The 60,948-nt window shown below is 40.0% G+C and overlaps 1 protein-coding gene across 1 annotated transcript; it reads right to left on the reverse strand.

Annotated features, from left to right (window-relative positions):
• Positions 1 to 23,329: 23,329 nt before the first annotated feature.
• adrb3a (adrenoceptor beta 3a) lies at positions 23,330 to 37,037 on the reverse strand. Its single transcript, XM_044025323.1, has 2 exons — positions 35,102 to 37,037; positions 23,330 to 23,723 (listed from the first exon to the last, which is right to left on the reverse strand). Exons 1-2 carry the CDS (start codon positions 36,406 to 36,408, stop codon positions 23,696 to 23,698), a joined length of 1,335 nt encoding a protein of 444 aa, XP_043881258.1. The 5' UTR covers positions 36,409 to 37,037; the 3' UTR covers positions 23,330 to 23,695.
• Positions 37,038 to 60,948: the final 23,911 nt, after the last annotated feature.

Here is a 60,948-nt window from a genome sequence, read left to right on the forward strand (position 1 = left end):
CTGGCTGAAACGCGATTATTAATCGAGCACTAAATGAATCGTCAACTAAAAGGAATTGAAGCAAGTTTTCTGATTGTTTCAGCTTCTTCAATGTGAATATTTTCGGGTTTCTCTGCTCCATATAACAAAGAAATCATTAAAAAACGGAAACAGTTTTGGTTTTTGGACAAGACAACGAGACGAGACATTGCAGCCCTAATATCTACTATAATAACTCTCACTGTGCCAGAGATGCAGCCTTGGAATTATACAGACGGAACAAAAAGCTCAGTCTGCTGGAGTATAGACTTTTAAATGACCGATAATATTAAAGTTAGTGTCCGTGCACGGGAAGGTGATTTAAATTCAGCATAACGAGGAGCAAAGTGTCACTCATTCTCAATTTCACCTAATTACACCGCCCATTTCTTTCTTCCAGGGCCAAATTTAAATCCGCCAAACTTCCTGCTCTTAATGACTTCACGGTGAGATCCAGCAAGAGTAAATGTGCTGTGTGTAAACCTCTAAAAAAGCCTCTTACACATACTTTACACGTATTGATTTCCATAAATAAACTGTCACATCCTTCAAGAATGGCCCGCGGAGGATTATGAGATCGAGTCTTTGAAGGGAAAACACCTCGTTCCTGACATCGAGCACCAAGGATTCCACACTTGCATCATTTCACATTCATGCCTTGTTGACCTGGGAATAAAACCCATATGAATGCATGAATGGATGAATGAATTAAGTCATTATTTCAAACTTGTAAAGATAAAACAAAGACAGGAGTAGGAAGATGCTTCAGAATAATTTAATCCTAACCTTTTTATCTTCTTCTCAGTGGTTAATCCACACGTGTATAAGCCAACAACAATATACAGTGCATTTATCCAAGAGATTTTCTGTCACTAATCCTGAAGGATGTGGTCAATGTCAGGATGTTCAGCTCGGTACATGTTCACGCATCACTTTGAAAACACACAACAGGTTATATTTTCGTTGTTCTGTACACGACGAGACGGTGGGAGTGAAAATGTTACCTGGGATTAAATAATAATAATTAAAGATGAAGAGTTTTGATGTGTGTTTTTGCATCATTTCCAAACTGTTTTTTCTTTATTGTTATTATTATCATTATTACCATAGTATGACTCAGATTTTTGCCTCAGGATTATCTGTATGTACAGAACAGATTGATATTGATGAAAGTGTGAGGAAGAGGAGAAGAGCTCACCTACCGTGTGTTGTTTCCTCAGTCTCCAGCTCCAGAGTGACAGTCGGTCAGAGTCGGTGGTAGAGCAGATCCAGCCTCCCTCCTCTCTCTCTCTCCCCCTCTTCCTCTCTCTCTCTCTGTGTGTGTGTGTGCTTGTGGAGAGATGATGCACACATTTTATTCCTCACAAAAATAATCGCTGATCTGAGCCAACACCTGCACCTGCACGCTGAAGCGTTCACGAGCCACGACTGGCGATAATTCTCTGACAAATCGTCGCAAATGAATGTGTTATAGTGCGTGGACAGGTGAGCGACAGGTGCAGCCCAGTGGCTGTGGTGACTCCACACAAGCAAACACACAGAAACCTATTTTGCTATTAAAACCATTGGAATATGGGCTTTAACCTCCACATGAGGGTCGAACACTCTGGACACGTCACCAGTCCAAACAGAGACACTCTCACACCTGCGGTCAATTTACAGTGTCCAAATTAACTAAGGCGTCTCATTCATGTCAAAGGTCGATGCCACCATGTGTTCCCTGTAATGTATAGTCTAGATGTAGAGTACGTAACTGAGCCAAAAGTATTAATACATTAAACCAGTTAGATTAGATTGGGTTAGATTAGACAGAAACTTTATTAATCCCGCCTGAAAATGTAGTTTCCAGTGGTGCAGCATTATAGTTGGATAGAACAATTGCCGTCCTATAGGAAGTAGTCATTGGACACCAAGATGAAGAAATATCTAAAAGAAAATCGAATAATGCTGTAAATATCTAAGGCTGAGCCAACAAAAAAGACAAAAGGACAAAAAGGTGTGAAAGGAATAAACAACCAGAACACTATCTACAACAACAGGGGCTTAAAGTCCAAAAAGTAAACACCAAAAGCTTCAGCTCAACTAAAAATGACAAAGAAGGCAAATAGAGCCATTGTCTCCAGGACAGAGACAATAATAACATTTAACCTGAAGGAATTCAATCTTCTCGGACATTATTTATCAAACAAGACCATCTACAGAGCAATAATGAGCTTTAACAGCTGTAAAAACAAGTTATGGAACATCTTCTTTCGAGTCTCCCCTTCCTCTGTCTGTGACTTGGCGTCTTCCACTTCCTGTGTCCATATATGGGCGTCTCCCACGGCTCTGAGGTCTTTTGCCAAAATTCTGGGAAAACACACACAGGAAACAAACAGGTGAGTGTTTACAAATGAAAAGTGAGCGAAAAATCACTCAAATGTGAGAAATGAACATTCAAACTCACCTCAAAGTGAGTCATGAGTAACATGTTTAAAATGTGATCGACTGTGTTTGATTAAAACGAGTAAAAAAAAAGTCATGCTAGCACTGGGAGCAGCAGCTAACACTACCACCACAACAGGCTAACAGGTGAGCTAAAGGGATGTGATATAAACATGGCGGTGTTATGTTGTGTTCCATTTGTTGTCAGAATTATAGTTTCCAATGTCAAGGGTTGGGAAGGCCGTCTGAATTTGAGTTTTAAACCCGTTAAGACAGAGAAAGCTCACATTATACCCCGAGTTAGGATTCTAAGATGGCTGCCGTCATACAAACACTGCTTCTTGTTGTATTGGTTTCACAGTAAATCTGTTACTTAGCTCGTACTGTTTAATATTTATCCATGGACATGTTGTTAATGCTGTTTGTGTGTGTGTAAAAATACCATATAAAAGTTGTTATTGTTTGCTAACAATAGCTAGCCAGTGGTACATTTTTGTCTTGAGCTGCAACGATTCATAGTTTATTAATCGATTCATTGTTTTTTTTAAATAATTACAAATATTAACTAATTATAAATACAAAGCTTATTTAAATCTTATTTAAAAATAGCTAACAATTGACAATATTCTTACAAATAAAATACACTTTTATTTATTTATTTTTTAAGTTATTTTTCGATTCTACAACTGTTGTAATACATTAGTGGTAACAGGAAGTTGAACAAATTGGGTTTCCGGTTGTGTCAAGTATCAAATTGAGTATCAATCGGAGCTTTTTCTTCTTCTTCTGATCATTTCTGGCAGGCTGTACACTGCGTAGTCTAATGCTGTCGTCCAAAGCAATCAAGAAAACTGTCTTGTCGATATTGAAAATTGATTTTACGGACAAACGTGAAAGCCTCAGGTCAGTCTGTTCGCTTTAATTAGGAAACATCTGCTTTGAAGAGGATTCTCAGTGATCGGTCATCAGTTCGTCTGTTGGAGGACAGCAGCTGATACGTCGTCTTGATTAGAAGACGTCAGGACGCAGTCCGTTCTAAAAATAGCACGGGAGTGATGTGGGTTTGAATGGGAAGTGTACTCTCGACTGTCTTTGATGACCCGAGACTCGAGATTCCAGAAACAATGCGACGTTATAACCAGTAATGACGTTATTTGATGTTCTTTACAGATGCAGCACAGATGAGGTAGAAAATATTACATGAGGGCATCTGACTGATAAAAATGGCAATCAGAGAGACAGGAAAACAGGGTTCCCACACCTTTTCAAGGACTTTCCAGTACCAATTCCCTCAAATTCAAAGACCGAAAGATAGGAGGGCTACTTGTAAGAGCCTCTTCGTCCACTTTTAGTGATTGTCCTTGGGATCTTGGTCAAAGTCGGTCTTTGTAATTCGTCTTTGGGGAGACAGATCTTGGTATTTGCATTTCCCAGGCGTCACAGAGTCGTTTGCTCTCTCTTGCTTAAATTGTCCGGAGAGAGACAGAGAAAGTTCAAGTACTTTCAATGACCCGTGTATATTTAGGGCGATTTCACAAGGATTTTCACTTGAACTTTCAAGGATGGAATGAGATGTACAAGAATTTGGTAGGAAGTATGAACTTAGGTAAATCATAAAATAATATAAAACTAAATTGGTTAAACTTTTAAGTTGCAGTGTAGCCGATGCCGGAAAAGTTTAAATATCACAAACAAGCAGAAGAACGTGATTGAGGACACGGCGGCGGCTGCCGTTCTCATCGGCGGCGTCGCGCTGTCACAACGGTCGCTGATCATGTTAGAGGCAACATATGCCACATCTTTAAGAAGTAATTGTGAGTAAATGTCAGAGGCTGCAGCAGAGGTTTATCTCAAAGATTTATCTCAACGCACAGACAATGAGACGAAAATAGACTCTCCTCCGATAAATAAAGGAGCTTTTCATATGGCGAGATGATTATTAGATACCAGGCTTGTAAAAATGATGCTGATATTACTTTTTCATTTCAACTGTATTATTCAAAACTGGTTTAGAGCAGGTCCCTGTTCCGTAGCACACAGTATACTTCTGCATTTTTAACTCTTCTGTAATCACGTCCTTTTATCTCTCATGTTCCGTTGTGAGTTTCAAGAAGAAGAGGAAGATCCTGTATCTCAACAGGACCTTCCTGAACAAAGACGATACAAAAGACGAGGACTCGGGTAGATAATGAGCAGCGTGACACGCCACGTCAATGTGTGAAACAAATTATCTTCCAGAAAATCGCGTTTATGTGAGTGTTTCAAGTGTGAGACAGAAGGAGTTGCTCTAATGTGATCTCAGGCTGTAGTTATTTTTTACAAGATGGAGCTGGAAGGAGTTCCTCTAATGATACGGCCTCGTGTTGTGTGAAGTAGAGCACAGAGCGTGATTGTCGTGGATCTGAAACAAACAACTGTACACTGAGAAGTGTTCAAAGTCCTTTATCACAGTTTGAAGTTCTCGTTCATCCTCCTCCTCACTCCTTTAACCTTTATCATACCTTAATTGACTTCCAAATCAGGAGTTCTCAGACTCAGTTGACCTCAGAGCCACCCAACATCTAGTCTGGCCAGTAGGTGACGTCAACTGAAAAGAAAGGTCAAACTTTTTTGGCAATTTGGGCTTAAAATCTGATCATATTCCATCATGAATCATGAATCCATCAAAATAGATATTTCACAGAATTTCAAAATAAGTGTCTGTGGAATTTGTTCTTCTTTCAAGTTCTCCTTCTTCTTCCCCTCCACAGTTCAAAGGTCTCCTTCCTTCTCGTCCTCATTATATTCGTTCCTTAATCCTTTCACATCCTTCCTCTCTGCTCTTCTTGGCCCGGGTTTTGATTCCACTTCTTCTTCTTCATCTAATAATAATAATCATTTCCGACAGGCTGCACACTAAGTTCAGAAGTGTGGTGTGAAGATCACATCGCATTTCTTGAAGTCCGTAATCGCAGTTTGAACTTCTTCAGAGTTCTTGTTTTTTCCACCGCTCCATCACAGAAGTTCAAAGCGTCATCTCATCACAGATTAAAATTCATCCCTTCATCTTCTCCTTCGAACGTTTCTGTTGCCTCATATTCTTGGATAATGACGGCACTCCCATCTCCACCTCCGAATAATTGATGGCCTACATGTTGTTTTTTTAGTGGAAATGTTTATTTGGTGGTAAAAAATGTGAAAAGTGTGAATCGGGCAGGGTGAAATGTATTTAAGTAAAAGAAAAACCACATTTTTACATATAGAATACATGTATATATCTTCTCATGTATACATGTATGTCATTTTCCATTCCATTATCTTGAGTTGTATTATATCAGGGACCAGTGTTGATGTTACGGTGATGGACAGTTGTGCGGTGCTGCGTGACGTCACGTCCACAATCGCTTTAATGTTTGAACTGTCGTCCTGCACATGGTGACAAATATTTGTAAAGAGACCAAAGGGCCAGACTGATAAGAAGCACATTGTCTTTGGCGGCCGCCTGGTTCTGTGCCACATGGAAGCTGTCCAGGGTTCTCAACCTCGGTGTCCTTCTCCTTCAGCAGGAGCTGAAGCCGTTAATACGAGAAGGACAAAGTCCCGTTTAAAACATTATACTAACAAGTATTACAGTGCACCTGGTGTTACACTGTGTTTGTACATGAAAACACTGATGGTTTCCTCCAAGCAGCAGCATCCAGTTTATCACATGCTGGGAGAAGAGATAAGTAAAAACATTATTCATGATAAATATCCTCCGGCGATGTGCGTGAGAGTAGAGCTGCCACAGGGGAGGAGAAATATCTGAGCCGTTTCCGCGTTATAATGAGACGGTTTTCTTGTTTCAAGTCTTATTCTGAGGCCACAAAAAACAAATCATTTTTTCATTTCAAAGCAATTATACACTCATACAAACATTCTTATGGGTACTTTATTCCAATTAACCCTTTTAAGTGTTATTCACCACCTGGGATGAGGCAAGAAACTGACTTTTTTTTTTACGCTGAGGTGCTTTTACTTGTGACCTGTTCAGGGTGAACCCCTCGGTGTTCCCCGCCTGTCGCCCTATGTCACCTGACATTGTCACAGCAACCCCCCACACACAATAAAGCGGTAGAAAATGCATGGATCGCTCCCAAAATTTCCGAAAAGAAATCTCAAAAACACACAACTTTGACAAAACGATGACACACTTCGTGTTTACTGTCGTTTTGGGGTGTTTTGTTTCTTGAAAGGGCGCCATGTTTGCCATGGAAAACCTTTTTTAACAAGAAAAAGATTGCATGAACAAAGTGGCAACTGAATGGCGACCACTTTTGCCTCACAGCAAGAAGGTCACCGGTCGGTTTGAATCCCCGTTTCTTGAGGTTAACTGGACACGTTCATCTCTGTGTATTTGCCCTTTGATGGACTGGCGGTCTGTGACCCCGCCTTTCAACCTATGTCAGCTGGGATCAGCACCAGAACCCCCCCCCACCCGTGACCCCTCATTTGGAGGACAATGCTCCAAAACGTGCTACTCCATTAAGAGGTCAAGCAGTGTGTGTGTGTGTGTGTGTGTTTTTAAAAGCCTTTTTCACTTTAAAGTCATCTTGACTTTCTAAGGATTTTTTAGTGCTTTTCTGGCATAAAGTGCCAATTTCTTTGAACCAGTCAAGTAAAGAATAATGAGTTATGGAAAGAGAAGGAGGTGGTGCTCTGTGACGACTGACTGTGGAGAGGCTTTGTGAGGAAAGCTAATGTTCCATTCTGTGCAAACTGTCTTCCACGTCGTTCACTTTCTCCCTAAATAAGCCAGAGACAAAAACCACCACTGCTGGAAACAGGGGGGACCTATTCTGAATTGATCCACTATCGACCGGACTCCAGACCGGGCCTTGTAAAAGAGGGGATCCTGCTGTGTGTCTGTGAGCTGCACAGATTCCATTGAAACGCCTCAAATGTTTGGCTGAACTCATTAGAGGTTAACGCTCCCCACTCGTCCTCCAGCACAGACAGTCGTCGTCCAGGAAGGACATCGTGAAGAACCTTTGAGAAACTGGCAGAAAAGACGTCACGTTGTTAAAAAAGTATAAAAAAAAAAATAACATGGGAAACTTTGCAGAAGAGTTGAATGTAATATATTTAATGATGTGATAAATGCAGCCTAATTGTTTTATTCTATCACCTCACTGGCAGCTGTTTTCATCATAACGTGATGTTAAGGCTGCCAGTTTGACTAGATTTTCCATAAAATCCTCTGCATGATCACCTACGTCTGCGCCGCAGGGCGGATTTTCCACAGCGACGCGATCGCAAACGCAATCGATAAAGGGATCCCTGACTCAGCAGGCGTCTCTTTTAATAATGAATCGCCGCTCATCAGAGGATGAATCTTGCGGGTCACGTTTTCACTCGTCACTGTCAGCGTGACATTGCAATCGAATCTGGCACAAACGCGCCCCCGGCCGGAGGGAATCGGGTCAGTCTTTTGTTGCCGTCGAGTTCATTTTGTTTCGGTGCGAAACGGTAGGAAAACAAGAGGCTGTCGGCAATCAATCAGTCGATCAATACATCAGTCAAATCAGCTGCTGTGGAACAACTCACAGCTGGACAGAGACAACAAACGATTCACTCGATGTAAGAAAAGATAAAGATTTCTGCTGAACTGAGATTTCTGCATCACCAAATACTAAAAACCTGGAATTATTGGGTTCATAGCTACAGTTAGATCTCATGAGACGACACTGTTGTTTACACTGTGTCTCATAACACTTGGTCTCATATCTAAGATTTATTTTTGAATCATTACCGTGCAAAACATGACAATCCTCGCAGTATTTATACCTTCTAAACAACGACTGACGCTACCACAGACGGCAGAATGTTTTTGGTCCAGATCCCGCCCCCACACCGGACACTCATCTGGCGCCGCATCCTGCGTGGAATGATGACCCTTGGGGGCGTTCCACTCCCGACCACTGCAACGCCACGAAAACAGAACTGGCCCAGATATATGTACATCCGTCCATCTTCTACCGCGAGAGGTGCCAATCTCAGCTGACATACGGCGAAAGGCGGGGTCGCACAAGCGTCCACTCTCACACTCGCATCTATTCAGAGTCTAATTCTGGCCCAGGTGTGTTATCACTCACGTCCACATGAGCCGACATCAGTAACATATTTGTTATTTTCCCACTCTTCAGAGTGACATTAAGTGCAAATTTGCCAGAAAAGACCCACATTTGTTGGAGGACATTTGCCATTTCTCACTGGGGCCACTTTAGGCAAACATCCATTTTTCCTGGGCCAGATGAAAGGCGGAGGTGCCACATCACATGCTCTCTGAGTGTGGGCCTCACATATTTACAACATTGGAAAAACAACTTTCAAAATGGACACTAAAGCCACACTGGAGGAAAACCGTGGCTGCCTTCCAATTTGAGCCTAATTTGAACAGATTATCTGGCCAAATTATCTGGTAATTTTGATATTTTTGATATTTACGACTGAACAGGGATTGAGACGTGAGAGAAACCTGGTCAAGTCCGGTTTGACCATTTTTTTTACCCGGGCAAAGGGCAAAAGTGATTAGAAATTACAATTCCACAAGTGTATTCGGTAAGAAGAGTTGCGGAGACACAAAGCCACCAGTTCCAAATTAAAGATTAAAGACGACAAGACAAGAGACAAACACTGCAGTGAGATTAAACATCTGGAGATGATGTAATAACTACCCACTGTTTTTCAAACCCCTGCACACTGTTGTCACAGTCGTGATGGAAATCAGGAAACAATATAATCTGAGAAGCAGCTCAGTCCGTTGTTGTAGAGTCACAATAATCTGACGTTCACGGAGCGGTCGTCGGCGTCGTGTGAGTCACAGCAGTTAATGTAACGTGTTCTTGAAGAGACCTGGACCTGAACACCTGGACCTGAACACCTGGACCGTTTATTTTGAACTATCTATTTTAACTTTGTTGACATTTTGCCGGTGTACAGCACTTTGGGCAGCGATGGTTGTTGTAAATGTGCTTTATAAAAATAGATTTGACCTTGACCTTGGCCAACGAGCAACACTGGGCTTTTAAATGCCTTAGTGGTGGCACATTCACGCAGCTTCAGTGTGTAAGGCGTAGGAGGCTTTATTGGCAGGAAGTGAATATACAACTACCTGGACACACGCTTGTGTAAGTGAAGTTGGATTTTCGTAGCCTTGAATTTAACCCCGCGCATGTCGGCCATCTTGTGTCGCCGTGTTTCGTGCCTGTCGTGATTGGGAGAGAAAGAGGTCGCGACCCCTCGACTCTGACCCCTCGTAACAGGTGACGCTTCGCTTCGTGACCGGCGTGATAATTGGCACTCGACGACGCTTAACGAGTCTAACCTCTGGCAGAAGGTTCCAGTCGTCTCCATGGCAACCGCCTGACCCTCCTCCCTGGGTCCTCTTGCATTATCCCGATCATCTTATTTTTCATCCATACCTGTGCTTTGTTTTTAGAGGATGGAGGATAAAGCCGCTCATATATCTGAGGAGAGAAGAGACTCTGAGGAACGGAGGTCATCAGGGCGGCGGTTTAAACCACAGACTGTTTATAGGATATTTGAAAAGTGGGATGGAAATACCTGTGAGCCACCGGGGGGCGCCTCTGCTCAGGTTCTCACTTGATTTATAAGCTCTTTATAACACTTTCTCCGTCTCTAATTTCATCTCTTCTACAACAGCTTTGTTTTAATGAAAACGGTCAGAGTCTCTGGGTCTTGACAGTTGAAGACAAAGTCTCTAAATAGAGACGTGGACCGCTGATCACACTGCGAGACAAATACGACGATAAGCAGGAGAGCAAAGCGAGCTTTATTTTCTCTCTACTTCTCTTTTGTCTTGCTTTACTCTCGATCTTGGTTTGCTGCGTCTCTGCGATCGTCCGCCTCACCACGACCTGTGTCTTATTAGACTCCGCCCCCTGTGTATTTAATCTACCTGCTCCCTGTGTCAGATTCCTCCTGTCACCTTGTTTTTGTCTCTTTTGTCTCCGTGTGCTATTTTTGGTTCAGTATTGAGTTGTTTGTGTTGTCTTTGTCTTTCTTCTCCTTTTCTTGCACCATCAATTTATTTGAGACGTTTTCTTTGGGCCCGTTTGTTTCCTTATTTCCACTCCTCTGTGACATTTATGCTGATGATGAAGAAGAATGAACTGCTCCACCCTCCATAAAAACTCTGATGCATTAACAGATGAAGAGGACGGAGGAGAGAGAGTAGGGAGAATTATCACAGCGTGTTAATCTCACCTCTCGATGTCACTCATTCTTACGCACCTGACTTTTTACACATAAGAAAAGTCATGTCATGGTGCCTGAACCCTTGATACACGATGTTCCCATCAGTCATATTTGTAGAATTCTCATTAAAACAGTAGTTTCTTAGTATCTATCTATCTATCTATCTATCTATCTATCTATCTATCTAATTTTTGGGGAGTAAAGACTTTGGTTTCAGCGTTATAAATAGGATAAGGTTTAAGGTAAGGCCTTTAGTTGTGATGGTTAAACTTAAGATAAGGGGTTAGGGAATGCATTCTGTCTGTGGAGTGCAAAGGCGGTGATTCTGGCTTCTGTGTGTAAGTGCAGAGCAGATATACATGTGTACTGTATGTCAGAGACTCATTCACAGTTGAAACAGGTAACGTCGACGACACTCAGTAGAAATAAACAATCCTGGATGCAAATCAAAGGACTGTGTGCAGACTCTAATGGTTCAGTGCGACAGCAGCAGCAGCAGCAGCAGCAGCAGCAGCAGCAGCAGCAGATGATTTCCCTCATTGTTCATGCAAGGGCACTAAAATGAAAAGGGTGAATTCACAGCCTCCATGAAAGACCTTGTTGCAACCCGGCAGACATGAGCAGTGACAGTTGCGCTCGACTCACAAAAGACAAGCAAAGAAGATTTAAGGAAATGACATACAAACAACATAATGAGGCTTTTCTTCCACCAAAGAGAAAAATAATGCTGATTTCTCTCCTTTCCTCCATCACAGATGACTGTGATACGGAAGACGGGTTCTCACTGATGTTTGTGCAATAACCATTTGTTGTGTAACACAATCTTTCTTGTAATCATGTTTTTATTGTTACAGGCAAAGAATTCCGATCATAGCTCAGTGACATCATCAGCGCTGTCTTACACTGTTCCCCCAACACACAGCACAAAGTGTCACAATGTAGACAGAGATAAATACTCTTCATTGATATTTAAGTACATGAAAGATCAACTGTTACTCCCAAAGGTTTATTCATTTTCTGGTTATTGTCACATAAATTATTCAAGTAAGACAAATAAAGCATTACTGTGGTACTTTGAAAACAACTTGCTGGACAGTTTGTACACAGTCGAAGTGGGAATTATAAAATGAAAGGAGTTATCACTAGACTAGGATTTGAAGAATTGTGACACCCCTTGATAAAGCCACCGATTTTATTGGGTGTTAATTCCAGATCAATTGGAGATACTGGAGGAAACAATTCTGTCATACTCTCATATAATTTGGAAATGTCTCTTTAAACACTTTTCCCAGTCTAAATTCCTCATTCAACATCGCTCTGTGGGAAGCAACAAACCACATTAACTAAATACATCTTAAAATACAACAGTAATAGTCGTCACACGGGGAAATGATGTTGAAAATGTGGAATAAAGGCCGAAACACATTTGTCACATTACTGAGTTAATGAAAAATTGTCTAAAAACTGGCAAAGAAATGCGTCGGCCTTGTCAGTTAAAGTAAATGTTTGCAAAGGGAAGCACTTAAATAACCTCTGTGCCAACGTCGTGTGTGCGCTAAGTGTTTTACAGCGACTGCAGCAGATTTGTAAAGCTTGTGTCTTGCTTTGAATACATATGGCGTCTTATCTGAGGCTTATGGCCCTCTGAAGGTTACAGCCTGAGGACGCTGATAAGGTCTTTATCCACCGTTATATGACAAAGTGACGTCGCACAAAGACATGACTCACACCCGGTCACGACATGAATCCACAAACATGTTAGCGAGCGACGAGTCACGCGTAAGGCCACGTTTCCTGTGTGACGCTACAGCCTGGAGTCTGTTAGCTTAGCTTAGCATAGATGTGAGCGACTCGGTAATTAAATCTGAGTGTATTTAGGATGGCACCGCCCACCGGGTTAAAGTGTTTGTTTTGATAGATAATCGATAAAGACGAATCATCATTTTGATGCTAAATGAATCGGTAAATTCCAAAAACAGTCAAAATAAAAGTTTGTATACAATTAAATGTTAGTCGTATTGACATGTTTTTCACTGTTGGGACAGTTTTCGGTATAGTTTTAAAATAAATGGAGGACATCGACTTCGGGGGCCCGTGAGTTTGAGACCCCTGGACTAGACCAGATCCAGGCACAATCTGGTCTAGTCTACAGATTTTGTGCCACATTGCAGTAGATATATAGATATATATAGATATATATTGATTATCACAGCATTGTGATATTATTGGTATCGTGGACCGCATATAGTATTGTGTTGTGAGTAGTACTTTATGTACTGTTAACTACATTTTCTGTGAAAACTTTAAATAAAATGTCTATGTCAGAAGGAACTTCCTGTTTGTGCAGAAGACAGAATGTCCACTTGTGGTCATGTGCATGTGCAATCACACTGACCTTGTCAGGACCAATAGTCCTCATGGAAACCAAAACCTGGTCTTAATGAGGCAGAATCTAATTTCTGAGGAACTACTGTAGTTAAGTTTGGATCTCAGATTTGTTAAACGTTGTTTTGTTTCTTTTTCTATTTTAGTTTGGATTCATGAACTCTCCCTTTTGGTGCGTGGTATCGTCCAAGTTGGCTCCGCCCACGTGAGCCTGACCATCATTGGAGATGAAGGAGAGAAGAGAGGAACAGTGGCAGATTAGACGAGTAAAGACAGTGGTGAGTGTTGACGTCCTGCAATCTGCAGCCTCACCATGAGATGGCACTATTTCTTAAGTATTGGACCTTTAAAGAAGTCAGGAAAACCCAATTTCATTTCTCTTGTTCCAGTTTATTACTCATTATAACAACGATAAATGACATGATAGTGAACAAATAATGACTATCTTAATTAACACACAAATATGAAATAATGAATGAATGAATGAATGAATAAGTACATAAATGAATGAATACAGAAATAAATACATAGAGAGATTAATAATTAAATAAATTAATGTTTAGATAAATGAATAAATAAATACATTGAAGAAATGTATTCATCAATGTATTTTAACAGCCAACTTTCATTTGTAAATTTGTTTTTTTTATTAAATCATGAATTAATTTATTTTTGTATTATCAATTAACTAATTTATTTATTTAACGATTAATTATAATGTATTTATTTACAGTCGTCCATATTCTACGACACTTTCCAACACAAAGTAACAAAGAGCTTTAAACAGGTGAACATGTGTAGCCTTCAGTTAGCGTCAAGACTCAAAGGAGGTGTAGTTTGTCCTCTGTGAGCTCCTGTAGAAATGTGATGATCCAAAATGGCGGCCACTGTAGAGCTGATGCGGCTCCTGACGTGAATATAAAAGGCTTCATATTCATACAATCAGGTGCTTTAAAACATAAATACTCTTAATTAAATGTAATAATTTTTTTATGTTTGTCAGAAGAAAATATCTTCACTTAAATTTGACAAACAACGAGATATAAAATCAATCAATCAAAATAAAAAATAGGGAATGAAGCCGTCTGATTTCCTATTCCGGACAGAATAAACAAACAAACAAACAAACGACAGATGGAGGAGCAGACTCACTTCTCTCTGCTGAACACACTTCTTTGTTCCCTCTGTCTTTGTTAACCTGCTGTTGTCAGAGATTATTTGTAAACACCGAGTCCTGACCCCCGCGTGTCATCACTTAGTTTGACCCGTGTTCCGTCTCCTCCTCTGCTGCCGCCGTCGCTTCCTCGTCCCGTCTCGGCCCCCGGGCCACGCGGATCACTGAACTACCTCTGTGCGAGCCTTTTGTTTGAGGCGCCGTTGCCAGGCTGCGGCACGGATGTGGATGCTGTCGCCCTGGCAACAGTGATGGATGACTTTCCTCACTCCACAGCTTAATTTGTGGCTGTGGGTGAGTTTACTTTTGCCGTCACAGCGAGCGCTTGTCAAATAGACTCCGGCCCGAGTGGAAATGAAAGGCGCAGTTTCTGAAATCCTGAATTTACAATTCCATTGTTTACACAATTAAATGATGCTTATCCATCAAGTGTTCAGTCAGAATGGTCGACAAGACAACAAATAACATGAGCTGTGTTTAAATCTGTGTTTTTAGTTATTTTAATATGGACTTTACATCCATCCATCCATTCATCCATCCGTCCATCCATTTGTGAACGTATCATCCATCCATAAGTATTTGCATAAATATCTTCTCGTCTCTTTTATTAGATGAAAAATGTCATAATTTTGCATTTAATCATTTAGTCAAACATTAACGTCTCATATGAGTAAGAGGAAAACTTGTTTTTTCCTACCTAGTATTTAGTGTGTGTGTGTGTGTGTGTGTGTGTGTGTGTGTGTCAGTCATGATATGGGCAGCAGATGTGACTGAAAAGCTTATACACACACAGGGTGAGTGTGGTGTGTGTGTGTGTGTGTGTTAATGTTTGTACTGTGAAGACTATAATTCCGAGATTTTCTCTCTGACTCACTTTCACACAGACTTACTTCCATTATGTGCATTTAGTGAGTTTACAGTGAGATCAGCGCAGACACGACAGGATACAGAGAGATAATATCAAACACATGAGAGACACAACAACTTCCTTTTCTTTGGGTTTTGATAGAAGAAATGTGTCTTTTCGTTCCCTAAAGAGCAGCTGAAGTCGAGTAAAACTGTCACAATATCCATTTCTTGTTATTTTGTTCATAATTACAATTATTTATTTTGTCATAGTTTGTGTTTGGTAACATTTAATGCCAAATAATTCAAGACAGGTTACAATGTTCTCATTGAAAATAATCCTATCACTGATTAACTGCTTTTTAGGATAAAATATATCATTTTTTTATATTTTAATGAGTTTAATTACAGTTCAGACTAATTTAGATTATCTTAGTTTTTTCCTTACTGGATTTTTGGATTATCGGTTGATAAAATGTTGGGATTAATGTCAGTGATGGATGAAGCTGGTTGTGTAAAGTTTGGGATTTTAGCGACAGGTCGGTGGGTCGTTAAAGCTGTAGTGCGTAACATTTAGAAGTAAACAAATGTCTATGTCTGTTACGTTCAAATCATTGTGAAACGATGACGTTTACTTCTTTGTTTCTCACAATAACGATGTTTAGATCTTGTGTCGCCCGTGGCAACAGTCCTGCACTGCATGCAGGAAGTGATTTGTTTCATTGTCAAGACCTCCCTGAATAACTTTTTAAAAAATGTTATTGCCAGACAGGTTGACTTACCATCCATCCATTTGTCTACTTCATCATCCATCCATCTATCCATCTACTTACCTCCATCCATCCATCATCCACCATCTAGCCATTTGTCCACTTATCATCCATCCATCTATCATCTACTTACCTCCATCCATCATCCACCATCCATCAATTTGTTTATTTACCATCCATCCATTTGTCTTTATCATCTATCCATTTATTTGCTTACTTACATCCATCCATTTGTCTACTTATCATCCATCCATTTGTTTATTTGCCATCCATCCATTTATTTGCTTACTTATCATCCTTCCATTTGTTTATTTACCATCCATCCATCATCCATCACCCATCCATTTGTCTACTTATCATCCATCTATTTGTCTACCTATCATCCATCCATTTTTTTATTTCCATCCATCATCCATCACCCATCCATTTGTCGATTTACATCCATCCATTTGTCTACTTATCATCATCCATCTATTTGTATACTTACCATACAGCCATCCAGTTATACATCCATCCATTTGTCTACTTATCATCCATCCATCAATAAATCCATCCACCATCCATCCATTTGTTTATTTACCATCCATCCATTTGTCTACTTATCATCCATCCATTTGTTTATTTACCACCATCCATCATCCATCACCCATCCATTTGTCTACTTACCATCCATCCATTTTTTTATTTACCATCTATTCATTTGTTTATTTACCATCCATCCATCACCCATCACCATCATCATTTGTCGGTTTACATCCATCCATTTGTCTACTTATCATCCATCCATCAATAAATAAATCCATCCACCATCCATCCATTTGTTTATTTAGCATCCATCCATTTGTCTACCTATCATCCATCCATTTGTTTATTTACCACCCATCCATCATCCATCACCCATCCATTTGTCTACTTACCACCCATCCATCCATCCATTCATCTGTCTCAGGTTGAGATGAATTAGTCTTGGTCTGGATTCAGTGTCTCTTCACACTTTTATTGACAGCCAGTTTTTTAATTATTATTATCAATACTTTTCACATCCAATCGTCTTCAAGCGTCAGAGATCATCTCATCGTCTTTAATCTCATTTTCAGTGTTTATACTAAAAACACGTCTGTATTTAAAAGTCAACCAGAGCGTGAACGAATTTACTGCTCAGAGAATCGAAAGGGAAAGTCATGTTTATGGGATGGAGGCGGTGAATTCAACAGAAGACCCAGAAATAAAGTAAACATCCTGCAGCGATAAAAGCACTGAGTGTGTCTTTGTAGAGACTCAATGGAGCTGATCATCACAAATGACAGCACTAGATGGCAGTAGACGGTCAAACCCTGCAGTTACTCTTGTAAAGTGAGTCTTTGAAGAGTAAATTGAAGAGTCACATTTTTCTTCAGCCTGTTTCAGCCTCAGCTCTGTGTTCTTTTACCACAAATGCTCAGCAGTTCTCCCACTTAAAAAAACAGGCAGAATTTACATCCTTTCCTTAAATGTCGTGGCTGGTTTAGAGGTAACGCTACATTCCGAACCACTGAGCTATACAGCTGTTTAAAACACATTAAATGTTATATTCACACCAAAAACAACTAATTAAAAAAAATGTCAGGATCTAATTTCATATTCCAAATAACCTTTGAGAAATTCAAATGTGAAACCCTGAGAGAAGTTCAGACATTTTATTGATTTTCTGTCTTTCACGTGTGGTCTTGGCTTAATAATTACCACCAGGATGAATCTAAATGACTTCATTTCATTAAGTTGTTGTTGACTCAATTGGATTTGTTTTATCTCAATCAGCTGTGACCTGAAGTCTGGTGTCAAAGGACTTTTTGTACAGTTTATAAGTGTTATGAATAAAATGTAAAGCAACATTTATTTTGACTTAAAAAGTATATCCAACATTGTCTTGATAACATATTAATAAAAACTGAAGAGCTGCAACTATTTAACCTATCCTTTATTTTTCTCGATTCATTGATTAGTTCTTTGGTCCATAAAATGTCAAAAAATGGAAAAAAATGTTTTTCCAAGACTGGAAAAAATTTCCTGTTTTGTTCACAAAACAAAATCATGCAGCTTTAATGATTTCTTTGTTACATGGAGCAAAGAAACCAGAAAATATTCACATTTAAGAAGCTGAAAAATCTGAAAATTTGGTTAAAATTTGTTTTGATAGTTCACAATAAAATACTCTTTTTATTGATGTAAAATGGTAAATGATATATAAATATAAAAAACAAACATTTAAGAGGTGGGCCGCATAAAATCGAGAAGGGCCGCATGTGGCCCACAGGCCAAGGGTTTGACACCTCTGTCATTTAGTTTTGTCATTCTTTCTATTATAGTAGTAGTACAGTATTAAAGTATGAATAGTTCAAGTTTTAAAAGCTGTTTGTCTTTGTGTTGAGAGTAAAAAATGCCTTTTTTTTTTCCTGTATTCTTGTTATTTTTATCAAAAATACACTCATTTATGTTCTCCCTGGTTAATTTCCTCTGATTAATTTCAATCTAATATTGCTCATGGAAAATATAATTATAATGGAATGCTGCGTCTTGCGCGGTCGCCCGGCTTCAGGCAGAAGAACAGTTTCCACTGTGAGAACCAGATCTTGTGAATTCCTCTTTTAATATAAATAACATGATGTCACTGCAAACGTCTGCTTAGCTAGAGGAGTTGCTGCTTTTATGGTTTTTGGGAGGAGGATTATTTATTTAAGGACAACTAAGGCCATTTTACAATGATGTCATGAAGGCGTGAACAGCAACATTTAAATAAGTAAATGAATACAGAACAAAATGGTTTCTACAAGCAAACCTCACTATTTAGTGTGAACTCTCTTGAACTCTTTCGTGCAGACTGTTTTTCTTAAATAATAAAAATCATGCTTGAGTTTGACAAGTTCTGTGATTTTTGACATTTTGAATACAATGACATGATTGAAAGATGGTATTTCAAACAAATGAACACACTTCCATTGAGTTAAACTTGTCTAAGTCTGTGTTTGTAACACTCAACATGACTCAAATTAACATTAACTTAATAAACCTTCATCACAGCAACCGTTTTAGACATGAAATAGATAGAGTTGAGTGTGAGAGGACAACACACAAAAAAATCAAAGCTGATTTTATTGAAAATATTCTGTTATTAGGGCCCGAGCACGAATGCTAACAAATTCATGTGAGAAACCTATTGTTTTCCTTCAGATTATTATTATTCTGTGTCATAGCAGTCATTTTTGAGGGGGTTACTGTGCATAAAAACTAAAAAGATGCCTTGAAACGTTATTGTGCTGGTTATGTTTAACCAACTGCTTGAGTTGTGTCAAACCACTTAGCACACACTTAGCAGCACAATATTCAAAGCTAATCAAATTAACACAATTAAATGTGTCAACAATTGGTCAGTCAATAACTTAGCTTTAGCAATTTTAGCAGGTTTCAGTGCTGAACAACCAATAAAACAGCTAGGTTAACACATTAAAACATGCTAACACAAGCTTAGTAGTACAATATTCAAAGCTAATCTGATTAACACGATTAAATGTCAGGGTGACCACCAGCAATCGGTCAATCAGTCAATAGCTAAGCTAGTTTTAGCAGTTTCTAGCAGGTTTCAGCGCTGAAAACCAAAAAAACAGCTAGGTTAACACATTAAAACGTGCTAACACAAGCTTAGCAGTACAATATTCAAAGCTAATCTGATTAACACGATTAAATGTCAGGGTGACCACCAGCAATCGGTCAATCAGTCAATAGCTTAGCTAGTTTTAGCAGTTTTTAGCAGGTTTCAGCGCTGAACAACCAAAAAAAACAGCTAGGTTAACACATTAAAACATGCTAACACAAGCTTAGCAGTACAATATTCAAAGCTAATCTGATTAACACGATTAAATGTCAGGGTGACCACCAGCAATCGGTCAATCAGTCAATAGCTAAGCTAGTTTTAGCAGTTTTTAGCAGGTTTCAGCGCTGAACAACCAAAAAAACAAGCTAGGTTAACACATTAAAACATGCTAACACAAGCTTAGCAGTACAATATTCAAAGCTAATCTGATTAACACAATTAAATGTCAGGGTGACCACCAGCAATCGGTCAATCAGTCAATAGCTTAGCTAGTTTTAGCAGTTTTTAGCAGGTTTAAGTGCTGAACAACCAAAAAACACAGCTAGGTTAACACATTAAAACGTGCTAACACAAGCTTAGCAGTACAATATTCAAAGCTAATCTGATTAACACGATTAAATGTCAGGGTGACCACCAGCAATCGGTCAATCAGTCAATAGCTAAGCTAGTTTTAGCAGTTTTTAGCAGGTTTCAGCGCTGAACAACCAAAAAAAACAGCTAGGTTAACACATTAAAACATGCTAACACAAGCTTAGCAGTACAATATTCAAAGCTAATCTGATTAACACTATTAAATGTCAGGGTGACCACCAGCAATCGGTCAATCAGTCAATAGCTAAGCTAGTTTTAGCAGTTTTTAGCAGGTTTCAGCGCTGAAAACCAAAAAACAGCTAGGTTAACACATTAAAACATGCTAACACAAGCTTAGCAGTACAATATTCAAAGCTAATCTGATTAACACGATTAAATGTCAGGATGACCACCAACAATCAGTCAATCAGTCAATAACGTAGCTAGTTTTAGCAGGTTTTTTTAGCAGGCAAACCACACCACAGACAAACAAAAATGTCAAGGAAGTCGAATTTTGGTGTACATTTTAGGGATTTGCACCCTACGTAAATGAGCGTGTTTGTCGTACTAACATAAAAACGAGCCAATTTGTACTTTAAATACTGTGTTTGCATATTTCATGTGTTTGCTGGTCATATGCCAATAGATACATTGATAAATAATTATATATAGTCATAAACAACAAATCTAATTGTGGCCCAAAAGACTTTTTTGGAAACACAGCAGCCAGTTCATTTGCACACGAGGAGGAAAGGTGATTAAAATTATTATTCTGAATAATATGATGTGTGTGTGTTTGAGAGACTGCTGATCCACTGGGATTTTTCACACTCACTCATTTCCAATGTTTACACAGAATGAAATATAAAAAGAATTCAATGAGCAGCTGTTCTGAGGGTGAAGAGTCTTTTGTTGATGTCAAAGGTCAGAGGAAAAATGACCAGACTGTTTGAAAGGTGACAGCATATTGTAAAGCGTCAAACCTTGAAGCAGAAGCCACAGCTGCATCTTTATTAAGTGTCATGTGTACCTAATAAAGTGGCCAACAAGTGTAAATGATCATTTCATAATTTTACACGGAGCGTTATAGAATATTGAAGCACAATGTGGTGTCAAAAACATTTAATGTAAATCTGTAAAGCTGTGTATAGCAGAGGATTAGAGTTTTTATTCTGACTTTAATCTCAAATGTTGACTTTTTTTCCTCTCGGGAATTCTGACTTTGTTTTATTTTGTTTCCATAGAAACTTCGACACTCAGAATCACATTTGCACAAAATTTAAATTCTTTCCCATCTGGATTCTCTCAGCTCTTCAGCGTGATCAGATTAACTATTGTTTAATCAAACTGATCATAACTTAGTGTCACATCTGCAGATGAAGTCATGTCGAGCTGAGAAGCCAGAGGCTGCAGTTCAGACACTGATGATGGGATGAACGGAGGCCAATAAAAGAAAAACATCCCGACAGTTTCAACGTGTCAAGTAGTTTTTATGCGGTGATGTCATTTATCCAACATTATTTCACCTGTTTGGTATGAAAGAAGGATTAAGGCCACATGTTGTGGCCATGGTGTTAACCCGGAGGTTTGACTTTAATCTCAGAATTAAAGTCAATTTTTTCTGACTTTAATCACCAAGAAAAAAACTCAGAATATACCTTTAATCTTAGTTTTAAGGGGTCAAACAGAATCTATCTTTAATCTCAGAATTGGGAAGGAAAAAAAACTCTTGATTATTTCAGAATTCAGGAGAAAAAAACCCTCAAAATGTTTTTACATTTTTTGGAACAAATTGAATCTGACTAATCTCAGAATTTAGAAAAAAAAATCATAATGTCTCTAATCTTAGAATTTTTTAACCCCCAAAACCCCCCCCCAGAATCTGACTTTAATCTCAGAATTCTGACTTCCCTTCTCAGAATTCAGGAGAAAGAAACTTAGAATATGTCTTTAATCTTAGAATATTTGGAAGGAAACAAAACACAATCTTACTCTAATCTCAGAATTCAGGAGAAAAAAGACACTTTAATCTTGAGAAAAACTCTTTAAATTCTCACTTTAATGTCAGAAAATCCCAAATCCTCTTCCGTAGTTGTGTGGATTGAACTTTTCTTTTATTATTATTGTTATTTTAAGGTATTTTGAACTTTTGAACTCGTAAATTTGACACGTTTGTTTGTCAGTTTTTGAAACAGCACGTGTGTAAACAGTTAGACACGTTTGGCTTTTATTTCTCACTGAAACAGATGACGATCAGAAAAGATGCAAAACGAAAGACAACAATATAATGGACGACCGTGATTTTATGACGACGGCATTCGTGAGTGTGTTGTTGAACTTCTGTCATGACCTTTGACCTAAGGGTCATTTGAATGGTAACAGATTCTTGTTCATCACACAAACAAATGAAACAAACCGTAACAGACGTTTATTTGAGATTTCCTGCAGTGGGTTTTTTTTTTAACAGGATGTTTTTTATTTAAAGTAACTTTTTTTAATGGACTTTTATGGACAAAGATAAATATTGAAAGTGACATTAGAAACATCTGAATTCACAGCTGACGATGATCGAAATGTACAGAAGCTTTTTATATTCACCTGGAAAAAAAAACATGTCTGCTCCTTTTTTCTGGATATTTCTGAATATTTGTCTTAAATAAACAATTTATTCTTTGATTTTTAATCTCAGCTTTTCGGAGTAAAAAATATGATTTTTTTTCAACAAATACGTCATAATTTAATTTTTCTAAATTAACAGGATAGTTGTTCCTGCAAATTGAATTTTGCTCCATTTTATGGAAATTTCTTGAATTAACCAGATATTCTTTGCCCAAATAAAACTATTATTTATTGTCTGTTTTTACAAACTAAAGAGCAAATTCTGAGAAAACAAGATACTTTTTTTTTTTCTACTAAAAGGTTCATAAAAATATGTGCTCTGATTTCCAGAGTAATGAGATTCATTCATTCATTCAATCATTCTGGAAAAACAGGGCTAACATTATTTTTAAACAAAAAATGTCTAAATAGTTCAGAAAAACAAATAACTTCTTAAATTTAAATAAAAACAGAGCTTAAATTATTTATTTTAGGGGGGAAAAATCAACTTTCTTCAGAAAAGTAGAAATTTTTATGGTTTGTTTTCAGTTGAATGTGATGCTTCTGTATGAATGAATGAGTGTTGTATGACCTTGTATCAGAATAGACATCTTGTAACTTGCTACAGTGTCAGTGTATCATAAATAGATAACTTACCAGATAACATATGATACAAAATACTTTTTTATGTTGTTTATTTATTTACTGTTGAAACCTCAGGCCACAGATTGGCTGCAGTTCATCGGATTTTTCCCGCTGCGGTTTTATTGTCTAATTTTGGCAAAAAAAAAAAAGGAAAAAGTTTTGAAGAGTCAGCTGTTTGCACCGGTGAAGTGCTGAGTCACAGCGGGTCGTCTTCACCGCGTGTTCCTGCCTCTGGTTCTGAGACGTGAGTGAGTGAGTGTGTGTGGACTCTCCTCTTCTTCCTCCTCCTCCTCGTCCTCGTCCTCGCTGATGTCTTTGGTCTCAGTTGTTTGTAATAGGAACGACGATGGCGGCGGCTGCAGAACGTGAGTTTGCTTCAGCTGCTCCACGTTTCACCGCTCATCCGTCCTTTTCCTGCAACGTGAAACTGAACAGAGAGAATCATGTTAGAAAATAGTCATAATTATATTACATTTTATGCCTTTCAAAGCACACAAGGACACGTTCCAGAAAATAATACAGACAATACAAACAACAAAACAGCAGTGAACAGAGAGAATAGGACAAAGCAATCACAGAGTTTGTGTTATAGCTGTTTTGTCGTGTTTCTGCTGAAATGAAACGACAAAAACTGCTCAATCACGACATGTAGATGAGATGATCATCACACTGGGAAGTACAGCCATTAAAATAAACAGCTTTGGAATGAGTTGAATTCTCTTCTGAAAAAGTCAACACTCACCGCTTTACCATCTCTCAACAAATACGTCACATTTGCAGCGATTAATCATTCATCTTTAATGGTCTCTGATTTTTCAGCCTCTTAAATGTGACTATTTCCTGGTTTCTTTGCGTCATATAACAAATAAAATCATTAAAATGGAATCATTTTGTTTTTCGAACAAAAATAAGACATTTTTAAAACATCATTATTTCCATGTTTGAAAACATGAATTGCTCAGTAAAATGCTCACTGACGTTTTAAATCAACTGAGAACAGAAACTCATTTTCCCATAGACTTCCATTCAAACTGAGGTCTTTATTTGCAACCAGAGGAGTCGCCCTCTGGTGGCTAATTAATAAAGTTACTTCCTGCTTAGACTCACCCAGACACAAATATCCAGTTTTTATATAGAGTTTATTGTCAGGATTCTGTAACTTTTAGTATCAAGAGAGACATTTTTGGCCGCTCTCCACCAAAATAAAAGTCATCTGGAGCCACAAAAACGCTTTGACCCTTAAAATGAGAAGAACATTGTGTATTTAAGAACTCTTCACTAGCACGTGCCGGGCCTTCTTTGGCATAAACAACAGAACTTTGTGAGTCCTGCCATTGTTTGCAGAAAACAATGCTTGAGAAAAGCTGCCTGGCATAAATATGTGGATCCAAAGAAGGACTGATAGACTCTATATGTTACTTCTTCATGTAAACATGATTGATTTTCCATATTTCAAAGGCAGGTTTGTGAGGTTTCAGGATGTTTTCACCGTAGTTGTACACAAACACCAGATTTTTCGTGTTAAATTTGAATTTTGAACACTAGAGAACACTCCTTTTTTTGTCTCAATGTCCAAAAAAAGGAGTTTTATTTATCTCTTTCCTCTCTGGTGACAAAGACGCTGATTTACAACAGTGTGAGTAAAGTTACCGTAATAACCACACGTGGGCTGAAACGTGCAACTTTGCAGCTTTCAGAAACTGCAGGAATATTTCCAACAGCACAAACTGGCGCGTAATTACGGTAACACAGATTGCACTTGTGCAAATGTGTTGTCAGGGTTGAGTTCTAAACACAGAACCCTTTCATATTTCAGATTTGACTTTTTAAATTCAAACTTAAAACATATTTATTCAGAATGGCTTTTAATATCCAGTAGTGAGGTGTCAGTTTTACTATTTTTATTCTTTTCTTCTTCTATTGTTTTCCTTCAGATTGTTATTATTATTGTTAATATTAATAATGATAATAATAATAATAATAATAATAATAATAATAATACATCATATTTATATAGCGCTTTTCTAGTATATCCATGGCTATTGGATCATTTTTGAGGGGGTTAACGTGCATAAAAACTCTTGAAATGGAGGTCAGGTCTGGCAAAAATGCGATATTGGCATAGTTCCCGGACCTGTGTGTTGCTCAAGGGCTCAATAGCGCCCCCTAAGGTAAAAAAAAAACAGATGCAAAAGGGAGTTCCACTGAATTTCCCAAAACTTGGTGGGAAGATGTTATAGACCAAGACGAATAAAAAAAGTCAACCGTACTCATGGCCTCAACTCAACAGGAAGTTGGCTATTTTGAATTTTGCGAACATTTGCGCCCTACGTAAATGGGTTTTTGTCATACCCACATAAAACGTGCCAATTTGTACTAGTTCTTCTTATTCGGACCTGGTGAAAATTTATGCCTGACAGTGGTTCGATGAATGGGCGTTTTAAATTGGAAGTGGGAGGGGCTAAAAACTGACCGCAGAAACTAGGTAATCTAGTTTCATTTCACAATTAGTTTTTTACAATGCCGTGGTTTTAATGCCATGCTTTTATATTCTAAAGCACTTTGTTCACCTGTGCGTTGTTATAAAGCGCTTTAGAAATAAAGTACATGACATTAACGACGTTATAGCACACGCGTTCTGAACGAGCAGCTCTTTCACTGTGTGTGTGTGTGTGTGTGTGTGACTGAATGACTTGTGCCGGTCACACCCTCCACCATATTTCAGTGTCTATCAGATAACAAGGCACCAGGACGACAACAGTTTGCTGTCTCACAGGTTATTTATAAGCACGAGCATGTTTTCATGTGGAAAACGGCATGAATATAATCAGTGCATCAACTCCTTTTTCTTTTTTTTCACCCCTACTCTTTTTAATCACAGAGCTATTGCCGAGTTGCCCTCATCCCTTTTATCCCGTGTGAAACTCTACCTTTATCCCCCACCGACCCACCCAACCCCAACAAGACAGGAATTCTGATGCTATCACCTCCAGCGTGCATGTCTCCACAGGAAGACATAAACTAGCTACGACTGTAGGCTTCACCCAAATGTGAATGCATACAGGAAGAAATATGCAGGAAACGATTCACAATGCGGCACAACCGTATTTCACTGTGGAGTTGAACTCTTTTGTGTTTTCTTTTTCTTGTATAAAGTACCTTAAAGGGGAAACTTGAGTAAAAGTACAAATATTTTTACCAGAAAATTACTTTGAAGTCACTTTTTTAAATAATGTTACTTCAGTAAAAGTCTTGTATTGTACTTGAGGATCAAAAGTAATTTCCTCGTATAAAATGTGCTAATAGTATTAAGTATTAAAACAGTGAGGAGTTGAGCCATGGTGGATCAGTGGTCGGGCATGCTGTCTTTCAACGGGAAGTGTAGGGGCCACACAGTGTTCCAGTGGCTTGGATTGTTGCCTCACAGCAAGAAGGTCACTGGTGATCTCCCTGTGTGTGTGTGTGTGTGTGGGTTTCCTCCCACAGTCCAAAAACACACAGATTAGGTTAACTGGACACTAACCCAGTTAGAGTCTAATAGTCTGATAGTCAGATCATCATCAAGCTCTGTAAACGATCAGGTGTGTTGGAGCAGGGAAACATTCTAGAACATGCAGGACAGGGGTCCCCGAAGACCAGGACTGGTCTCTGACTGTGTCAGCTGGGATTAGTCACTTTAAGTGGGTTCTAAGTGGGTTCTAAGTGGGTACTAAGTGGACATGGGCTTGAAGTGGGTAAATGATGCAGGTCCCACATGATATCACCAACATGGGCCCCACGTGGGAAGCCCAAATTGGGGACCCATGTTGTTCTTATGGGACCCACATGAACATGGTTGGCCGAATCATTTCACAATAGTTTGAATCTCAGTGACATTTGATTCATATGAAAGTTACACACGACTTTAACCTGGAGCTAACACGTCAATGAATCCCAAATATTTAAACTGTGAACAACCGGTTTCATCCATCGGTGACATGTATCAAATCCATCAAAAGCTAAAATAATCTGAATTAGTCGTGTACTGTAATTAATCTTGTCACACGTGGACAAGTGAGCTTGCATGACGAGGTTTTTTAAAACATACAAACACTACATTTTACATAAATTAACCATGAGATCAAACTGAGAGCTACACACTGTAACTTGTACAACGTGTCTTTAATTAGACACATTAAACTGCTTAAAAACACATCTGTAATGCATTTAAACTGATAAATGAATCAATCAAATTATAAACATTTGACAACAGATATGGTGAATGTTGCTGTTGTATAGGACTGAAGAAATCAAAGTTTGAAGCTGTCTCTCGAGTGTTTGCTCGACTCCCTGATGCCTCCATGTAGAGAGCGAGCCGCAGGGATCGGCTCTGATAGCAGCGGCCGACTTGAAAGGCAGCGGCGGAGGTTTCCCACAGATCACTGCCATCATGTTTTGCTTCTTGCTGCGTCTTATTTCATGCTATATCTGGACCGATCTCGCTCTAAACTAACGAAGTGCACATAATGGAAGGGCGTCCGCGTGTGTGGAGATGGGTCGAGGGAAGAGAAGACCTCAGAAGTACAGGCTACACAACATTAAAACACTATTTTATTCTTATGTATAAATCCTTACAATCACACATTAGCAGCCCAGTGCAGTAAAAAGCTGGTCATTCATTCATTCATTCATTCATTCATTGTCTACCACTTCATCCTCCACGTCATTGTGGGGGGTCGTGGGGGGATTGGAGCTAATCCCATTTGACATAAAACAATTTTTCACTGTCCAATTAACCTAATCTGTATGTTTTTGGACTGTGGTATAGGTGTTTGGTCCAAACCCGTGACCCTTTTGCTGCGAGGCAACAATCCGAGCCCCTAAACCAGGGGTCATAAGTGTCTAGATTGGTCAGTAGGAGGCCGGTCAAGTGAAAAAAAAGTCCGACTTTTTGAGCAAAAGACAGTGAAATAATAAGATTTCTGGTGATATTTCACCTAATTTCAAAATAAAAGTCTTTGTTTTGATACGGAGCAATAAAAAGATCGCAATATAAACTATTCATGATGATTTTTCATCTTGAATCTACGGGAAATGTCAAAGTACTGTACTGTGCTGCAACCCCCCCCCAGATTTTTAAGGAAGTAAAAATTCTGGGAAACTGTTGTTGTATTTTTTTGCTTAAAAAGAAACATAAAATATGTTCAAATATAAATGGCTGGAACATGCTGGGTTGTTGAAGACGGGCGCTGACGTGGATAACAGCGCGGCTATTTAACGTGAAACATTATAATGCTTTTACAGGCCATTATTGTCCATTTTGTGGTCTCCTCTCATCATGTGATAATTCTCCACATTTTCACTTTCAATGTGCTCCTTTTTATAATGACGCGTGGAAATTGACCGAAAAGCTTTCGGCGTTTATAAAAGTGAAAACCACACAGTTTAGTTTTGTGTTTGTGCACGAACCACATATGAGTGCAAGTCCTTGTACAATATTTTAGCAAGCAACGCCCCACTTTGGTTGTTGTTTTTCATATTTATAATATATGTCCTTTTTATATCAAGTATAAATACCACCTGAGAAGATATTGAGCTAATTTGCTCTCTCATCTGTAATTATTATTATTATTTTGTTATATATTTCATTTTCTAGCACTTTACAAACCCTGGTTTATACAGCAGAACAGTATTTCTGATTTTCCTCCAAGTACCACCAGAGGAAGCTCATGTACCACTGATGGTACATGTACCACAGTTTGAGGATCTATGTTTGTCACCGTCACGGAGGCTGTGTTTATTTATTTATTTGTTTGTTTGCTTGTTTGATCATCCATGTGTGTAGTAAAGGAAAAGATTCTTCACTTACGATGCTGATCCAGACCCTGAATGTTCTTCGTAAATAAACTAATAACCTTGCAAACCTTGTATTAACGGCTAGAAACCCAGACTCTGTGGCTTTGGCGGAGGTTTGAGCTCCGAGTGCTTACTCTCGTTATGTTTTTCTTACACCAACAAAGTGGCTTTGAATGCAGCATCAAGTACTTTGGGAGGATACAGGAATCATGTGCGGAACATAGAATAACATGAACACACACTGTGAAGCCGACATGCCACATTTGGTTTAAAATGTAAGACTTGTCCTTGTGACGGACATATTTATACAGTTATTGAGAGTAATGAGCCACTTGTCTGGTTTTTACTGACTCAGTGTTTATACTGGAAATGTCATCTCTCAGTTTAGTGTCGCGTACGTCATGTTATTTGTTTAAGAATAACAGCGTGTTTTTGAATTTGTTCTATATTTATTTGTTTTCATGTTATGAGCAGATTGTTTTTTACCATTCTAAGTTTACATAGCAGATTTTTTTATGGTAAATTTGGGGCTGCAATGATTAGATAATCAATGTTTTTTCAATAACTAACACCAGTTGTGATTTTTCGGCTTCTTACATGTGAATATTTTCTGGATTCTTTGCAATATTTAAACTCAATCCATTTAGTTTGTGGACAAAACGAGACGTTTGAGAACATCCTCATTTCCAGCTTTTGTTCAACACGATTTTTTTAAATGTTATCTTTCATTTAAGCCGTTAAGCTTGTACAGTGAAATACATGGGTTTATGTTATCTGCCATTTTCATATGTAGTTTATACAAAAAAAACACACATTCTTCATGTTATCTTTCATTTCAGTAGTTATTCATGTAAAATAAAAATCATATCTTTGAGTTATCTGTCATTTTATTAGTTAATCTTATAAAATAAATGAAACTGTTTTATGTTCTTTAACTGGACCTCGCCACACTTGTTTTCCATTACGGATCGAGAACACCTTGCTGCTCTTTCCTAATGCCTTGTATTATACACACACACACCATAGAGATTCCTGTCCAGATATTAGCAGTGACACAAAAGACAAACTCATCTTCTGATCACCTTTAATAAAAAAAATAGATGTTTGTATCGGTTTTTTACAGACTGAGGGAAATAGTTTGCATTTGTTGATGCAGAAGCTATTTTCTCAGTTCCATGTTGACAAATTGCTTCCTCTTGCATTTCTCAATACGTTAATTGTGATGCAGCGGCTCAGGTGTAGCACACAGCGTGTTCCCTCTGTGGCTGCTGCACAGTGACTCAGCGTGAACATCAGTCCGGTCTCTGACATGCTCAGGTGGACGAGCGTTCTGGTCCTGACTCTAAATCAGACACTCGGCGAGAGAAACTCCCATCATGCAGTTTACGGTTCAGTCCTCAATCTGTTCTATTTGGCTTCAGCTACCGGGGGAATCAAATGTTCCGCCCCCTCTGTTAGCTTAACGTCAATGTTCTCAATCATGGATAAACTGTGCCAACAAACTCCCGCTGCTCATGACACATCGCAATAACCATATTTCAGCTTAGATGCACACATTAGGGCTGAGGCAGGAGCAGGGGTTGTTACTTAAGTGGTGAAAAAGAAAAGAACACACACACACACACACACACACACAAACACAAATCCACACATTCATTCTGTGTGATGAAAAAAAGTTGTGTGGACTGTGTGACTGTGTACATCAACCTTCACTTCCTCTTTAATGGAACAGACATCTGGTTATAGATAGATAGATAGATAGATAGATAGATAGATAGATAGATAGATAGATAGATAGATACATTTTTGTAAAGGTAAATTTTTTCATATTGCAAAAAAAGGGCAAAAATAGTAAAGCACATTATTATTTCTTGATCAAGATGTCAAAATATAGTTATTTCCTTGCATTTCTGAACAGAAACATTAGTTTTAGTGGCTGAATGTAATGATTGAGTCATGCCTGACTTCTCAGAGAAGAAGCCCAGTGAGTCAGCTCATATTTGGGTATTTGAAAAAGGTTAATTCAGTTTGTCATTTGCCAAATAAATGACTGATAATTAACAATTTGTAGTTTTAAACAACAGAGAGTTTTTGAAAGATTTCTAAAATAGTTCCCGTTTTGATGACAGGTGTTCTGATACATTTGTTAAGCACTGTATATTTGAAAAATGCTAATGTTAAAGATAAATATGGTCTGCTCCAATAAGTGACGCAGGTGGTGCAGAAATTAATAGAATGATGCAGAGTTGGGGGTTTCTGAGATGTTGCACAGTTGGCGCAGCGACAGCGACACTTTCCCCTTCGTCTTGGAATCGATGAAAGACGAATTATAAAATGCTTTTATGTTGAGAAGCGACGAGGAATTGCACTCGCTGCTGTTCCCCGGTGCTTACGTGACAGGAGCTGAAGGCTGTGGATGTTGATAAGGGCCGCAGTGATATGCCTGCATGTATTTCTGTGAAAACAAAGTTAGTTATTGATAATGGCCCTTCTGTGCAGTGTAACCATTCATATCAGTGTTTAAAACGGCTTCTTTTCTCAATCATCCCTGGGATTAGACATCCGTCAACGCTGTGGCTTAACCACCTCTAATGTTACTCACTGTTTGAGGGAAACATGCTCATCATTGTTCTTCAGTGTTTGGATTAATAGACGAGCGACGGAGAGTTGACGGCACCGATTGTCTCTATAGATTCCTCACGTTGCATTAACGGTATCAGGTTAAGCAGATTAGACTCTACCTGGAACCGCCATGAAATATCTCTCTGGTCATGTTTAGAGTCATTTTCAGACGGCTGGTCTCACTTAGGTTTGTAATCCTCCTCGAAGCGCACGGTAAAGTCTGCGGAGCTTGTGATTTACAACAGAACGCACCACGGCTCCTTTTAAGGAAGACTTTTATATGAACTCTAAATGTCTCCCCGTGTTCCAGAGCCATCGATAACGCCGGTAAAATTCCACAAACTAAGGGAGTCATGTGAAGAACACTGAAATGTAATCTCTACAGTTTGATAAAGTAAATATTTAAATGGCATCATCCCTTTAATCATAAAACTACCAGGTGACTTGTGGGAATTCATGTCCTGAGGTGACGCGTAAGAGCTGTGACACACACATTTCAAAAGCTTTGCACTGTAAAACCTTCAAATAACTTAATTAAATTAAGTTATGCTATAATCGTACCTTAACAATAAATACTCAAGTGTCAATTTAATCATCTATTTGCATATAATGAAATTCTTTTAGTGAACTATGTTGTTATTATTATATTATAGTGGTTATATTTTGAGAATTAGGATAAGTAAAGAATATTTCCCTTTGGAAAATGAAAACCTAACAGCAATATTTAATATTTAGCTCATTGAAGTCAAATTAAATCTCCAGTTGAATTGAATTGGACCATAGAATTTACCTTACTTTAGCTATAAATACTTATCTTAGTTTAATCTACTACTCCCTTATGCTGAAATTGTTCAAGTTCAGAAACTTAAAGGATTTAACAGTGTTAAGACTTTTGAGACACAACCAACCACAGTGAGTATTAGTTAGTTATGGTAATTATTATAGTTTTAATAGAAAGGAATTTATAATTTCTATTTTCTATTTCTTTGGTGAAATATTTGAAATTCTGATTAAAGTCATATCAGAAATTTCAAAACTTTTGTTTAAAACTTATTTCACCTGTTGCTTTAACAACAAATATTGACTATACAATACTAATATATCACTTACCATACTACTATAACACTTACTATAAAACTGTATTACAATAACATTGAGTGACTCAAATCAACTATTTTCTCAGAGGAAAGTGTTTGAGTTTAGGAGCGAGTGTGTGAGTTAAGGAGGGATTTTTATGGAAATCATTTTTTACAGTGTTTAAGACAAATTTAAGAGGCCAAACACAGTGACTACGTATTAGTTAGTTATGATAGTATTATATAAAAAGTAAAACATTTTGTGAAATATTAGAAATTCTAATTAAAGTCATATCAAAACTTTAAAGAAATTAATACATTTTTCATTGTGCTATCAACTTCATTCAGCCTTACAATAAATATTGGCTATATTATTACTATAAATCAACTAATTTCTGTGCAGAAAGAGTTTAAATCAAGAAACATGTAAGGTTTTTAAAGCAGTCAATTTCCTTTCCGAAGTTGTGTCGAAAATTAAGACGTATATTGGAGGCAACGTAATAGTCAGTTATTATAATTAATATATTTTGGATAGTTTAAACAAACTTAGCCGGATTCCACTTTGCAACTTGAAATTTTGAATAAAAATTTCGATAACAATAACGACATTGACACTCAGATATACAATTCAGTCCTGTGCCTCCGTGTGTTCTCCGACGAGCTCTCTGTCACAAAAAAAGAAGAAGAAAAAATATTAAGACAGCCAACCCCGGCTAACCTGTGCCAGTGGGGGGTGTCGTTCTCGTAAACAGCCTCTCCAGTTATGGGGAAAGTCTTGTGTGTAACTGATAAAGATTTATCTGCTGCAGTTGGTGTGGGGTAGGTCACACGGGGGCCCACTCACACTTTTTTATATTTTAGTAAAATGTCCTTAAATGAGCCACAATCAGCCTTTGACACACACGACACACGCCGGTCTCTCACAGGTTTATCATCGTGGGACAATGATTGTCTCTCTCTGATACCAGATCATGACACTGGGATATAACATTGTGGTTTTACTACAAAATACATGATGATATTGTTATCTCTAATTAACAAGCGTGCATAGCCATAACCACGCCACACACACACACACACACACACACACACATACACACTGTGAGACATTGGATAGTTATTTTTAATGTGTTGTTAGCTGATGACGACACATTAAAAACAAACAGTGCAGTAAGTGATACAGGCTCAGTGCGCACTTATTTATTGAATCATGCTCAGAAACCCAAATATTAAGTTCCACTTTTAATTGTATTACTGCCTGAAGCCTCCACTGCTGCAGATAGGATTTATTTTCTCGCACATTTTTGGCTTGTGTATAGCACATTAATATACTAGAAAATGTACAAATATGTTGTTTTTTTCAAATAGAGTAGAGAAGAGGGTAGAAAAGATTTTTAATTTAATTAAGTTTTTAATTTTTAAGAATAATTTTGACTAAAATTATCAATTTTCCTGAGAGATAGATAAAACATATGTTAACTAACACTTCACTGATAGGCTGTTTTTTAATATAAATAACAAATAACACTTATATGAATATGTAATATTGATTCTATACTTTAATAGTTTAAAAACAGCCACAGTAACAGACTCCCTGATATAACTTATACAATCATGCTTTTTATGTGACTTATTGAACGCTTTATTTTATTTATTACATTTTTTTTTTATTAAAGCAAAAAAAAAACAAAGTTTGGCAGATTTATGCTGTGGATTCAACGTTTGTCTGTTTCCACTACACTGCAAAAAAGTGATATTCAAGAAATGTAAAAAAAATAAAATAAAAATAAGACTAATTTCTGGGAAATTGGTCTTCATTTTTGGTAAATAAATAAACAAACAGTCTTGGCAAGTAAGTTTTAATAAGATATAACAGCTTATTTAAGCTTTAATTACCAGAAACAAGTTCAAACAATATGTTGTGTGTATATTAAGTCTGTTCACACATTAGTGTGCAAATATAAGAGATTCTAAGGTATAAAGAAAAAAAAATATTTTTAAAGTTAGCTTAATTTAGTAACAGACACATTCTATATAACACATCTCTCACATGACATAATTTCTTTGCTTGTGATGAGCACTTTAAGTTTTGTCTTGTTTAAATCACTTTAAGGATATTTACCTTATTTCACATAGGTCTCTTTTTGCAGTGTAACCATAGCTCGTATTCTTCACACTAAACCAAACTAAACACTGCACTTCACTTTTTATGAGGTACTTTAAAGAACTTTCATCACAAAACCATTAAAATGAGACAAAAAAAACAACTTACAATCTGGTCTCTGACTCTGACAAGTCACTGACTTGTGTGCTGTCGTTGGACTGCAGAGGACCAGGCGAAGCCTCCTCACTCTTGCTGCTTCCCTGCGAGCTCACCATGCTCTCGTTGCCCTCCGTGTTGTTGGTCGAAGGCTTTTGGAAAGGGCCGGCTGCGCCCGCCTCGGCTTGCCACAGAAAGCAGGAGCAGCGAGTCCGCAGCTCTTTGTAGAACGTGTTGAGCCGCAGCGTGGACAGCCACGGGCAGCACAGCAGGTTCTTGAACGCGGTGCGGAACTCTGGACTCCGGCAGTAGATGATGGGGTTGAGGCCCGAGTTGATGTAACCCAGCCAGTTCAACAGTCTAAAGATCCTCTCGGGGGGAACGTCTTTGTTAAAAGCGTTGATGATGTTGGCCACGAAGAACGGGAGCCAACACACGGTGAAGGTCCCCATGATGATGCCCAGGGTCTTGAGGGCCTTGTGCTCTTTGACCAGCGTGAGTCTGGACGGCCTCCGCTTGGTGCTCTTCCTCCTCACCGCGCTGTTGCAGCCGCCGAAGCCCCCACACGTCGACGGCAGGATGTTGTTGACGCTCGGGCAGACTTGAATCTGTGTCGTCACGCACTCGTTCTGGAAGCGTATGCGATTCTTATCTATGAGCTGGACCTGTCGCGTGGCTATTAGAAAGACTTTTGCATACACAAATATCATCACGATGAGTGGAATGTAAAAAGAAACTATGGAGGATATGATGGCGAAGGCCCAGTTGGTCACAAAGTCACAGCATGCGGGGTCGTTGTAGCACCTCACAGCCTCGGATTCCTCTGCCCGGTAGTACCCTTTCATAATTGGCACGAAGGAAATTAAGGCAGACACCACCCACACTAAACAAACTATTACTCTGGCACGCCACTTGTTGAGCAGGACCTTGTACCGGAGAGGCCTCGTGATGGCGATGTATCGATCCACTGCGATGACACACAGCGTCTCGATGCTCGCCGTCACGCACAGTACGTCCACGGACGTCCAGAACTCACAGAACGTGTCGCTGAGCTGCCAGTTGCCCGTCACTACGATCGTGGCCCCCAGTGGGACCACGAGGACGCCCATGATGAGGTCCGCACACGCCAGGGACATGATGAAGATGTTTGTCGTCGTCTGTAGCTGGGAGGTGTGAGCTACGGCGACGATGACCAGCAGGTTTCCCACCACGATGGTCAGTATGATGATGACCAGTATGATGAGGCTCCAGGGACCCGCGGCGTCGTGGTAGGATTTCGTGGCGTTAATCCCCAGTGACGTGCTCAGGTTTCCATCCATTCTTCAGCAGTTGGTTTTCACAAAGGGGATGAACACAACTGCCAAATGAGCACTTTTTACGAGCATTATAACGTGTTTGGAATTAAGTTGTTGACATTCTCCTCACAAGACAACAGTTCCTTACTGCCTCACATTTCACACACACACACACACACACACACACACAGGCAGGGTGTCTTAGATTGTCGGGCGTCACAGGGCAGCAGAGGCTCCACATGTCTCCACGGACGTGATTGTTTGTGGAGGCTCCTCTGGTCTACGCGGCCACAACATGATCTCCGGTGTAGATGTGTCCAACTGAAAAAGTGAGCTGGAAACAGTATCAGCTCATGGAGCTGAAGCACTTTCTAGAAAAGAAAGAAATCCAAGAAAAGTGTCCATGTATGAAGTGGTGGAGAAAAGTGGTTCTGGAGCAGAAAGACGCAGCCTTGTCCATTGAAAGTCGTCCACTGGGATTAGTTTGCGGTGTTTCTGCTGAGTCTTGCATGAGCCACAGTTTAAAGTGTTGGAGACCAAGCAAACAGTGACGCTGCTGCAAGAACCACCAGAGTGCACCAGAGTGGCTGCCCACTCTTTCTTTTGCTCTCTCTCTCTCTCTCTCCCCCTCTTGGTCGCTCTCCCGCTCGCAGTGCAGGTTGACTAAGATTGTATTGGCTCCACTCACACACTCACACTGTGGCTGGAGGCAGAGGGGAGGAGTTGTAAAGTGTGTCTGAGTGTCAAACCATACAGGGATCAGTGCCCTAATAGAGCCACACACACACACACACTGGTTTCTGTGACTTCAGAGGACATTGCATTGACTTACATTAATTTCCTGGAGACTTACTCGTAATTACTACTGACTTAATCCTAAAACTAACTCTAACCCAGTGGTTCTCTATTATTTTTCTGTTAAGTTAAAGTTAGTTTTTATTAATCCCCTTAGGGAAAGTATTCCTCTGCATTTTGACCCATCCTAGAATCAGGAGCAGTGGGCTGCCACACTGAGTAGCGCCCGGGGAGCATTGGGGGTTGGGTACCTTGCTCAGGGGTACCCCAGCCCTTTTTGGCCGGGTGGGGATTTGAAGTTCCCTTTCCACTTGGCCACGGGCTGCCATTATGCCTCCCCCGAATTGAAATACTGATTTTTATTTATTTATCTGTATAAACCACTATTTGCGAAGTTCAGGACTTGATTTTTGTCCACATAAGGAAAACAAGTCCCCATATTGTGACTGTATAAAGAGATGTAGGTCCCCACAACATAAGGAATACCAGCTACACACACACAGAAATCTGTGCGGCTCTTCTTCTTAGGACACAACATTCATTTGGACATCCTAAACTAAGCCTTAACCTAAATATTATAGCCCTAAACTTAACCAGTACTTTATAAACTCTGTTCTGCCTCATTAGGAACCAGATTTGTGTGTCTTCGAGGACAAAAATCTGGTTAAAATCTGGTCACACTGGTCCTGACAAGGTCAAATAATGAAAGTCTCTATAAGTTATGTAACCAGGAACCTTTGTCTATTATGGTTGCGTGTGTCATGTTGTGTTTCTGCTTCCATCTGCGTCTTATTGTTAATATTTATTTAATGGTTCCGTCAAGCAACACTTGCAGACCTGACCGAGGGAGCGCTTGTGTGTGACAGCAGCAGTGTGCGGGGGCAGGCGGGGTGGGGACGAGAAGCATTCACCGCGACGCTTCTTTTGTCAAACTTTACAATCGCGGTGTTGCTGTCGCGTCCGTCTGCCTCGACTTCACAGAAATGTCTCCACAATGATCTGAACCCACGAGATCTGAACTTAGAAACGCAGAAAGTGAAACTAATAGCAACTCGTTTGAACGTGGCACGCGTTTGTTGACGTTTTAAAAGTCGCACACTACAGCTTTAAATGTCGCACCTCTTAAGGGTTTATCTGTGGTGTGTTCTGTGGTCAACTTTGCAGACCACAAGGCACGAGGTCTACCCCCCACACACACACACACAACTCTGGAGAACAGGAAGTCAGTGCCCTCCCTTTGACTCAAAGCGGTAAAAGAAAATAATAGATCACTATCTCGCTGTTACTCAACCCAGTGCACTGAAGAAGAACAATCAGGCAAATGCCTTCCATGCGATCCGTGTCAGATATCCAGCGCTGTGCCGCGGCGCCTCGCCGGCCTGTCACCGAGCAGTTCCTTCTTTGGTCCGACAGTCCGTTCCACATCGGCAGCTGCGATGGCTCTCGTGCTCAATCCCCACCTTTACTTGTCTGAGGACACGCGTGAGGCAAACGCTCACCCGAAGCCAAGGTCAGAAGACGACGACGGCGGCGCCGATGCAGTGTCTGCCGAGCAGCTGCAGGCTCCTGCTCTCCTCTTCAGAACGGTCTGGTGTCATTCCTAATCCAAACCTCAGCGAGAAATCCAACAACCCAATTTCCCCCCCAAAAAATGCCAAATGTATTGTTTTCCGGCGCGCGCTGAAGCACGAGCAGATAAATGTGTCATGACAAGCACTCAGCAGAGAACAACATCCATCTCCCTTCATTTAGTTTACATCTACAGCACAGAAAGTTGCATTTGTCCTCATTTATTAATAAAAGTCGCTTCTATAACAAATGGGCTCCAGGGGAGAACGTCATAGTTTAATCAAATTGTGATGCAGCATGATGTCCTCTTCCCTTTTGTCCCATTTAGGTTTTTAATAGATTTTTTTTGTCTCTCCGTCCTGAGGCACTTGGTCAGTCATCTGACAGGAAGTTGTGTCGTGGTCGTGAGTGCATTCACAACAAGGGGGGGAAAAAAAGAACACTGGTGCACTTTTTATCACTTGATGACCATGATGGCATCTTGTGTGAGCCGAGGTCACGGCGGCGGTGGAGCTGACAGCTTGACAGCTGCTCATTTGTCTGTGCGTGAGAAGTTGCTGTCGGTGGATCTGGACCAGATCCTCGTCTAGTCAAGCACAGCTGCTGGCACGAGCTGAGCTGTTGATAGTGGAATCAGCTGTGACAGCTCTCTCTCTCTCACTCCCTCAGTATCGAGTGATTGAAGCGAAATGTCCGAAGTTCAAAAAGACACACAGGAAATGTGTTTTTCCAGCAGGTGCAGAGAGAAAGGTCTATGAATGAAGTCCACCGTCTATAGTGAGTGAGATTCTCTCTGATTGCTTGCGGCTGTGTGTGTGACTGTGTTTTTGGTTTGTAGAGACGATGGTCTATAGGTCTCACTTCCCTTTACTCTGCTCCAATTTGGCTCCAATTTTCCCTCCATTGTCCGCCGTGCCATTAAACTCTGTGGGAGGGGTCAGGAGGGTATGACAGAGAGGAAGTAAGGTCTACCCACTGTCCACTCCAGTGGCCTGGTATCTTGCACAAATATCTTTCATATTTTTATTTCCCTGTCATTTTGGATTTCAAATTTGTATTGATACGTTCTGCCTTTCACCTCCTGCCCTAGTCCTATGCTTCCAATTTCACTTACTGCACCACAGCAAGCTGAATTTACCAGAGGGAACTTTCCAAAGTGATTAATAAAGATTCTGTGTAATCTAATATGTAATCTAGAGAGGTGGCAATAGGGTTGTTCCTGAATTAACCAATTGAAATCACAATGTCTGAATATAAGATGGTATTTGTGGGGAAAACAAACAGCGTACAATTCTGCAGTAGTACACAATCTTCCTGTTCAGATGAGAAAATATCTTTTGTTTTCAAGATTGTCATTTCTCAACTTTATAAATTGCGTCCCCCATTCAGAGGAAACTGGACATACGAGTGGACAGTGCAACAACTGACTGCGAGTGTCAGGGTTTAAAGGGTTTAAATTAAGTTTCTATGTAATCTAATCTCTAATCTAGAGAGGTGGTAATAGGGTTGTTGCTGAATTAACCACAGAAATCATTAAAATCGCAATATGACTGAATATAAGATAACATTTGTGGGAAGAATTCACAAAAAATCTTATTATTCAGATGAGAAATATCTTTTATTTTCAAGATATTGAGTATTGCACGCACTGTTTCTCATCAGTATGTCGCTGCGTTAAAAGGCAGTTTTTGTGATGAGATTTTAGTACGTTATTCACCCAAATTCTTCATTTTCCTCATCACATAATGTCATATAGTTACTGTACATATGTCTGCATTTCTTGTCAAGACACAACATATGTCGATGAAGCAGTTTTTCAAATTTTACGTAGTGATTCAATTTCACCAAACATGGTTTGAGACATTGCTTGACTTTCCGCCGTGCGTCCCCGTAGCTCCTCCCTGCCTCGGGTGCATCGCTCTGCATCTCCGTATTTACAGTGTGCAGACCGGTCCAGGACGAAGTCGGCCTGTGAATGATCAGAGCGGCCATAAAGCTGCAGGAAGCCTGTTTATTACACAGTCACCCCTCACACACACACACACACACACGGTGCCCTGGGAATGTTTGCCCTCCTCTCCATGGAAACGGGAATAAGACAATATGTTTTAATCGGCTTGCGTCTCAAAAGAACCTCTGGTATTTCTCTCCTAAAACCAACAGTATGCAGCGCAGGCTTGATCTGTGGCAGCCATCTGGTCTTTACAAACTTGCAATTCAATTCATAACGCAATTCATCTGCTCTTTGCCAATACTCCCATGCCTGGAGGAGAAGTCGCTCTCCCACTCACGGCCGGTTGCATATTCAGCAGTAACCGACTGATAACAGACCATATGTTGAACATGAAATAGGGGATGAATTTTCTGCCTTGAGCGGTTCCTCAACATGTTAGGATGTGTTGAAGTGGCCGCCGGCTGCTTCACCACAAAGACGATGTTCAGTGTGTTTGTGCGGTCAAACACGTTTAAATCCAGGTACACTTGTGCCTCAAAACTGAGAAGCAGGAACACGCTCGTGGCTCTGCTTCCATGTGAAAACCCCAGGAAATGTAAACCGCGTTTCCATCAAGTAGAACGGTTCAGTTTTGTACAGTACAGTATGTATTTTTTTCTATTAGGAATAATACCAAAATAACCAGCCCCTACTTTTCCATTTTTTGGCACCATTCCTTTGGGGTTACCAAAGTAAAAGGGTACGGTACGGTCAGGGTGGAGCAGTCAGCTGACTGGGCACCAGAAAAGCATCACTCCCTTGCGACTGGTGTTTCTTCAACACTCTATTATCAACTATTCTCATACAAACTTTGACGCCTTTTTGAGACAAACCGAGCTACTTGATGTCGCACATCGGGCACAACCCACACCCCGGTCTACCAAATAAAGGTAGGAGTCAAAACATGGCCTAAATGGATGTAGCCTCAGATTAATTGGCCCCCACAAGGACCTTTATTTCCACAGCACAGTCCTCAAGTCCAAACAGACACATAACACACGCTAACAAGTTGACAACAGCATCACAGCTGACAACAGGAGCGGCAGGTAAACACGACACAGTTACACAACCAGAACAAGTGACCTCGGCGAGGCCTTTCATTCAGGGATAAGACTGAGCCAGCGGTGTGAGCGTAAACACACATCACAGAAGGGTTCACGCTGTTCCAGTTTGAAAAGGAATTGTGTGAAATGTTTTATCTGCTGGGCTAATTTGAGTCTGACGCTTGTAATCTGACAGCACAATCTGTAACATGTCCATGATGGTGCAGGTTTAAGGGCTGTGATCGAAACCAAAGATTACATCAGTGTTTTTCACATAATGCCTTCACAACAGTTTGGGTTGTTGGGATCAGATGTTTGCAAATGTCTTATTTTGGATTTGTTTGGAGCCCTTTTTTTTTTTTTAGCTTTTGTTTCGCAGGAAACCCACTATTAGCCAGAGAGGCTAATCAGGACTGGAAGGAGGGGGAGGAGGAGTGGGCTGTGAGTGCAAAACAAACCTTCAGACCTGCTAGAGTCCTCATTTAGGGATCAAACAATACGTAAATAGAAAATGAAATGCATGGCATCATTTTATTTGTAAAATATATATAAGGGACGTGAAGAAAATCACGAGATGACAGTGGATCAGAAAATATTTTCCCACATGTGCTTCCTGTGGGAGGGGTTAAAGCCCAAACCTAGTTTCTTTGCCAACAGATCTACAGTTGTCCTTATTACAGACGCAGATCCAGAATCTTTATCTGTAACAACTGTGAAAAGCGCAGCACCAGTGTCCATCCTTGCACAGTCTCAGAGTTTGCAGTGTAGGCTTAGGTCAGAGGTCACTCTCACGGCCATGTTGAGGACTTTACGGCCACTTAATTCCATAATTCAGCATCTTTGTAGATGTTGCCTGTTTCCTCCAGAGAGAGGAGGAAGTGCATACCAAAGTTGAACACTGTATTTATGGAGCTTTGGCAGCAAAAGCTTCTGCAAAAACAACATTTAAATCCATGAAAATCTAGCAATATAACTCAGAACCCGATCTAATGAACATATATGATGCTTAAAATGTCCCTGGTTATTTTCACGAATGTGGAAACAGTCGAAGCATACTTTGTTTCCAGATGGATTGCCAGCCAGTGAAGGGAAGGTAAGATAAAACTGAGACCTCTCACTGTACTTTTAGTGTCTGCACTCAATCTGAATACATGAAAAACTATTTCAGCACCTGTGCAGATTCTCTCTCGGTTTTCATGAGAGATTAATTAGAAAAAGAAGTCATAATCGTATTTGTCGAGCCGAGACGAGCGTGACGGAAACGCAGCAGACACACGGCGAGTTCTAAACTGGACACAAGATATTAAAATTGGTAAGCGTTGGAGTCTGTACCTGATATGAAGTCATCACCAGACGAGCGGAATCCGGTGCCTGTGGATTCTCATCTCTTCATCCTCTCTGCTCAATTTGAACGTGTTTTATGGCAGTGATTTGCCCCTGCTGTCTCTGTCTCTCCAAATCAAATCTAATTTCATTTGTATAGCGCCAAATCACAAAGTACATTATCTCAGGGCGTCTTTCTTACACAGGAGGGCAGAAACTCCTACAATAGTATGGAGAGAGAGGAGAAGAGAAACCCAACATGATTCTCACAATGAGCAAAAACTTGAGAAATGCAGGATCTGCCTAGATAGGTTGGGGTGAAAGAACAGGTGGGGGACACAAAAAGGGGGAGAGATTTTGAGACTTTGATGATTTGGGAAAATGTCCTCCCATTTGCTTTTTCTGAATACAGGCGATATTTCCTGTATACATGTGTCGCCTGGTGAGTAGGTTTAAGGATGTGAACAGCGTGGATTGTGTGACTTGAGCTATCGCAGCTCTGTTCCCTCCACTCGAGGGAACTTCATTAAGCTGTGAACGACACTACAAACAGAGTTCACCACATGTTTGGAGTGGCTGTGATAGAGGCCTCATGTGTTGAGGTGAGAGAGGAAGGCGGCTTTAGGCGACTGTGCTGTTCCGCTTTTTTGCAACTGTCATGTCGTGGGTAAATCGCAGGCCGTTAAGTCCCTGAGTGGAACCACATGCTGGCCTTTTCTGGGGTTGTACGGAAGGAAAACACCACTGGCCTCTGTCCCTCCACACATTCTCAAGGGAGATCTTCCAGACTATTTTGGGGCCATGTTAAATATTTCATGATGGAAACCCCACTTGAATTCATTTACTTTACTACAGATGCTTCTAATCTTGAGCTCATGCTCCTTGTAATGATAAACGGAACTTCATTTCAGTAATACCATAATCACAATGAGAGTTCACAGTCCACAGCTCGGCCCTTTTCTCTGTAGTGATTCTATTTACAGTAGAGGGGTGGTTTTTTTTAAACTTTAAAAAAAAAATTGTGTTTGATACCATCAGCCACACTGCTCTACATAACTTGATAGTAGTTTTCTGCAGTGTGCGACTGGAATAACTACAAACTTCACTCTATATGCTGTAGTGCACAGGTTTCCAAAGTACGGCCCAAAGTCATCCATCCATCTTCTACCACGTTAAGCCCTACTCAGCTCATGCGCAATTCAGAGTGTCCAGTTTGCCTAATCCCTAAAGCTGCATGTTTTTGGACTGTGAGAGGAAACTGGAGAACACCTATGTCACAGATGGGGAGAACATGCAGAACCTCCATGCAGAAAGACCCATTGCAAATTCCAAAATTATAATGGAATATGGTCCACACATGAAGCTCGGCTTTTAGACTAGGACCTAGTGTTGTCCTCCATGTGAGGCTTGAAATCCCATTCCTTTCCAAAAGGAAATTCCTATTCCCATTCCTACCTCTCTTTGTACAGGGATGTGAAGATATTTCACTATCCTGTTTCTAACTAAATAAATTAAAATCCTAATATGGAAAGATGTGATGCAGGCTGTTCTTTATTTAACCACGTTCAATAATCAAGCATATTTAACCTACATTTGTTACTTTTCCAGCAACAGTACAGTACAGTTTATACGTTGTCTTCTTCTCCTTCCTACTCAAAGACCGGGGAGGAAAATTTGGTCCATGCACAGAACGCCAAGTCTGACTCCAGTCCGACTACTGCAGGAGTAATCAGACTATGAATCACATTATCCAGGTATGTTAGTCCGACTAAGACTAGCTTGATTTTAGTCGGACTAACGTGTTTACGCAACAGTAAGATAACTAAATGGTTGTATTAGTCTGACTAGAATTCTATGTGGCGCTGTGATTCTGCCACAAATATAAAGCTAAAAGAGAGAAGTGGATGTGGAGCATGTGCGTTCCATTTACATCGGAATTTGGACCTGGGAGTGACGTCAGTCCCCAAGTTCACCACATTCCACTATGGCTAGCCATAGTTAGCAAATAACAACACGTTAAGGAATACCTCATAACCTCAGATTTCCAACAAAAAAAAATGGAATGCAGTATGGAGCTTATGTGTGAGTACAAACTCCAAACACAAGACGAAGAAATAGGACAAGGACAAATATGGTAATAGTTTTGCGTATTGGTTGAAAGAGTGGAATTCTGTGATTTTCCCACTCTTTTTCCTTAATAGCTCCCAAAAGGCCGGACCCATGTAGATAAAAAGTCAATAAAACTCAATATTTATTCAGTGATTTGTTTGCTCTCAAATACATAATATACAATTAATTTTTTATCACTTACATATGTTTTAGTTGGTCTATTTATTTATTTATTTATTTATTTATTTATTTAATTCGGTAAAAATCTGAATTTACTAATTACTTTCAAGTTTGCGGTTTATTGTCTTAACTTTATTACCGTAGTTGCACACACATTTTTACCACCATGTGTGGTTTATTTGATAGATGATGGCGTTGGGCTCGGAGGGGCGGTGTGCATAATTAAAACTGAATTAATTTGAAATGATAAATAACAAAGGCAGTGAGTACATTTACTGGTACTGTCCTGATACATGATTACCCAGAGAATGTTCTATTTTTACATCTTTACAAGACTTGTGCTCGCTCGTTATGATGCATATGGAAGTTTTTCTCTGTAATCCTACTTTTGAGAGGAGGTGGGCATCTGCCCCCCTCTCCTCCTCCCACTACTACTCGCCCTCTTAAACTCTGTCTCATCATCTCGGCCTGGAACTGCTTTGTCTCCACCAAAGTGGCACAGAGGGTCGAGGGAGGTCATGTTATTGTCTGGCTTTCATATTTGGTGCCATCTTGGCTATAGTTCTAGTTTTTTTTTCTCCTTTAAAACAAAACATCCTCGTCTGACACGACAACACTGCAGGTCTTGGTCGTGTTTTTCTTCGGGACCCAGGTCACTTGATACTTGGCATTGTTCAAGCTGTTTGGCTCTGAGTTCTAGATTGGAGTGGCTGCTGTTGGTGGTAACAATGGACCTTACAGTAACTAATAATACAAACTGGTTCACTTTATTGTATTAACGGTGGAAAACTGAGCTGCTAAATTGGACGAGTGACATGTAGCACGCAGCTAACAACAACTCTGCCACATACTTGAGCTCTAGTCTGTAACCTTTTAAAGCTTTTGTCAGTATAGCAGTGTTTTGTTTTGATGTCTGTGGTGGCACGGAGTCCTGCACGGGTCAGTTTTTTAAAACCCACATCTGTCCATACCTGTGATTAACCCAACCCTTCTGTTACCATCTTTGGCATACGTGCTTCTCATTACCGGAACTCCTTTTTTATTACCCGTTTTTTCACACAGTGTGCAGGTAGTATTGTTTGACTGATTTCCACAGAAAGGACACAACATACAAATAATGTTATGCCATTTTTGTTCACGCAGACCAAACAGAGGTGGAATAATAAGAGCAGCAACAACAAACAGTCACAGTAGTAATACGTTAATAGCTGTAGTGTAGCTGTAGGGACAGTCTTCGTAATAACATAAAATTACCACATTATAAAGCATATTTGTGTTTTTTTATGATCCTAATGAAACTGAAACTGAGGCATGGTCATTTTCTAGATACCAAAGTGCACGAGAACTATATTATTGCCCAAATCTGATGGTGATACAGAGATCGTACACAGTGTGTGGATGACATCTGTGCAGATTTCCCTTGGGTTTATCTGACCTCCATGTTTGAGCATGAACAGGAGTGTTGCCTGTATATTTTGGGGAAATACCCACAAACGTCACTGCCTCTAACGACAAATCACTCATTCTGCGAGCAACAGGTATCTCGTTTGGCGAGTTTAAAAACCCTGATGTGACAAGTTGTGGTTAAACATCCACGCTGGCGTTTCCATTTTGCGCAACACTGAGACGCCGTGCTGCTGATGACCTTCACGTCAGACTCCAACTGTAAGTGGTCACCACGGGGGTCATAAATCCTCGACGCTGGTGACAGGAACAATTACGACATGCTGTTAAAATCCATACAGCCACGAGGTCTGCCATTATCGCTGCGAGGGGAGCAGTAAATTAGAGTCAGTGGTTGACTCGGCCCTCCGCGTCTTCATAAAATAAGTGGTTTGTGTTCGATCAGGCTCTGAATCAGTGTCACGGTGAAGACGGCAGAAGCTCTGCGCGCTGGCGCCAGAGACGGAGACACACAGGGACACGGGGCTCTGGTCCATCTCTCATCTGGTCAACGGCTCCAGCTCGTGTCAGCTGCACGCTGGGACCTCTGCCGCCGCTGCCGCTCAGCTGGCGCTAATGACGCCAATCGCTCATTAGCACCTGTGATCTCACTGGAGCGAGAGCCAGTAGAGGGTGAAATCCTCTGTCGGTGAAATATGCCCCAGATGAAGACGGGCCTCGGTGAAACAGTGTCAACAGTCCTGTCGCTTCAAAAGAAGAGAAGACGGAGAGAGAAAACAGGATGATAAATTGAGCGTATCAGGTTAAATAAGGGCACTGAAGCAAATGCAAACCAAACAGAGGCTGTCTGAAAAAGGAAATAAAAGTGTGTCATTTATTGCAGAACAGAAAGTACAAAATTCACATGTCTGTACTTTACTTTATTTGTATTTCTAGCTACTTTTACTCCAATAAAAAGAAATTCTTTAAAAAAAGAAGAAGGTGTAATTTGTATCCTTAGATTTAGGGGGTCCTACAAAAAGCCTGGCCCTTTTGTAGAGGATATAATCCAAATATATCTCAGAAATCCTGGTTTTAGGTGGCAGGTGTGTCACAGCGCAGACATCAAGTGATTAATTTTTTTTCTTTTTGGATGTTTTATTTTTAGTGGTTGTTATCTCACTGGAGCTGCTTTCACCTGAGCGTCGTGCTAGGGAGGGGAGGAGAACACAATCTCAGATTACAAGACAGATTTCATCTGTAGGAAAAAAAAGAATCATCTGCTGTATTAAATCCTAACCTATGCTCTAGTATTAGTTGATTATGTAACTTTTTCATGTGACTGACCGTCGGAGGCCTGGTTAGTGGTAGTGACACCCACTACAGTAGACCACACTACTGTGTATTCTGTGTATGAATGAATGAATATCTTTATTTCGGTTACTTATATATAAAGTAAACATAAAGCGAATTTAGGCTGAGGAGTGTTTGAATAGTTGTAACCAGCAGAGCTGTCTAACATCTGGATATACAGCCTCTGGTTTTATTGATTCGTGGTGAAATAAACAAAAACAAACGACAAACGACACACTTTCAGACATGACCTGCACTGATGTGATGGAGACAGTTTTTTACAGACTGTCAATGAGCACTTTGAGTACCAGCCCCAGATTCACTGCACAATCTCCACTGTATAATAATTCAAATCACATCAGATATTTATTTATTTAAACATAAGTAGTCTTTATTCGGACTCACAGAAACTGCCGTAATGAACCATATTGCAGACTCTAATCCTCGCGTACATTTTGGGTGAACAGTGGCTTCAGCCAGTGTTTCAAAGGCAGGTTGTTGTATTTTTGCACCACCCACATTAAGTGGCCTCATTATAGACTCAGTCAATCACTGTATTTAAACTTGGAAAGTTTGAAACCCAGGACATTCTCCTGTCTGATTAGACACAAACACTCTCACAGTTCCACTCGCACACGTCTTTGTCCCGTCAAAAATCTGTGGGGACACAACACTGACCCTTATTTATCGAGTTATCGCTAACCTGAACGTGAACTCTGTCCATTCAACCATAATTCTTTAGAAATACCACAACCAAATCCCCTCTGGAGCGCATTCCTACGAAAAACACAAACACACCTAAGTGCTTGCATATATTTACACAAAAAAACTATACATAGTGATCATATACATAGGGAAATTCAGGAAGGAAAAAGCAGCAGATATTCTCAGATGTGTGTGTGAATGGAGGAGGGTGGGAACTATTCCAACATTCTTTATATTATGTGCTCTCATGGAAATTGTCATTATACAGTTTCTTGGTAAAATACTATAAATATGTCCATTGAAAAAAACAGTGTGAAACATTTAGGAGGGTTTCTTGGCATTTTTCTTTGTGTGCGATCACTTTTGGTTTTCACAGACTTAATATGAACTTTAATTTAATTCCAAATCACAACATACATTATCTCAAGGTACTTTACATAGTAAGGCAAATACCTTTACAATATTATAGGGAGAAGAGAAACACAACACATCACACAATGAGCAAACACTAGAGGCAACAGTGGAGAGGAAAAAAAAACCCATCCCTTTTAACAGGAATAAAATCTCTGACAGAACCACACTCAAAGATGTGCGGCCATCTGCCTAGACAGGTTGTGGTGAAAGGAAAAATGGGCGACAGAGGAGAGGTGGGGGACAACCTGACAGTTGTGTCATGTCATAGCTTTAGACAAGACATTATAGTTTAAGGCATTTTAAACCAATGCACTTAAAATAAACTCCATAAATAAATAGGAATAGTATCAGTAAGTAACCTCAAATTAGTGCAGAAAACAGACTCAAGTCCAAGAGAAAACCCAGCAATCAATCTGTGTTGGTTCCCAGAACTTTCTGGGAATGTTCCTTGAAGGTTACCCCCCTAGGTTCTCCTGTGGTTGATATGGAAGGTTTTCCTAACGTTCTCCTAAAGTCAGTTTTTGGTTGCACATTCGGTTCCCAGAGCGTTACTTTGTCACAACCATCATACAACCTTTAGAGAACTCTCTAAAGGTTTCCGGAACGTTCTTGTGACCACAGTCTTATTAAGAAGGCTCACATGTTCAACTGCTAAATTTCTAATCAGCCATCTTTTATTACATTACATGTCTTTTAGCAGACGCTTTAATCCAGAGCTACTTACAAGGGAATTGACTACAACCTGCCGGGGGTGGAGTTGACCTTGTGACCGTGATGTCTCTACACACGAGGTACCAGTCTTAACCACTGAGCTACCCCCACCAAATAGCGCCAGCTCATTACGTTTAGCCTGATTACCAGTCTTTTACCAAACAAGGCAAGTTGTTTACCCCCAAACCCAGTTTCATGTTATTGGTTTCACCTACGTCAAGGTGTGAATGAGGGCCGTAAAGGTCACCGCAGAGACACAGTTGAGTTGATCCCTCTGGGAAAATGGCCGATAGTTAGTGTCTCTGTTGAGTGATGGTCTCTCCAGGGGTTAACACAGATAGCGTCTTTCACTCCTCTCTCAGACCATCCATCTTTCCTGGTCATTGTCATTATTAAAAGAGAGTCCTTTGTCTCAGTGGACAGCAAGAGCTGCATGGCTCCTCCCGTGTTGTGCAATGGGTTTGTGTCGGTCGTTCAACTTTCTCCAACTTAACCAGGACAGTCCTCAATCCTGGTCCTTGTTGAGCCGCTGCCGTGCATATTTTAGATGTTGCGCTACTTTAACGCACCTGAATTCAAACGATCCGCTAGTCATCACGCTCTGTAAAAACCTGACAATGACATATTTATTTCAAGGATCGAGAAACACTGGCATATATCTACCTTAAGATGTTGCCTGTGGTGTTTGTTGAGTTTCTACAGCAGTTATAAAGAATGATAATGTTGATTGATCACTGGCAGACCAGGTTGTTTTCCATGTCAAAGGTCAGGGTTCGATCCCCAGTGCCGCTTCTCTGTCACTCCAGATTGCAGTGGATGCTTATGTGTTTGATAGAGTTAGTACTGCATGAAATCATTTTTTTAGTCCCACCAAAGGAAGAGGATAAGAAAGCACGACTGTTGTGGTATTATTTGCTTCTTGCTGAATGTTGTGGTTATAACATGGAAGTTCCCATGATTGATTAACATCCTCCTTTATAAGTCTCTTTCCATTGCACTCGCCCCCTTTTTATTTCATCATTATGCCAATTTTCTGTGCTTTCATTTTTGTCTTTCTTTTCTTTTCAAAAATGTGACTAAAAACAGACTGTTGGAAAAACAGAAAATATCCTTCAAAATATAACAAAACATGACATGACGGCCACACGCAGACCAGAGAAGAGAGAGAACACAGACAATATGGGAAACTAGAGTCTAAGGAGGTTTTAATATAACCTGCTCATCGACAGTCAAAAGCTGACAAGTGACAGACATTGTGTATTTTCTCTCTCCTGGAAAAACACAAGTGAAATTTTACTCAAGGGTAGAAGACGAGCCAGAGCCACGTCAAATAAATCCATGACAATGCAGTGCAGAAGAAAGAAAGACGGTTAAATTAAATGTATTTGTTGCAAAAGTGTTGGGTTATGGATGGTCGACGAGGGAAGTAAGAGCAAGAGACAGAGGACAGGGGGGTGGGGGAAAGCTTTTGGCTCGTGAGGTGGAGGTTTGAGGGAAGCTGGATGCTGGTGGTGGGGAACCAGTGGCAGTGAGATGGGAGGAGAGTGAAGCAGGCAAACAGGTGTGCAGGAGATGGTCCTGTGGTCCAGGGAAGCAAAAATGTTCCAGTGCTAAAGCAAGAGTGTTTGGTGCAAAAACTGGGCTGGAGCATAAGAATGTGACTCTGTACTCTGTGTGTGAGCAGATAGATGAGCAGGTGTTCAGGCAGCGTGAGAGATTGCAAAGACACAGACGGGGGGAAAAGGACAGTATATCGACTTCACAGGGGCCAGAGATTTGCATCAACACCGTTCTTTGACAGAACTCACACTCAAGCCTATTGTTTTTGCATATTAAAGGTGAGGACTTTGGTCATTTTCATTAGAAAACTGGGAGAAAATAGTGGCTGTAGATTAATGTCAACAATTATGGCATTTTTGGTGGAAAATATTAGATTCATCGCAAATAATTACTGCATATCATGGGGATTATTAATCATTTTCCACTCCCCTCTCATTTCTCTTCTGTAGAAACACATCAGCCTCTTTAAAAATGACTTTACTCCGTGTTTCTTTAAACATGGTTGAGCGTACCTAATAAAGTGGACAAAAAGATTACAGTGGCCCCCGGATAAGAATCGCTCCTCGCATGTGTCTCCTCCCTGCTCGGATGCCATCCTGCGTCGAAGAATGTTGCCTGAAGTTGGTCACAAAACTTCACCTTTGTGAACTGGTTCAACCAGGACACGGTCATGCTCTGATTAGCCTCCCTTTGTTGTGTGGCTCCAACTGACAAGTCACCACTGGCGTCTGTGGCTAAAACATTTACTTTATTTACTGTTTTTTTTTGTCCCCAGTTTGACACCTTACACTTTTGCCCTTTTTGTTATTTCTTTTTCTTTGCTGAGGGGAAGAAAAACCCTTAAATCCCAAACTTAAATCAGTATAAAAGCTTCGATCGTCAGCGTTTCTATAACAACAATACGTGACTGTCATCATTATTATATCGTCTACATGTGCATTTACCCAAGGCTCAACATATAACACATCTCTTACTATGCCATGAGGGGAATTTTGAATCCAGTTTTTTTAAAACCTAGACATGCACTTTAGACAGAGTGACTACAATTTGTATTATTTTACTTCATTGTCTGTTAATCCTGTTGATGATGATTGTTTTTAATTGTTAAGGCTGTGCTGGATGTAATGCAGATGTCGTGAGCTGCAAATGAATTTCCCTTTGCGATAAAATGTCAGAAAACGTTGCTGATTGTGATTCTCAAACCTCAAAATGATGTTCTCAGTTGACTCATTTTCTCAATTATACAGCTTTAATGAATTCTTTGTTATATGGAGCAAATGAACCAGAGGATATTGACATTTAAGAAGCTGAAAAATCTAAAAATCTTGTTATTAAAAGAAAAAAAAACAACCTGACATTTAATCACTTATCAAAATAGTTGGCAGTTAATTGAATTCTTTATCATCGCAGCAGAAAGAACAGTCAGTTAAGTGGACTTACACCACTCTCCTTATCCCAATATACAAGCGCTAGTGTCTGGCTCAGCGCTGCTTGTTAGTGTCAGGCGTTTCCTCAGATGATCTATTATGTCGCCGAGTGAAAACAATTTTCAGCTGGCGGCTTCTTCGCACCACGTCAAGCACCAATTAACGTCAAAGTAGATCATTCTTTAGATGACCAAGCATGAACGCTGCCTCGTCGTCGGTCCAAAAATGCACCGGCGTCTGGATTCCGCTGTGTTTTTTCATGCATTTGCAATTGGGGATGGTAACTGTGGAACACATGCGGAGCACCAGTTTGGGTCCAACTGAACGTGTTCATGCAGAAGTAAAATAACTTATCTCTGTGTGAGAAATCAATATTGGGAGAATTTGAGGCTTTTTTAGCACTCTGCCTATTCTAGGTTTGTGTGCCCTGGTTAATAAATGCATGAGTGACCTCATATTATAAATATTTTATCCCTTTTTGGAGCTAACGCAAAGGGAATTAAATTTTTTTGGATTCAACTGAAAATTTCCTGGCTCTCTCTGTCTGATTTTCCACCAAAATGCTTTCTATCATGGCCAGAAAATCCTCGACGCTCACCTCATTTTTCTACGCTCTGGTTCGGTTGTTGTTGCTGCAACTCGGAACAAGTGAAAATAAAAAATGTGTCATGTCTCTCCTCGTTGAAATGAAGGAGGAGTAGAAGCATGTATTCGCGAGTGCTTTCGTGTCACTGCACCTTTAAGGGTTTGCTCGCTGGCTCGGCCCCTGGCGCCATGTAAAGCATATTGTAATAAGGCCCTAACATGCTGATTGAAGATAAAGCTGAGAAGAGGAAATGTAGTGGAAGGAGGGGGCGGGGTTGTGTAATCTACTAATGAATGACCCCTCATTGAGAAGAACTACACACGACAGTATCGTGACTTCAATTTGTGACATTTGATTCACTTCATTGATTCAATTAGTGTATAAAACCCTCATCTGTGTTATTACTCTGGTAGACTTTGACTTTGTAGGACATCCTCGGAGGGGGTTAGAGATAAATGGGCATAAGAGGTCAGTCGGGAAAAAGCGGCATCTGCCTCCCTTTGTGTTGCGGAGAAAAATTCCTGTGCCGCACTCGAGTCACCTCCTCTATGCCGGTCAGACTCAGATTGGAGAGGCACACCTGCAGCGTAGCGTAGCCTGTTTACCTGTAAGATTCAAAGAATCCCGACCGGCCTGTTCACGCTTGAATTTCTCTGGGGAGACAGAGTGGCAGAGTGCGCGAGATGTGAATTTCGGAATGCGTGAGCGGGAAACCAGGATTGAGACATCTGAGGGATAAATGGCATGAAAACACGAGAGTGCGCCGCGTGATAGCATCTCTTCAGCTGACTTCCTTTCGCTTTGGAACATTGCTCGCATTGCTAATGGTATATGTTGGCAGTCGGCGAGCTTAGACCTGTTCCTGCGACTTTTAAAATAGAACGGAGCCGGAGCCGGGGCCTGTGTTTTGCTCTTCCTCTGCGGCAGGGCCAGTCAAGTAAAAGCCTAAAAAAATGCAAACAGGACATCTCATTGCTCAGGGGAAACCAGTCCTCATTATGTGGGAAAAAACACAACACGGAGAAACATGTCTTGTTATCCCAAAGTCATTAGCGAGAATGCCTTGTCACTGAGACAGAATAATTGGTGGTAAATGCTGCGGTTCTTTTTGAGAGAGAAAGAGAGTAAAAACACTAACTTTGGAATTCTAAAACTCACGGGCCGGCTCTTGCATGATTCAACACTTTCAGTATTGTGCTTATTTTATATTCTAATCATTCTCTGACATCACTTGCTATGATGACGCGTACTTGGACCTGGAGTTCTCCGTGTTTTGCTCTTGTTTACACCATGTTTTCATGGTGTAAACCACCTTCAAATCACCTTCTTAAGCGAAAATGTTTCCCTTCTATTCCACGTGGAAATCCACTGTTCTTCTCGGTCCTGCATAGATTTACATGTGTTAATGCAGGACATGATGTCACCTCATATCCACTTTCAGGCTTAACAAGCAGTCAAGGGGAAATTGATGCAAGATTACACCACGCTGATTACAGTTTGCACCAGAAGGACGGCATTCTAATGGAATTATGTCTCACGGAGGCTTTGATTGATTCTGTAATTACTCATTTAACAGCAACATGCAGATAATGCGATCCAGCGGGCCGCACTCTGTACCTCAGCAGCCCCCGGTGTGTTTCTAAGTGGCTGTTCAGGAGATAATAACGTACGATGCCCGCTGAAGCGGAGATAGAAAAGCGATCAGCCGCGACCTGCACAGAGCAACAGGCCCTGGGTCTTGAGGTGGACGACCAGTGGGAGTATTTTTGATGAATGAGTCTCCAGAAAGCTTTCAGACTTGACCGTTTAACGCGTGAATGTGCTGCTCAATCTCAGTAATGACAATGAGTGACATGTAGATTGTCAAGTAGGTTAAAACAACTCACTGAATGGAGAAGATCCATTTTCTTGTATTTGTCTCCTGGTTTGTTTGAGAGGTTTATATGAATATGGAAACCAAAGAAAGCTTCAAAAATGTGTATATCACTTACAAAAAAACTAATGATTGTCTTATTTTGACAAAAAATATATATAAACATGGAAGTTTGAATGTAATTGCACTAAGTCAAAATTCTCAAAGTTGGAGTAAAACACCCAGATAATGAGATTTGGAGATCATCATTATGTATCATGGTTATTATGGTTATTATTATCTTTGGATCAGCCTCCCTGAGAATGTTAATATTACAAAAAAGAAAAACTTAAGAACCTCTTTTGTGACACAGTTTTTTTTTTTATTGTCGTTTAACCTTCTTTTTATTTGATCATGCCCTCATTTATCTTACATTGGCTCATTGTACCTCCTTTATTTATTTACTTACTTACTTATTTTGAGCACTGATCTACTTCATCTATTTCAGTACACTTTGTCTGTTTCTATTTATGGTAATTATGTTTACTATTTCTCTTTTACCTCCTGTTTATATCAGCCATTAGTATTTCAGTCCCCAGTGTTTTCCTTCTCGGCTGTTTGTGAGTTCCATGACAGCGTTTCCTCACTTCATCAGTTCCTTTCCTCTCTTCCTTAGTTCTTAACTTCCCCCTTGCTGTTTTTAATATATAACCTTAGCCATATGTTATCCTGTGAATCACTTGGACTTACATCGCCTTGTATGAAGAGTGCTATATAAGTAAAGTCTGATTGATTGATTAATTGATGGAATAACGACTGTATGTTTACCTTTGGTCAGACCACAGTCAGATTCAAGCTGGTCTGGAGGATCTGTACGTCCGCCCCACAGCTCCCACCTCTAGACTTAAATCCTGAAATGTTATATAAAAAGTAGGCGATAAGGAGAAAGATCTGACCGCTTATAGAATTTAATATTTTAAACTTCATAGATGGTACGAAGTCTCAGCAAAACATGCTAACAACCAGTCGCTACTTAGCTGACAAGCTAAAAGTGGAAGACACAGGGGAAACAGACACAATTCCGTCAATAAACTGATTCCCTGCTGGTTTTTCTTTGGCTTCAAAACACAAAAATACATCATCTTTGTCCATTTGGGCTTCTGTAGAATTGAAAACAACATGACTGAGTAGTGCGTCAACTGTAAAATGGAAACGTGCCAACAGTAGCAGAAGATGGCGGCATCTGAAACTCAAGGCTTTGCCATTTTAAGGGCGGCTACGAAAAAAACAATTTGTATTTTAAAGTGATTATACACTTGTGCAAATATAGTACCGAGTATTATGTTCAATTTCTTGCCAATAAACCCTCCTAAATGTTACACACGGGACCATTTCTGTTCCTCAACAGAGGCTATCGCTAACCTGTGAGACCATCCAGCAGATACTTGGCAACGTTAACATTCCTCTTAAATTGGATTTCCAGCCATCTGATGAATTCACTGTCCTTTTTCAGTGCTCGCTCTTCCTGAGGCTCCGTTCTTGGGGGAAATACCTGGCTCTTTAGCAGCTAAATGTTTTTGCTGTGCGCACCAGAGTCACTGACTTCCACTGCTGTTTGATGCATATCAATTTCAGAGCATTTTAACTGAGAACAGCTGCAAAACAAAACAATGCTGAGCCACGGGAAATGAAGCAAAATATCAATATTTTGTCAATATAAAAAATGATAATAGCAGCTTCAATGACAGACTATTGATCTTTGTATGGAGATATACATTTTTTTGTTATTCTAGTATCTAGTTTTGCACAAACAAATTAAAAAACAAAAGTTGATTCAAGATTCTCAGTACTGACAGTCCCTTCAGTGTGTAAGTGGCAGCGTGAACTAAAGGGATTTCATTATTCTGTTATAGAAAACTACATAGGTATTTTTAATGATAAAAAAAATGTGTAATGACTCAAAAAAAGGTTTGAATGAGCATTTCTAGCGAAAAAAGCACGAGAGCTAGTGAAAGTAATGCAGGGTTCACAGCGTGTTGAGCCGACGAGATGCATTCAAAGACCCTCGTAACTTTCTCTAAATGATTGCAGCTGCTGTCACCTTGACGCACCACAAATTACGACGTTATTGGAGCATTTTTTCTAAATCCAGTCATTGCTAAGACACAAAAAGTCAAAAGTAAATAAAACAAATTTCACTATAACAGTGTGTGAGGAGCGCTTGTTGATATAGACTGCTATTCACGTTTCTCAGAACTTGACCTCATACTTTACTCCCTCATGAATGTGTTTGCTTGTCCGTCACAACGTCGACTGTAGAAATCACGACTTTGTTGTTGCAGCCTGATGCCGGTAGATTAGACGTGGACTAAGTAGAAGAATTGTCCCCTCATAAACGCACGTTAATGGCACTAAATTGCCCAATGGGCCTTAAACGATCATGGGGAAGTCATTTTCCAAGATGTGGAAGTAACTGCCTTCTCCTGTGTAACACTGTAGGAGTTTCAGTCGGCTCAGTCGACATTATCATGTTTGAATGATCTGCCGTCCCCCGGGATGCAGACATTAGTTTTGTCTTTTCCATGTTTATTCCAGGTTTCCTGCGCCCACAAAACTTTTTCCTCGCTCAAGATTCAATGAAAATGTAGCTGAAGAAATGCATTCAAACGGCAGCCTTGACCTGAGGTGACCTCAGAAGTGTGAGGTAAAACTCCCAAGGCCTTTTGGACTCGCTTCAAGTTTGGAGTGTACGAGTTAAATAAATCCACATGCGCGTGGGTGTTGTACAAATCCATGGATGTTTGTGTGTGTTTTTTTTGTGATGATGTTTTTTTTTTTGCTATGCGTGCCAAGTGTGACATGCCTGTCGGGGGATGAAAGCAGCTTAAGTGAGAACAAATATTTGTCCATAGACCTTTTTTATTTCTTTTTTCCAAGCTGTGTTGAAATGACGGGCCAGTTTTCCGAGCGAGCGAGCGATGTGGTCACAGAGCGGCCGCGCTAACCATGACACTCGGCACGTTTCACGCGATGTGAGAGAAACTGTGTCACTGCGACCGGAACCAGACTTTTACATTTACATGGAAACAACACAGTCTGACTGAAACTTCACCAAATCCAATTTTCTCCAAAAGTGGCACGAACACACCGAAATAATTTAGCTGGGAGTTGCATGTAAATGTCCAGCTGGAGCCAACATGGCCGAGACAACAGACAACAGATACTGCCCCGGGCTTTGACCCGGAAATAATAGATTAGGCTGGTTCACAGAACAAGACAACAGTGAGAAACACATGGTGAAATGGAAAGGAGACCGTAATTACTGTCAGATTCAAGAATAAAAAAAGGTCTTAAAGGGTAACTAAGCCCTTTATTCTGACTCCACCCTGTGCTTGATTTTGGTCTGGTAGTGAAAATCTGCGAAGCGACAGGTGTTATAAAGGGGGAGGAGCCTGGGACAACAAGCCTTGGAAGAGTGGACTAAGAGAAAGTCGATGGGAAAATTGTAAATAACATGTATAATTTACCACCTGAGAAAATACATAGCTCTCAAAATAACACCATTATCACCAACGTTAAATTACACTGGTGTAAATAGACGTATAGCAATAGCAGATTTAATCCCAATAAGATAATTCGCTTCATTTTCTACACACTCTGGTCAAAATCCCTCAGCTCCACTCCGATCACTCACCCTGGTATATACAGTAGAACAGTATTTCTGATTTTCCTCCAAATACAACCAGAGGAAACTCGCGTACCACCGGTGGTCCACGTACTGCAGTTTCTGAAGATTTGCACCTGGATCATTGAATACCATCACACATATAGTTCCTGCTCAGTTTCAGCGAGTGTTGTCACTGAAGAGCCAACAATGTCCAACTGTAGATTTTTTAAATTAAAAAGACTTAACAATCCTACTTAAAGATCCACATTCTACTTAAAGTTCCAAAATCTACTTATAATTCCAAAAATCTACTTAAAGTTCCATAATCTACTCAAAGTTCCAAAATCTACTTATAATTCCAACAATCTACTTAAAGTTCCATAATCTACTCAAAGTTACAAAATTTACTTTAAGTTTCATAATCTATTTAAAGTTCCAAAATCTACTTATAATTCCAAAAATCTACTTAAAGTTCCATAATCTACTCAAATTTCCAAAATCTACTTAAAGTTCCAAAATCTACTTAAAGTTCCATAATCTACTCAAAGTTCCAAAATCTACTTAAAGTTCAAAAATCTACTTAAAGTTCCACAATCTTCTCATTTTCCTGATGAGTTAATGTCTCAGTTGCCAGTTTCAGCTCTTCTACAAAAGAGTATGGTGTCAATTTTCTAAAGGATGTTCCTGTTTCAAAACAGATAGTAGTAGTAGACACCAGTGTGATTGACAGCTAGTATCATTAAATAGGGGCCCGGTTGAGTTTACCAAGTACAAAATACAAGACGTACAGAGTACAAGAAGAGTTTGTTTTGCATCCATCCATTTTTATGTACAGTCTGTGATAGCGCCAAGCTAAAATGGGCGCATATATCACCAGCTAGGTAAACGGTGTCGGACACATTTCAGACAATTAATCAATTCCCTGTTAGTGCTCGTATACACGAGGACAGGGACAGTAATCTAATTACGCCGTTGCATGGGAATGTGGTGTTTGTGTGGTCCTTAAAATCCTGCTTCTACAAACCAAGTGTCTGCGAAGCCTTCAAGCCTGCAGTTTAAATCAAATTAAATAATCGTATCGTCGTATCTATTGTTACGACCCACTTAGCCTTAATAGTGGATGATGAATCTGTGCCCAAATGTTTTCTTGTGAGAGTGTGGCGCAGTTAACGCCACAAATAAAAGCCACATTAAATATGCCTCGGTGACTCCTCATGCACTTCTGCAGCCTGCAGTCGTCCTCTTACATGGGGAGAGAGAGACGGAAGTGAATGCAGGCATGTACAGCTCATGGGAGACATTGGGAGAGCAGGAATGTGTCTTTCGTGAGAGTGGGTGAATTGAAATGGACTGAATTCAATTAGCGTCTGTCTATTTCAGTCTCTCTCTCTCTCTCTCTCTCTCTGTGGAGTTTAAAGCTGTGAAGTCAGAATTATTGCTGGTGTAAGAATAAAGAATGTGTGTTATTTTAAATGTACATTAACAGTAAGAAGCACACTGTGTCCTCTAATTGGATTCCTGGTTTATCTGAGAGTGAAATCATGCTTCCTTCTGCAGTTTCCTGGGTTGCTGCCTGTTTGCTTGTCTCGTGCACTCCCCTATCCTCCTCCTCCTCCTCCTCCTCCTCCTCTGTGATGGATCTGTGATGCCACGAGGGCCGGTCCAGGCTTAGGCCAAAGGCGGTTTTGATGATGTGGAGGTAAGATGGATGTTAAAGGGCATGAAATGGTTTGGTATTATGTCGTAAAATGACAAACTGAAAAATCATTTTAAAAGACTAACACAGCAGACCCCATAACTTACAAAACGTCTACGCACATGATGAATTTTATTACTTTCAAAGTTATCTCTACTTTTTATTTACAAGAAAAAGTGGAATTTCTGTCAAAAACGA

Source organism: Solea senegalensis, linkage group LG5 (genome assembly GCF_019176455.1).
Source record: "Solea senegalensis isolate Sse05_10M linkage group LG5, IFAPA_SoseM_1, whole genome shotgun sequence".
In the NCBI taxonomy this organism is placed as follows: Eukaryota; Metazoa; Chordata; class Actinopteri; order Pleuronectiformes; family Soleidae; genus Solea; species Solea senegalensis.

Bases quoted from the DNA above. Each gene is read 5' to 3' on its own strand.
- adrb3a (XM_044025323.1), bottom strand. From the start codon at position 36,408: ATGGATGGAAACCTGAGCACGTCACTGGGGATTAACGCCACGAAATCC. The intron at 23,724-35,101 runs GTAAGTTGTTTT...CTCTCTGTTCAG, and splicing joins TCAGAGTCAGAGACCAGATT to TTTCACGTTGCAGGAAAAGG.